This window comes from Corylus avellana, chromosome ca2 (assembly GCF_901000735.1).
Source record: "Corylus avellana chromosome ca2, CavTom2PMs-1.0".
Lineage (NCBI taxonomy): Eukaryota > Viridiplantae > Streptophyta > Magnoliopsida > Fagales > Betulaceae > Corylus > Corylus avellana.
Window position 1 is genome coordinate 11634324 of NC_081542.1, and position 50901 is coordinate 11685224.

General features: G+C 34.7%; 2 protein-coding genes across 3 annotated transcripts; one reads left to right on the plus strand and one right to left on the minus strand.

Moving 5' to 3' along the window:
* The first annotated feature begins 13307 nt into the window (after positions 1-13307).
* LOC132170741 (lysine-specific demethylase JMJ31) lies at positions 13308-26841 on the plus strand. 2 transcript variants are annotated; one of them, XM_059581829.1, is made up of 15 exons: positions 13308-13439; positions 13566-13643; positions 14163-14246; positions 14349-14507; positions 14699-14767; positions 14886-15012; positions 15759-15831; positions 15989-16105; positions 17143-17262; positions 17386-17404; positions 17882-17966; positions 18161-18486; positions 21014-21129; positions 21258-21351; positions 26547-26841. In XM_059581829.1, the coding sequence occupies exons 1-15, from the start codon at positions 13350-13352 to the stop codon at positions 26616-26618; spliced, it is 1629 nt and encodes a 542-aa protein (XP_059437812.1). In that variant the 5' UTR covers positions 13308-13349; the 3' UTR covers positions 26619-26841. The 2 variants fall into 2 exon arrangements, with proteins under 2 accessions (XP_059437812.1, XP_059437813.1); XM_059581830.1 differs by having other exon boundaries at positions 15784-15831; positions 16036-16105.
* A 4444-nt stretch (positions 26842-31285) lies between these two features.
* Positions 31286-35572, minus strand: LOC132171012 (protein indeterminate-domain 12). Its single transcript, XM_059582205.1, has 3 exons — positions 34525-35572; positions 34038-34434; positions 31286-32351 (listed from the first exon to the last, which is right to left on the minus strand). The coding sequence occupies exons 1-3, from the start codon at positions 34688-34690 to the stop codon at positions 31616-31618; spliced, it is 1299 nt and encodes a 432-aa protein (XP_059438188.1). The 5' UTR covers positions 34691-35572; the 3' UTR covers positions 31286-31615.
* Positions 35573-50901: the final 15329 nt, after the last annotated feature.

Sequence of the window (50901 nt, forward strand, 5' to 3'; positions counted from 1 at the left end):
TAGAATTATCATCATCAGTGTAATGAAGCCTGAAAGTAGCTTAGAAAAACAATAAAATGAAGCTGAAACTGAGAGTATTAGGTGGAGCCGAGACTGACACAAGACCTAATCTAAAGCAATGCACAAGAAGAACAAAATTACCCTTCAAATGGTAAAAATAGTTTAGTAACTTTTATTACTATTATTTATTTTCGATGAAGTGAATTACAAAATTAGGTAAGAATGAGTCTCTATTTATTTTTTTATTTTTATCGGACACTTTCAAAATAATACAACTCCTAATGGGAACAAACCTACCCCAAATTGCCAACTATTTTCTCCGGTCCAAACATCAAACAAAAGTACTTTAATCAAAAGTCTTGTTCATCCATTTTTTTTTTCCAATATGGAGTGTATAAGAAGCACAGCCATGCGTACACGCACCCAAAATGATCTCCCCCACTTGAATTGTCATTATGGTGTGGGTGTAATTACCCATTAGCATTTGCTCAGGAAATAAAAAATAAAAAATAAAAAATAAAAAAATACCCATTAGCATGTGAATTGTGACTAGCTTCATCCCGACTAGGGCAGCAACTTTTACACGACTTGTGAATTTGACATAAATTTAATACAAAATTTAGATATTAGAGTTAATGAGTTTGATTTGTTTAATTAAATTGGTCAACCGACACGTGACAAAATGGCTGTCAATTTTTGACATGAATTTCGAACTGATACAAACCAAATACAAAATTAGAGGGTTAGAATTAAGAGATTTGATCCATTTAATTAAAGATGTCATATTAAGGTTAAATTATATAATTTCATACATACGAATTGAACTTGATAAAAATAAATAAAATTTACCGTATTTATTTTATAATTAAAATTTAAAATTAACACGTCTTTTAGGGTCCGTTTGGGATTACGGTTTCAATAAGTGTGATTTTAAAAATTGTGTTTTTAAAAATTGTGTTTTTTAAATCGCTACTTTTTAAAATCGCAAATGTGTTTAGTAAAACACGCTAAAATGTACTTTTTTATTAAATATTTGTTATGCGAAATCGTGATTTTGGTTTAAATTTGAGTTTTTTCAAATAAGCACCCCTTAACTTACTTATTGAAATCGCTGATTTTAAAATTTTTTTTCTATTTTACATTAAGTACTTTTTAAATCGCAATACCAAACGCTTTATGTTTTTATATATCTTTTAAAAACGTAAATTATTCTTACGAAATCGCAATCATAAAACGCACCCTTAACGCTGAAACATGGCACTAGGCTCCAAATTGAGGTTTTTTACTTAATTGTTTTTAAATTTTTGTTAAACCCTGTTTGACTTTATGGAAGTGGGCAATTACGTCTATTACTAATTAGTTTATTCTCAAATAAAAATAGTGGAGAGTTAATATAATAGTAGATTATGTCCTTTATTTGACCGGATATAGTTTGTTTGGAAGCAGTAAAGCTCTGGGGGCGTGAGTTTAAGTTCTCTAATCCATCGTCAATCGCGTGATCGGGTCGGGTCCAATCCTATGGTTGACTCTGCATATACAACTCGCCCTTTTCGAGAGTGAGGTTTACGCCCACTGAAATAACGTGATTTTTAATTTTGGAAAATGCTTTTTTTAGTAGTCTTTTTTATTACTCACTAAATGCAAAATTGGTCCATGTAGTTAGCATAATCTACAAATCACTCCATATGGTTTAAAAAATAATTTATTGGCCCCTAGGGTAGGCCAAATTGCCAAAATAACATTTTACTTCCTAAACTCATTTTCTATTAAATGACTTAATGGAAACTGTTACTTTGCTACATCACACCCAATAAAAATTAGACATATGTTATTTTTTATTTATGTTTTTTAAAAAATGATAAATAAGCATTTTCATGTCATTTTGAGGCTCCAACACAAACTCCACGTCAAATTAAATAAACATAATCTCTTTATATTCCATGTGCCGTCGTCTTCTTCATCTTCCTCTACGATTCTTGCCGTCGTTTTCATTTTCTCCAACGATTCTTACCGTCGTATTCATCTTCCCCACAGATTCTTGCCGCCTTCGTCTTCATCTTCAAAAAAAAAAAAACCAACATAGAGAGAGAGGAATAGATTGTTTCCGATGTCCGAAAATAATTTTTGAAGATGCTTCAATGCCAAAAAACAAATCCGAATTTTCATAGAAAGACTGTTTCAAAAATGCACTAATCAAAAAATGCACATGCCCAAAAATTTCAGAGTAACTCACAGATCGAATATCACACCTATCGAAAGATGAAGACGACAGTGGCACAATGGATATAGAGGAATTAAGTTTATTTAATTTGACGTAGAGTGTGTGTTGAAGCCTCACAATGACGTGAAAAAGTTTATTTGTCATTTTTTAAAAACATAAATAAAAATCAATATGTGTCTTATTTTTTTTTGGGAATTCCTAAATCTCTATGACTTAGGAATTATGATGATTTTGTAGACATTTGTAGTCCTTCCATCCCTGTTTTTTTTTTCGACAAAATTCTTATTGATTTAGGATATAAGGCGCGTGGTCTTGTGCATTGTGAAGAGGCGCGTATAAAGTGGAAACTATTAAAGCATGCGAAAGGGCAAAAAAAACATAGAAAGACATTTGATGGGCTCCACCAGCACTTAGCGAAAGCGCGTTAAAGTGGCCCCCACTTTAAGGTTGTTCAAATGTGAAAGACCGAGAGTGGCGGACTATAAGGGGAAACTGGGTCCTAGCTTTATCACATATTCACATCTTGACTTTTGAATTTTCGCTTTTATTTTTTATTTTTTTATTTTTTAGTCACCCTCTCTCCTCACCTGTTCTATTTTTGGTGGCTTGAATTGAACACTTCAAGAAAATTTGAAAAGTCGATCATTTTGTTTGCTAGAACATTTCAAATTTGAAAGTTTATTGTCTCGACTATTTAATTGTTAAAATTTGAGAAAATTTTACAAAATATTTTTGTTCGTTTGTTTATTTTTTAAATAAATGTTTTGATTTGATATAAAAGTAAAATTAATTTTTATAGGTAAAAAGTGATCTTTAGTGGAGTTTGCATTTGAGATAATGTTTCATGTAAGGTTGGCAATTTTGACATGACCTGTAAATCTGATATGAGCATAACACGAAAAAATAAGTATTGGGTTTGGTCTTATCGGGTTTTGGTCTTAATCGGGTCTATTCAATTAAGACCCAATTAATTTTGTGTTTAGCGGGTCGACCCGCCATACCCAATTACTGTTTGGGTTTGACAGGTCGAACCGTGTTTGGCCGGTCGACCCACCAGACCCGTATAAATTTTTTTTAAAAAAATCTCCTAGCTATATTATAAATTGACTATCTAATATATATAAAGTTGAAAATTGCTAAATTTTGTGTAATGTGCTTATCTAGCTAGGGCTCCTATTTTTGATAATGAATGTGACGATTTGGATTGTAAGGGTGCAAAATAGGCATATATTAAGCTTGTATTACATTGCAATAATCCTAAGCCACATGATATATACCGAATTGGCTATGTAACCATTTATCATAAGATGAGTACGTATTAGACACATCTAAGTGATACTCAAAAAGAATAGTCAAAATTAGGCTATCCATATTTGCTTAACATAGCCCATATCATACTACTACAAACTTGAGGTCATCAAGAATTTGAATGGCTGAACACTCTGTTGTATATTGAATGTGCACACTGAGACTAAATAAGTGACTAAAAATTAACAATTTGTTAACAATTAACAATGTTATTGGTATTATTATTATTACATTTTTTTTAAAAAAAAAATTTAGGGTTTAAGGCTTTTTGAATGTATTGGGTTGTATCGGGTTACCTACTAAGAACACGGGTCGTGTCAACCCGATATGACTCAGTTATTTTAAACGGGTTAAATGGGTTACTTGACTATTTTTTGTGTTATAATCGTGTTAGACCCGCCAGCCCATTTAGCTAAACAGGTTGTGTTCATGTATATGTTAATCAGGTCGCGAGTCTTTACGAATTGTGTCAAGTACTTATTTTGCCAGCCCTGATTTTCATATGAAGTGTACCTGTTTATAACAAAATAATATATTTTGTTTTAAAAAAATGTGAGTGGACGTGTAGGTACAATCAATGAAAGAGAGAGGTAGCTACACGATTATTCATGATCTGGTTAAGGTAGCATGTGGCACCCCAAACCTACTATGGTTGCCGTGTGACCACCTCTGAACATGACAAAGGCGGTTGCGTTATACCCCTATTTGGTTGGAGTTGCTGTCCGGCTGCCTTTCTCCTCCATTAAGGACGTGCGCATGATCACTATTTTTTTTAGTTTTTATTTTTATTAAATAGTAAGTTAACATTTACTTTAGTAAAAGCTAAGCATATGTTTTGACAGTTTTGTCAAAATATTCTTATGATTATGCTTAGCCAAAATATTCTTATGAGAAAGTGTAAAAAGTTTTCTGAAATGTATTTTGAAAAGTATTTTATATTTTGAGTTATTTGTTAATCATTTTGAACAAAAAAAATCTGAAAACATAAAATATTTTGAGCATATGGTACCAAATAAAGCCAATTTTCTTTTGATAGGGCATCCATGATACATCCAATTAATCCACCAAAACGGTTTAAAAATAGTGTTATGAAGAGTGACATAAATGTGAAAATTATTTTGCATTTTCAAGAGCATTTTATGCCTCAATATATATATATTTTTTTTGAATTAAGAAAACAAAAGAAGAAGAAAAATTAACAAAATAAGCCATCTGACTTTGAACCAGTTTTACAACAAAGCCTTGAATTTTAAAATGAAACCCAAACGAACATGGCACGTGGTTTCATTTGCATGATTTCATCAGAAGCAGTCATACTCATACAGCATGAAACCGTCAAATCTTCAATGTCCAGCACGCCTACTCAACTGACTTGAATCATAAAACTTGATCAATTCCTTCGCCTTTTGTTTTGGGAAAAATGGGAAATTAGTTCCTATCATTTGTTGGATTTGGTATTAAAAATGAATTTAGAGATTCTTGAAGTAAACCAAAAACATAATTTAGTTTTTATAATCAAATTCCTTCCACTAATTTAATACAATATCACCGTTTTTTTTTAGCACTTAAAGCTAATTATAAATGAAGTAAACCACATTGATTGATTTTGCATTTTTCTCTTTTGTTTTTTATTTTTGGATGTTGTAACTTGTAACGGTTATCGGTGAGGTAGGCCACGTTACTCAATCCTGTGTCGCCATTACATTGCAAATAAACAAAAACAAATCACCACAAGACAAGACAACTCAACTTCACATATTTTTGGGACATCATTCTACATAAGTTCGACCCACATGCATTTTTATTGCTAATTATAGTGAAAGGCAAAGTATGTTCCTCAAGCATGCCAACATATAAATTCTTATAATATCCGACAGAGCTGTAATACTGCCATTTTCTGTGTGTCCTTTGTTGAGGTGGTTGGATTTGAAGGCTGCCCAGTTTTACATATATTTTAGGAACAATTTAATTTCTACTCGTTTTGACACTATTTTTTTAAGTTTAAAAAGTCTCAATTAAGATTATCGAAACTTTCAATTTTTTTAATTATTTTATTCCGTTATGATTTTTTATTAAATTGTCAAAATACTCATTTTTTAAATAAAAAATTCTAAGTAATTGAAAGTTTAATACTATTAATTGAATTTTTTTTAAAATTTTAAAGATATTCTCAAAATGCATGAAAGTTAAAAAAAAAAAAAAAAAAAAAAAAAAAAAATGTGAAATTTTCCTCATGTTTTATCGAAAGTGTTATGGCAAATTTGCTGTTAGAAAAATCTGTACCACCTTTTCTTTTTAAGCTTTTAAATTTATGAGACAATAAAATTGACAACGGAGGGTCACGTAACACTTTTGTGATTGAAATTTGGAGGGGCCCACGTAAGATGATTTGTCTCTTTTCATCTGAAAGTCGAAAGGAATGCGACGGTCACATGAACATTGCTTCCTGGGTACGTTATTCACATCAATATTAAATTACAAAGAAAGCATTTTCTTAACGAGAGTGTCTTCTGTGTGCCTGTTATACAAAATAAGGGTTTTGTGCAATTCACTCAAAGTTTCACACATTAATATTGAAGAAAAATTGCAAGAAAAATATATATGAGTAAAACAATAGATTATTTCTCACAACCATTTGAACCACCACTCACATCCACCTGCCGTCGACGCCACCACCTCACATCACCTCCGTCTCTCTTCGCCGGCCACATGGGGGTAGCGTTGGCCACCCCCAACCCATGGGTTGGTAGCCAACAACCCCAGGGGTGGCTGGGGGTGGTCGACGAGATACCCCAAGACCATGGGGTGGCCATGCGCCACCCCAGAAGTGGTCGGGGGTGGTCCGCAAGCCACCCCTACACCATCTGGGGTGGTTGCGCAAGCCACCCCCACCAGAGAGAGAGAGAGGGAAAGAGATCCGGCCGAGAGAGAGAGAGGGAGAGAGATCCAAGCCACTGGGGGTGGCTCGCGGCCACCCCAGGCCATTGAGGGTGGCTCGCGGTAGGGGTGTTCAAGCGGGTTGGTTATAATCGATCTGCTAACCTCAAACCGATTATAACCTCAAACTGATAACCGCTAACCAATTTGGTAGTCGGTTATTAAAAACTGCTAACTGACTAGGGCGGTTGCGGTTAGCGGTTTTAGGAGTAGGGAAATGTGGTTATAATCGATAACCCCTTTATATATTAATATAAATAGTTTCCTTTTCTTTAATGGGGATTCTTTCTCTTATGTCTTCTATTGATATAGAATATTTCTCAAGGCCCAAATAAGGAGCCTACTACATATAGAAAGGCCACGTTATTAAGCGCATTAAGCACAAGCCCCCAAAACTTGGCATTGTCCCCAGGTCCACATCAAATCAGGTAGTTGGGCACAAGATCATGCAGGTCCAACAATTAAGGGAACCGGATCAAGGCTCAACAAACCCAATCTGGGTATAACGAACCTCATCTCATCAATTAAAGTCCAGATACATCCAAACTTCTCCAGAGATTATTATGGGAGATATATCCTCTCAACAAACTCAATCTCACCTTCCAAGGGTAGTTACCAATATTTGAGGAAAGCAAGTGAGAGTCCTGCGGGACTCTCACTCTCAAGCTCCATCTATAAAAGGAACATACACCGTATTGTCAAAGGACGGTGAATTCTATCCTTGACTATTCTTAATTATTATTGCTTATTATTTCATTACTCTTATTTTACTCAAGTTCTCACTCAAGCATCAGAGGTGGTACAACTGCCACACCCCCACTTCGCGGTCTACCATTGCTGATCAGTTTATACTCTTAGCAGGCTTTGGAATCTAGTTGCTACCAAGGTTGACAACTGTCTCAACAGTTGGCGCCGTCTATGGGAACGAGGATCATCTAAATGATCCAAAGTTCAAACAAGACAAAAGTCATCAATGGTAGCTACGAGATCTCAAAGCCAAACCGAAGAACATCTCAACATGACCAATGTTCCCCCTCTCCAGCCAGAGAACACTAATCAACGCAACACCGGCAATCTCGAAACTGAAGAAACTCCAACTGCGTCTCCTGTCTTTGGGCCACACTTGCCAACCAGCAGACGCCTAGAAACGTTCGAGTTCCAAAATGAGCATATATTGGAAACCCTGGAGTTATTGTTACAGAGGAGTTTTGAGAACCGGCACCAGGAGAAGGACTCAACAGATGTCGAACCATAGCCTAAAACATCCAACGGACCTAAGAAGCCACCTGCAACAACAAAGGGCGGCTCCACTAATACTCGTATGGACGCTTTCTAGGCACAGTTCCAAGCCAAGCTGGACAACCTAGCCTATCAACTAAGGGTGTCAACCCGGTCTGGTTTCTCAGTTTTTGGCCAAAACCAAGAACTGGAACCAGGGTACCCCGGTTCTCGGTTTTGAGAAATCAGAACCGGAACTGGGACCCTGGTTAACTGGGGTCCCCGGCCAGTTCCGATTTTACCTGGTCCGATAACCAGTTTTTTAAGAAAATTATTTTTTGGGCTTATTTTAGGTATTGGGCCTCAAAATAAGCCCTTCTTTTTTCTTTTTTTTCTTTTTTTCATAAGTTGGTTCATTTTAAAAAAAATCTATTAGTGTTTTTGTTTAAATTAAAGGAACTTTATTGTTCCAAATAATTATTACAACAATAAATACTTTATATATATTCAAACGGTACATTTCATTGTGAGCCTAAGAAATTATAAGAACCAAACTTTATGCAAAGAAATGCATCAAATAAGTGACCCAATTGACCAAATTTCCAGATGCTTAAGACCCCAACATCAGAAAATGAATAACTACTACAATTAACCCAATAAACCCAACATCAGAATTTCATCAAATATTGTTTAGATATTAATATTATACACTAAAGTAACAATATATATAAATATTACAACAATAAATATATATGTATATAAATATTCAAACAATATATTTCTTTGTTTTCCATTTTTCCTACTCTCCAAACTGATTGTCTGAAAATTTCAACTTAGCATATATATATATATTATCAAGGATGATATCAAGAAATTTGTCTGCAAATTGAATGACCCGATCAATGGGTTTAACCATTCCTTGACTAATATTGAATCCTAAAAATCTGATTTTTGTTTGAAACAAATTGATTTTTGTAGCTAAAACAACTAAACCACTAACTTTGAAGATACTGAGAAACGAATGAAGATATTTCCAGTTTTCATCAATTGACTTGGAAAATATGAGGACATCATCTATATAAACAATTAAGAAATGTGCTATAGGGTCAAAGGGCAAAATCTTATGTTCATTCATATGGGATGTACAAAAATTCATCATTATGTAACTTATGTTCATTCATAAATTTTTCCAATTCTGCAAAGATTTTTAATTGTGGGTGTAAATGAGGTTCTTCTATATCCGTTTGTGTTGGAGAATTTGGTCATTCTTCTTCAAAATTTTCTTGATTAGCTGTATAACATGGAGAGCTTATTACAGATTCTACTTTTATACCTTTTAACTTTAAATTTTTATCTCTTCTTAAAGGTTCAATATTAACGGAGAAAGATTCAACGACAATCATTCTTGTTATCAAAGCCAAGATACCAATAATAACAGTCATTCTTGGTATCTTTGTTTTAATAATAATTTCACCAGTCAGCTCCCTATTTGGTTCAACAGATGGTGGCAAAGTCATGGGATGATTCCCGAGATTTTACCTCCAGAACTTGCAGATGCATTACAACAGTTCTCTACAGCCTACAGAGTTAATGAAGCAAAAAGCCAATTTCCTTCATTGCTCCATATGGCAAAGAAATATAAAATCTCATGGCTCTTCAAATGGGATTATGCTATTGATCAAGGAATTTGCAGAAGAAACAGATATGTCCGCTGGTGGGACAAATTCAACATTCAAAAAATACTTTCATCAATACATAGAGAATTTTCTTCATTCACCACTCAAAGCCAATTCTTGGCAAGCAAATCACATTTACAGACAGAAATTGCAGTAGCCATGACCCAGGTCCAATGTAAAGAAGATCTCAAGGACTTTTGTAGAAGCCTTCTCCTTAAAGCTGAAGGCATTGAAGAACAAGGAGAACAAAGCCCGGCTTCGTCCTCCTCTTCAACAAACCAAGTACAGCCGATTTACCAGGAAGCCCAAGACCCCTATGATCTTGGTGAAGATTGAGACTTAAAGAAGCCAAAATACAGCAAACACTGTTCCCAAATACAACACTGTTCATGTCATTGTTTTGACGGTCATTACTGTTTGGCGGCCATTACTGTTCATGTCGGCAACTACTGTTCATAGCACTATTCAGCACTATTCACCTGACATATCACTGTTCATCTACTTCAAGCCCCTTCAGCTCTTGTAATCGGGGCTCGGGTTCTTCCGAACTTAATTCTCTTTTCTTTTCTCCCTCTTTGATTATCTGTGAAATCTCACAATATGTATGTCAGAGTTTCATCTATGTATTACAGAATGTTTAATTCAATGAAAGCTTCTTCAAGCTAATTTTAGAGCATCATATTTTCGTAAGTCTTTATTTTCATATATCTTACTTTCATTATATATATTCTTGAATATATGTTTCCAATTGAAGTAGATTCAACATTTCATATTCATATTTATGTTTATATCTTTGTGTATCATTCTAGATATTCTGTTCATATTATTATATCTTTAATAATAATAATAATAATAATAATAATAATAATAATATAAATATTATTAAATTAAATGGAAACCTGGTTCCCGGTTTCCTGGTAAAAACCGACTACCGAAACCGGGGTACCTGATTTTTGGATTTTTCGAACCGAAACCGGGTTCCCGGTTTCCCAGTTTCCTGGTTCCGGTTTCGGTTTCCTAGTAATTTTTGACACCCCTACTATCAATTGAATGGCTCCCACACTGCTGGCGATAGTGATTTCTTAGAGACGGACTTGCCATTCACCAAGAAGGTAGAAGAGGCTGATCTGCTTGACAAGTTCAAATTACCACACATGGATTGTTATGATGGAAGCCGAGACCTGGCAAACCATCTTGAAATATAGAGCTCACATTGCGTTGCAAGCCTCGTCCGACGTGATCCTTTGCCGAACATTCCCCCTTACCCTCAATGGAGCGGCTAAACGCTGGTTCAGCAGTCTGCAACCGCGATCCATAGGAATTCACTAAACTCGGTAAGAATTTTTGTTCCCATTTCATTGGAAATCGCTGGCGACGCATGCCAGCGACATATTTGCTAATAGTGAAGCAGGAGTTCAATGAGTCATTGAAAAGTTACATGGCTTGATTTAACCGAGAGAAACTCACGATCGACGACCCAGACGAAAGGGTGGTCCTCCCCGCCCTAATAGGAGGAATATAGCCTCATAGTCCGTTTATGGCCAACGTGGCCCGCGATCTACCAAGAAATTTGAAAGAGCATGGCGAGAGCCGAAAAATTTATCAGCCCCAAAGAAACTACAAGCGCGTTTGCGGAATAAGCAAAAAATGAGAAGTCTCTAGAAAAAAGGAAGGACAGCCGGCGGTCCAAGAGGGATGTACGAACTTGTAAAGCAGAAAATAATTTCGCAGCATACCCCGCTCCTTAGTAGAGCAGAACCAGGTGAACCACTATTTGTTTATCTGGCGTCTTTAGCCACAACTGTAAGCTCCGTTCTTATCGGGGAAGATCTGGACAACTAGTAAGTCCAGTGGACCGCTAAAGTCGTCAGACAACTACTGAGTCTAGCAGACACCTGCCAAATTCGATGGCCTTATCAACATGTTCTTTTTTGTGCAAAAATGCACTCTTTGGAAAAATGCTGACCAAGAAATTGTTTCAAGGTTGAATCATAGGAGCTATTTTGACTTATTCCTCTAAAAGGAGCAAAAATATATTTTTTGGAAAAGCTTAAAAAATGAATTTTTTTATTTTTTATTTCTTTTAAAAAGCTATTTTTTCGACTTTAAAAGCTCTAGTTCTCGATGCAATCCCAAACGTATTTTAAATGTTATCCCGATAGCTTTTTGATGTTCAAATCAATGACTTAATTGATATAAGGGAAATTATATACAAACTCCTTAGGTCAACGCGCTTTTATTAAAAACTCCATGGGTATTTTTTTCTGGAAATTTAGTCCTTGGGTCACTCGAAACTACTATAAAACTTTATAGCGTCAATTTTTGTTAACTGCCTTTAGTCCACTCAAAACTCCCCGTTTTATCTGATTAAAATATTAAATTTTTATGAATTTAATTTTAAAAATTAAATCTAAAAATAAAAAATAAAAAATTGAAGAGCAGTGCCACCCCTAGCCACCCCCCAACCCCTATGGGGTGGCCGTAAGCCACCCCAGGTGGTTTGGGGTGGCCTGCGGGCCACCCCAAACCACCCATGGGGTGGCTCGAGCCACCCCTTGGGTGGAAAGGGGTGGCCTATTGGGGGTTTGGGGTGGCCCGCAGGCCCCATGGGGTGGCTCACTGCCACCCCTGGCCATCCTTCAATTTTTTTTTTTCTTTTTTTTTAATAAATTAAATTAATAAAAAATTAATATTTTAATCAGATAAAACGGGGAGTTTTGAGTGGACTAACAACAGTTAACAAAAATTGACGGTAGAAAGTTTTCTAGTAGTTTTGAGTGACCTAAGGACTAAATTTCCGAAAAAAAATACCCAAGAAGTTTTTAATAAAAGCGCGTTAACCTAAGGAGTTTATATATAATTTTTCTTGATATAATGCACAAGTATAGAGTGGCTTGCTTATTGGCAAAACTACTCCCATGTGATTTAGTGAGAAGAGGGCATGGATTTCAATGATGCAATTCTAAGGGTGGGAAACTTGTGTCCATTAATTCTTGCTCACTGGTTTCCTACCACTATATTTTGTTTTTGGGAAACTTGACTTGTACCTTGCATGCCCATCTAGGCTCATCTTACATAATAGAGTATACAAGCGATTGTGGTTAGTAGTTATTGAAACACATAACCATACCGTATAACTACTCTCTAAAAATTGGCGGTTTGGACTTCAATGAGCCTATTTTAGATGGTTTTGGGCCCTTTTTAAATAATTAGAAGGCTTCAAAATATAATAAAGCTCAATAATAATATTGTTATTTTTGTTTTGATGAATAAAGATTAATTTCATTAAACTCAAAATAAAAACCCTATATCAAACGCACCAAAATGACGTCGTTTTATATATTATTATTATTATTATTATTATTATTATTATTATATATAAGGTTAGGCGGGTAGTAGGTATTAACCGCCTTCGCCTACTCCTAAAACTGCTAATCGCCTCGATTTAGGAAAATCATTCTCTCTATTTCAAAATCCCTCAATTTCTTCAATTTAATATATTTTGAAGGGTTACATTTAATACACTACCATCATTAAAATTTTTGGACAATAATACCCTTAAAAATGCACTAAATAGAGAAAATTGAAGAATTTTGAAATAAAGAAGATCCTTTTCCCTTGCGGTTTAAGTGGTTAGCGATTTGTTTTCACGGCTTACAAAAGCAATTAATAGTTATTAGGCAATTAATAGCTCCCGCTTGTATACCCCTACGGGCCCTACCGCTGAATGTCCAATACCAGCTAGGAGAGCTACTATCATTACGTGCAGCTAGAGATTTCATCCTTTTGGGTTGGAGAGGATGCGCCACACAGTAGTGGACCTAAAATTGTTGGGCTTCATATAAAGGCCTCCAACACTCACACACACTCTCTCAATCCACTATTCCAAGTTTCAAACAAACAAAACCAAACCCGGTATCTATAAAAAAAAAAAAAAAAACCAAACCCGGTATTCCCAATCGGAGCTTCGTCCGTACAGCTACCGAGAAATGGACGATTCCGTTAGAGTCCAAAGATTCGAAGAACCTCCTTCGTCCATAGAATTCGAGTCTCTGATCGAACTCCGAAACGCTCCCGCGGTTTAATTCTCACTCCCGCGAGAATTTCCCTTTTTCGTATTTTCTATTATCTGTTTGTTTCGCGGGAAAATGCTACTCACTTTCTGCTTCTTTCTCTTATCTTCATTTATTTATGTTTGTTTAAAGGTGTTTACTGGATGTGTTAAGGACTGGGCAGCTTTGGCCAAGTGGAATCCATCGAATGGCGGCCTCAACTATTTGCAGGTTTTTTTTTTTTTTTTTCAACTCTGCTTTGTTAATTATATAATCGGTTTGCGTTGTTTGGTTGGCATTTTGAAAGTGATTTTCTTGCTTTATAAAAGCCAAAATCAAAACAAAATATTTTGCTTTTAGGAGCAAGAAAGAAAAGTAATGTGAAAACTGAAATGCATTGGCTTTCAAAACTTTCACGCCAAATTAACCAACTTTTTAATAATAGCTGTATCAATTTTTGATGGATACAATAATTGAAATTATTTTTCAAATGTGTGTTTTTGCGCATGTATGCTTAAATGCGTGCTCAGTGTTCACTATGTATTACTTCATCGTGAGAGGATTAAGACTTAACATATTTAAATTTGGCCATAAAGGCTAAGCCTTAATGCTTACCCACTTAAACTACGCTCATATGCTTAAGAAGTTAGTTATAATGATTTTTTTAACTTTTGGTTTTGCCGTTATTAATATTTTGTTTATACGGTCATTGGATGAATTATTGATTTCTTTGCTCTAATGGAAACATAGGAACGGGCAGGATCATGCATTGTGGAGGCCATGCTTTCAAGATCTGCGCCTGTATTTAATGGTGATCTGAGAAGCCACGAGAGGGTAATAATTCTCCACAGTTTTTGTGAATGTTGTGGAACTTTGAATTGCTCCTTCTCGTGGTTTAATGCAAGCCCCAATTACTTTTTTTTTTTTTTTTTGTAGATTCCCTTACCATTTTCTACCTTTATTGGTTACTGTAAGCAACAAAATCAAAACAAAGATTATGGTCGTGATGTCCATTCTGAATTGGAAGAACACGGGCTAACAGGGCCCAATGCAGAACATGGAGAAGATGCTCCTGGACAAATCTATTTAGCACAGGTTCCAAGTTCAATGTATTTAGTATAATTAATATTTCTATAGATTTTGTTATAAAGTTAATTGTTTCTTTTCCATATTGCTGTTGGGTCCGTTTCTATGCTGCATAGGTTGTATTTCGCTTACCTTATTCATTTGTTTTGTGGGTGGTAATATAACACTTTAAGATTTGTATTCGACTACATGCAATTCAGGTACCAATAATGAATGTTGAGGATGAAGAGAGGGTTCAGTTGGAAATTCTGAGGGGAGACACTGAACTGGTTAATATATTTCTTTCCACTATTCTCTGTTGTCTAGTCTATTGCTCTCCACAAGAGTGTCATTGTGCACAATGTGCAGATTTTAGTTTTCAAATTAACATCTGTTTGAATTCTGCAGCCTGCAATTTTGGAGAGGAAACCTCTAGCTTCTATCAACCTGTGGATGAACAATGCTGAAGCTAGATCCAGTACTCACTATGATCCACACCATAATCTTCTATGCATAGTTGCTGGCCGCAAACAAGGTGAGGTCATTCTCTTGGTTTTCTTCCCTATGGATGCCCCGTGTGTGCTCCTAGAGTGGATGCCCTAATTTTACCTTAACAAATGAAAGAAAGAGCTGGCGGTGTTAGGGTGTTGCAAATTTTTACTACAGTTGATTTTTTGGTTGCAAAAACATGCCAGCATTAGTTTTTGTCAAAGCAAATTGTCACATTGGATTATAATATTTGAAGTAGCCCTACCCAATGCCTTTTTTATTAAATCATTAAAAATTAGTCTTTTTTTTCCCTGTATAAAACAGTTCTTCTTTTGTATGGGTTTTGTAGATATCTCCAGGATTTGATGAGACTGCTTTCTTTATATCTAGGAAAGAAATATGGACAAAATTTTTCTACAAACTGGGTTGTAGGAGTTCACACAACCCAGCCTCTAAAATAGTGACATGTGTTCCTTAATATGTGAGAAACACATTTTTTTAATAGCATTAATAAAAAGCCATATGCTTCTTACATGCTTAAAGGACACATGTCACTTTTTAGATGCTAGGTTATAGGAGTTTCTACAACCCAGTTTGTAATCAATTTATGTCTAAGAAATATATAGTTCAAGACCTTGCATTTATTTCTACTTGTTTTGAGTAATTTATTCTATTCCCTATTGAATATGTTTTTGTACATTATTGTGTTAGGCTTTTAGCTTAGAGCCTTTACAGCGTTTCAAGTTATATATATTTAAAATTGTCTTTTTGAAAAGCCTCTAATCTTTACAGTGGTCTTATGGCCTCCTTCTGCTAGTCCCATGCTATACCCAATGCCAATATATGGGGAGGCCTCAAACCATAGGTATGTTGCTTTGTATATTGGTAACAGAAAATTGGTTCTTGGTTTCTTCTCACCTTGTTAGATACAAAAATTGAATGCTTCTAATTTTTGCTCAGAGAAATAATATTATAGAGATTTTAAATTTGTGTGTGTTTTTAATCATTTGTTCATCTGGCAGTTCTGTTGCTTTAGAAAACCCTGATTTTTCAATTTATCCGAGAGCAGAATTCTCTATGGAGTACTCGCAGAAGGTTGTTCTTCATGCAGGTGATGCGCTTTTCATTCCTGAAGGCTGGTAAGGTTTTAAATCTATTTATTTAAAACAATGTTGCCTTTGTTAGAAGCCTTATTTATTTATTTATTTTTTTCCAAATATACTGCTGAGCTTTCAAGGTTTCTGATATCTCAACCTCTCTTCAAGTTGTGGGGTTATACTATTTCTCTACCCCCCCCTCCCTCTCTTGTCATCTTCTACTTTTTGGTAATTATTGTGTTGTGTACTTCAGAAGTTATAGGCCATGCATGTTTGTCAAAGTTTTGTTTTATGTTCTCAAAACAAATACATTAACAAACAACTTAAAATACAAAACTTCTTGTAAATTTGTATTCTTCCCTTGTTGTAGAAATATTTTGGCAAAATTTGTGCTTAGTAGAGATAAAAGAAAACTTATTATTTAAAAATAAAAATAAAAAAAGATTAGGGTGGTCGTGTGACCACCCGATTAACCTTTTTTTTTTTTCTACTTAATTTTTTAATTTTTTACAAGTAGGTCTTTACATCAATTTGGGCTTCTCAATTAAAAAAAAAAAAAAAAAAACTAAAAACCAAAAACTGAAAAAAAAGAAAAGAAAAGAAAAGAAAAAGAAAAAAAAGTGGTTTGAAAATCGCTCCTAGGGCTGAATCAGACGGGTGTGGGCAATCCACCTAGGGGCCACCCCCAAAAAATGCTCGGGGGTAGCTCAACCTCCCCCATTCGTTTCAGGGGTGGTTTGGCTGCCATCCCTAGGTGTTGGGGTGGTTTAGCCATCTATGAGTGTGTTTTTTTATTTATTTATTTTTTTAACTTTTTATTAAGGATATTTTTTGTCGTAAGGGGGGACATTGATATTTTTTGGTAGTTTAGGGGGGGACATTGACACAATTGGTAGTTTTGAGGGGACATTGACAAGGGGTGGTAGTTTGAGGGAGGTATACGTACTTTTCCCTATAAATTATTAAATTATATCATACAAATTACTCGATTTACTCATTATTATAATATTTTTCCTTTAACATAACCTTATTCCATGTGCATCTCTAGGTTAGGTGATTGTTTTTTCTGTTTGTTACAGGTTCCACCAAGTAGACAGTGATAATTTGACCATTGCTGTTAACTTTTGGTGGCGGTCCAACGTGATGACTTGCATGTTAGAGCACATGGATGCGTATTATTTGCGCAGAATATTGAGAAGGTACTTGTAGTATAGATTCTTTTCAAATAAGTCACTCAAGCACTTCTAATATAGTAAACTAACTTTAGTTTTGTGTCAATTTCATGTGTCGTTTGCTCATCGAATCAACATTTTATATTAAAGGTTGACGGACAAAGAGATGGTATGTATCTCACTTACATATATTATTTAATGCCACATAGTTATTTGCTAGAGTGTTGTCTTTGTCAGTCTTACTTCCATGGTATACAAAGTTCTCTGTGAAAGATACTCGTTGAAATATCCTACAGCTGGAGTTTCAACAACAGCCACTAATGGTAAAGATGATTTCATGTATCTGTGTACTTAATAGAATCTTTACTGAATCTTTTTTTTTTTCCGTTTCTTTTGGCGTTTTATGCTTAGTTTCTATAGGTGTTTTTTTTCTTAACCTGCAAAAGTTTGGGGATCTCAGGTTTCTGACAAAGTATTCTATGAATTTATCACAGTTAATGATGGAACTAATTTAATATGAACATCTGACCGTCTTTATTCTGTGAGGAGTCAAATTTAACATCTTCATCCTCTTTAAAAAGAAATATTTACAATAAGGGGTATATTAGTGAGCGCTGTTATATTTGATTTTGTACAATTAGGACAGGACCAAGTGCTAAATAAGACCTCTTCTGCTGGAATTGGGAAAATGAAGAGGCACGTAAGCGAGCTGCCTAGTAATGGAAAAGCAGGTCAGTTTCTTACAAGCCCGTTGAATCTCTATTATAATTCATATATCAGGATTATTTAGTCTTATTTTCATTGTATTTTTTCTTTCCTTCATTCTTCTCTTCCTCTTTATGTCAGAGTAAAAAAAGGAAATTTGCCGCTCATTTCTGTTCCAGTGGCAAAAAACTTACATCATGATCTGATATTTGATAACCAGATTATTCTGGCAACGAATTGGATCTGGCATGTGAGGAAATAGATTTGAAAGGGAAAGAACTGCAGCATAAGAATCTGTTGGAGCTGGAACCTTTTGCTCTCCAGGTGCTTCATGAACTTGTTTCTCTGGTCCATGACCATGTTAATGTTTCTGATCAAAGTCAACCAGTGCAATCCACTTTCATAAATGATTCTGCTGCTAGAGTGAAAGGCGAATGTAAGGAAGTTGCAACAGCTAATTTATTTCACTTGGATGATGATCCAGTCGCTAAAATTCTTTCGACCCTCGAACCAAGTACTTTGCAACATGTATTTCTTGCCATAGCGGTGAGTTTGTACTCTCTTATAAAGCTTGTAGTTTTAGATTTTGTATTAATACTAGTTTGGTACTTAAAGGTGTTGGTCTTAAATAATTTTACTCATTATATATTATGGGATGGAAAAAATTTTGTTGAATCTAAATGGGTTCTTTATGTAAGTTCTTGCTTGTTCGGTACTAAAAGAAAATGTGGTGAGTTCTTTTTCTCCCTTCAATATTTCTGTGTGGAAAACAAATTGTTGACTAAAGTGATTAGAAAAGCAGGTGATCTTACTTGTAGTTGAGGGAGTTGGGTGATTTTGCTCTTCAATTCCTTACATGTTTTCCCTATACCTTTATACCTTATTGTTATTTATGTTCTGGAAACATTTTGAAATTCTTTTATTCTTATTTTATATGCCTATGTGTTTTCTTAGCTAATGCCCTATTACTTAAAAAAAAAATCCGCAACTGAATTCCAAAAAAAGAAAAAAAATCCCCAACTACTCTGCCTATCACATTGATATAGCATTTGGTTAAAACTTTCTGGAAATAGTTTTATAAGTAATGCTAGAAGAATTTGTCCACTTTTCCAAATGTGATCCTGTTACAGGAATAGCTTCCTTAGTTTCCTTCTTCTATCACAGTGAGTGCACATTGTTCAGATGTCAGGGGCAGTGAATTTCACATTCTTCAGATGCCATGCCTCGAACCTTTTTCGTTTCCATTGTTAATTGCAGGAGGGCGGCTGCTGCCAAGGCTCTATATGGCTGTAATATATATCATTAATAAGCTTCTCGTATGTTCAGCCGTTTGACGATTACTATTTCCCCCCCCTGGCGGGCATTGTTTCTTGTTCTGGAAATCCTTAGTCGAATTCTTCTGAGAGCTTTTGAGGGTGGTTATTTATCTGGTAGGTGGGCGGCGGTACTAGAAGGTGTACTGACAATGTCTCACCTTCTATTTACGGATGATAGCATCTTGTTTTGTAATGCTAAAGTTGTCATCTTCATGTATGAGGTCTTTACTTCTTTGTCTTGAGGCTTTATCAAGCGTAAAAGTTAATTTGGGAAAGAGTTAGTATTGGGGAAGCTGAAGATGTGGAGTTGGTGGAATTGTTGTGTCGTAAGTTGGCAGCTTAACCATGAACCATCTTGGTTTTCCTTTGGATTTTTTTTAAGGTTGCTATGGTGCGGAGATTGGATTGGAACGAATGGAGAAAAATATTGGTTGAATGGAATGAATTTTAGTTGTCTAAATGTGGCTTTCTGACACTTCTTACGTAGACTTTGTCTAGTCTATCTACACATTTTCTATCTCTATTCACCATTCCTACCCGTGTGACTTCATATGATGTGGGTTGAATGAAGAATCTAAGTTTCACTTGGTGCAATGGAATATGGTCTACTCCTCTATGAAGAACAGGGGGTTGAGGGTGAGGAAAATTGAGTACTTCTAATCAAGCTCTGTTGGATAAAATGGTCATGGCACCTTGGTGAGGAGAGGATCATTTTTGGAGACATAGGCATGGGGTAAATGGACTTCTCAAGAGTAATGGAGGCCGTATGACTGTTGTCTTTGGAGAAGTATTTGCGTTGGTTGGGATAGACACTTTGGTTTTGTTTCTTTTGAGGTAGGAGATGGAAGACAGATTAGGTTTTGACACGATGTATGTTGTGAGGAGCAAGCTTTAAATTAAAGGAAGTGTTCCTTGATTTGTTTTTAGATACTAAGAATAAGGATGCTTCTGTGTTCAGTTATTTAGATCATTTGGATTCCACAAGGGTTGATGGGCTTTGTGTTTGGAATCTCAGGTTTTTTTTGGGCTTTCTATAATTTGGGAGTTGGAACTTGTTGATTCTCGCATGTCCATATTGTATTCTAATAGATTGGTGGCTAGTGACGCTGAACCATGATAAAAATTTAGTGTTCACTCTTATTGTGAAGTTTTAAGAGTTTCTAATTGGGAGCAATTCCCTCGGAAAAGTAATTGGTTTTTAATATGGACATCTGCTTAGAGTAAAATCTTAAACTGTGGTTAATCTCATCAAACAAAATATTATTACTGTATATTGTTGTTGCTTGTATAAAGGTAAAGGTAACTGTTGATCATCTGCTGCTACATTGGGTTTAGTGGGTGATCCCGAAGAAGCTGGTTAATGTCTATTTTAGCTGGAAAGGATTGTTTGGTTGACATAAGTATACTTTTATGTGGAATACAGCTCCTCTTTATTTTATGTGGATGATATGGAGAGAAACGAATAGTTGTAGTTTTGATGGTGTTGAGAAAACCATTTTTGAGATTAAATCTGATTTCGTGTGATCTTTTGCTCTAATGAAGAACTGTAACCGTCAGGGCCTCTTTTCCATCTTTTCTTGATTACATGGATAACATATTTTAGATTGTAATTATTTAGGGGAGTCTCTTGTATACTCATTGTGTGCTTGAATTTTTATTTTTTTTTATTACTCGAGAATAAAATAAAGTTATCTCACTTGAAAGAATGTCAAACTAATTCCTCTTCCTTTTTGTTTTGTTTTGTTTTGTTTTTTCAGCACAACTTCCCAAGAACTTTGGAGGCTCTAATAGTTCATTTACTTTCACCAGTGGGGGCAGAAGTTCTTACAAGGAAATTCGATGAGATGGATCAACAGATCACTGAGGAAGACCGGTACTTGCTAATTTCACAATTACTGTTTACATAATTTTTGTTAAATACTTATCAAAAAAATAATTTTTCTTAAATACTGAAGCTTTTGCCTTTGGTTTTTGTTTTGTTATTCATCATTATGGTGTCAGGAACAAATTCTACCAAGTCTTTTATGGTGCATTTGATGATCAATTTACTGTAATGGATGCAATTCTAAATGGGAAAGAGTCATTTGCTCTCCAGGTAATGCTGTGTGCTCTTGTTGAAATGTGTTTTTGGAACTTGACACCTGGCACATTTTCCAGTATCTACAAAGTGGGTTTTGTGTGTGTGTATTGGATATGTTGGTAGGTTGTTAATTATGTATGCATGGATGCGTGCAAAGGTCCTTTTCTCTTTTTTTTTTTTTTTTTTTTTTTTTGGGGGGGGGGGGATTGTTGTGAAGAAATTTGTTATTATCTGGCCTGTCATCCTTGTCAAATAGAGGTGGGCACAGAAATCTACCCATTCCGACTCTGACGGAAGTTGAAAACCGGAATAACCTCTGAGCTGAACCTCCCCAGGAGGGTTTCCGAGCCAAACCAACACTGACATCCTCGAATTGGACGTAGGTGACCTTGCTGACTTGGTGGTCTTGTCGTTTGGGTAGAAGTAGATGGACCAGGTGTAGCCTCTTATAGTGAAGGAGTTGGAGGTGTTGGATTCTGATTGTCTGATGGAGAAATGCATGGGGGTGTGCTTAATGTTCTCGATGATCTCTGGCTTTGGATTAGGAAAAGGAGAGAGAATAGAAATGATTTGAATTTGAAGGGATGGTTGAGAATTTAGCATAAGCGTGTGAGAGAGAGAATCGAGATCATGTTATAGCAACATTTCGGTGAAGGACAGGAGCAACTACGAGCGAAGGCAACAATGCTGTTTTTGGAAAAGACTTGCGGTGAGTGACCATAGGGGAACCTCGCTAGAGCTTCCATGGCAGAACTACGCAATAGTGAATATTTGAACTGGGTTTCCATATCTTTGCGAGGGTTTTAAATCTCTATGATTGTGAGGTTCAATAGTTTTGTGTTTTTCAAGGCCGGGTTGGGTTTCTGAATACTTGCTTCCAACTTCCAACTTGACACACATCGAAAATAAAAAATCCCTTCTGACTACAATGCCAATACGTGCCAGAAATTGACCAATTGGGTTGGCTGGCTCAGGTAGCAAAGGATGGGTAGGGTCAACTTAATTGGTTTCTTGCATAGCGCTACTTGTTAAGACCTTGAACCATCCTTTTGTTCTGAGCAGTATGTTTGAAAGGGAAACTACCATGCTAGACACCATTGTGAATTGCTATTATGCATAAAATGATAAGAAATTTTTTTTTTGATATCCACTGTTGATAATTATTCATTCAGTGGTTTTCATTCCCATGATTGGTTTGTGCCACATCGCAAGGAATAGTTATTGAGCATGATGTCACCATAACATAGCTTTTTCATTTGTTGGGACATGCTATTAGAGTAAACATGGTATGACGTTCATGTGCAAGGATATATCACATTTTGAAACAATGAAAAGATCAAAATGACAACATTATCAAATGGGAGGTACATGTTTTTGATGTTCTTGAAGAAGAAAGGGCCTTAGGCATTGAGGAGAATATGAAGAAAGCAGAAATTGTTAATGAGTTAGAAAGATGTACTCACAAAGGAGGTTAATTGGAGCTGGAAATGTAGGGTCTTGTGGCTGAGGGTACACACAGTTATTTCATATAATGACTAGGCTTGGGTATCGGTCAAAATGGTCTGGTTTTGGCTCTTATCGGTTATTAACCGATAATTTTCGGTTAAACGGTTTATTAACCAATACCGAACCAATAAGAAATTTAACTAAAATTATCGGTTATAACGGTACGCGGTTAAATTGGTTAACCGATTTAACCGTGGGCTTTATATTGATTTATTTTGTTAGGCAAAAAATGAGTTTTTTTTTTAACTTTTGAGAGCCGAAATATTTTTTGTTTGGCTAAAATAACTTATTAAAAATGAGTTGTTTTAGGGCCCAAATACTTTTTGTTGGGACCCAAATATTTGTTTTTTGGGCTAAACAGAACTTCCCTCAGAAAAAGTACCTGAGCTGGTGAGAGAGTGAAACAGAACCCACATAACACGCAAATACGAAAGAACAAAAGCAAATTCTCAGAAAACACGCTTTCCCTCAAATTCTACTGAGAACCAAACAAAGCTTTACTCAGGAAAAAATGCGCGAGCCAGTGAGGGAGAGAGAGAGAGAGACAGAAGCCACATCGAACTCAAAACGCGAAAAACAAAATAAAATCCCTATAAACCACAGTTTCCCTCACATTTAACCTTATCAAGAAGTAAACCCATACCCAATCAATTGTATGGGCAAAAAACCCTTTTGAGGAAGAAAAAATTAACAGAAGAAGAATTCATTCAAAGCCACAAGAAAATGTGGGTTCATCAAGACAGAACAAAAACAACAGAAGCAAGAAAAGTTTACCTCTTCGCCAAAAGTATCTGGGTAAGGTGATGGCCAAGGATTACTGAGTTAGGTGACTCAGGCGAGAGAGAGAGCTCAGAGAGGCGAGAGACTAAGAGAGGCGCGATTTTAGGGGCTTAGGGTTTGACAATTACTGAGTTAGAGAGGTTTTATAAACCTCTCTAAAACGGCGTCGTTTTGGACCATTACCTAACCCGTTCTTATCGGTTAAACCAATTAACCGATAACAATTCCTTAACCGGACCGGACCGGACCGATAAGGATTCTGGTACACATTTTTTAACCGATAAGGATATCGGCATATCAGTTACGGTCAATATCGGTTCAGTCGAAACCGGTAGACGGTCGGTAATCGGTAACTGGTTAATCTGCCCAGCCCTAATAATGACAACTCTAACAGAAAGAGCACCATTGACTCTTTGTTGATTGATGGCACAATTTCTACCAACTAGTCGGGGATCAACAAGCACATTGTCTAGTTTTTTAAGAAGTTGTTTATTGAGCAGTTTAGTTGGAGGCCTGTGGTGGATGGTCTCTCCTTTGATTCTATTGATGCGGCTGAAGTTAGTTGGTTGGAGAGGAGGAAAGGGAGGTGTGAGAGGATGTGAAAGCAATAAATGGTGACAAGGTGTTGGGCCCTAATGGTTGCTCTATGGCTTTCTTCCAAGCTTTATGGGTTGTTTTGAAAGTGGATATCATGAAGGTCTTTCGTGAGTTCTATGCTTCTGGTAAGTTTGAGAGAAGCCTTAATGCTATGTTCCTTGCTTTCATTTCAAGGATTTCAGGGGCTGTTGACCCCAAGGATTTTTGCCCTATTAGTCTGGTGAGTAGCATTTACAAGATTTTTGCTAAGATTCTAGCAATCAGGCTTAAGGCGGTGTTAGAGAAGATCATTTCTAAGTCAAAGAATGCATTCATTTGAGGTAGGTAGATTTTAGATCATTACTTATAAAAAAAAAAGAAAAAGATTTTGGATGATATTCTTATTGCCAATGAATGCATTGATGGTATAATGAGATATGGAGAATCGGGGTTATTTGTAAAATGGACTTATAACAAGCATATGATCATGTTAATTGGGGTTTTTCGTTGTACATGCTGGGAAATTGCGGGTTTGGGGGGAAGTAGTGCTCATGGTAGCTCATTGTATTTCATTAGTGTGTTTCTCGGTTTTGGTGAATGGCCATCCCATAGGCGTTTTTAGCAAATCTCGTGGGTTGAGGCAAGGGGACCCGTTGTCTCCTTTGCTATTTGTCATAATGATGGAGTGTTGGTAGGGGTGGTTGTCGGTCTAAACGGTTGGGTTTTGGCTAAAACCGGTTACCGAACCGAAATTATCGGTTAATCGGTTTTTTAACCGATTACCGACTGGTAAGCTTTTATTTCGAAATTATCGGTTAAATCAGTTAAAACGGTTCGGTTAAATCGGTTACTGTGGGCATTTTGTTAATTGGGCCAAAAATTAGTTGTTTTGGGGGCTCAAATATCTTTTTTTGGTTAAAATAGCTTATTAAAAATGAGTTGTTTTGGGGCCCAAATATTTGGGAGGTGGATGCCTTTGCCTTGTTCTTTAGGTTGTATTTAGTAACAATAAGAAGGAAAGGTGAAGACAAGTTGCGGTGGGTCTCTTCCAAAAGAGGGTTATTTGGTGTTAACTTCTATAGGGTCATGGTTTGTTATGATAGTTTTCATTTTTCTTGGAAGAGTGTTTGGAGGACTAAGGTTTTGTTGTGGGTGGCCTCTTTTGTGTGGTTGACGGCTCTAAGAAAGATCCTTACAATGAACAATCTTCAGAAGTTGTGCGTCATTGGGGTTGTTAGGTGTTGTATGTGAAACCAAGATTGGGGAGTCCGTAGACTATCTTTTTCTCTTTTGTGAGGTTGCTTGTGTCATTTGGAATCTTTTCTTCAATCAATTTGGGTTGTCTTGGGTTATGCGTAGATGAGTAGTCGATTTGTATACTTATTGGTGGACTGCCGACAACACTTAGAGCGTTGTTGTGTGGAAGATAGTACCTTTGTGCCTTTTGTGGTGTCTATGGAAGAAAATAAATGATAAGAATTTTGAGGATCGTAAGAGTACTATTTAGGAGATAAAGTCTTTATGTTTTAACACTTTGTATAGTTCAACAGCTGCTTATGTTTTTCCTTTAATGATTAGTTATCATGATTTTTTTTTTTTTTGTCTCTACTAGTTAGGTGACTTCTTTTGTATATTTTCTATGTACATGAGAATGCCTTACGCTTTTAATGATTTCTTGATTACTTATATAAAAAAAATATTCTCAAACATCTCTTGTAAATTAATTTTAGACGTCAAAACTTTTCAAGGAGAATATCAGGTGACATCATGCTCAGTAACTATTCCTTGCGATGTGGCACAGGACAATCATGGGAATGAAAACCAATGAATGAATAATTATCAACTGTGGACATCATGCTCTGTAAATTATTCCTAACCTATAAAATGGGAGTATCCTTGGATGAGTGGTGCAGAAAATACCAGAAAGTTAGAATGTTTACAGTTTTGGTGGCTGCTCCCCCTGAAACAAAGGGACCCTTAGTGGAGTTGATCTCGTCCACAGGGTTCACTTTATAAAATCGGCCGCACCATATTTTCATGAAATATAGTCTTATCTATATCTATCATTATGTCCTTTCTTCCTTTTTCATATTTATGTTTTCTCAGCTAACTTAGTTACCCTCTCAGTGGACATGCATACCAATTGGTTTACCTGCAAAAGCATGATCTTTGATTTTATTTGCATCTATGAATACCAATGCAGAGAATGTGCAGGTTGCCGATAACTAAGATCTTCCTATATTAACACATTTATACAAAAACTTGAAACCCAATAGCTGGGCAAGGAACAATGAGGGCTAATTGCATACCTTGTAATATGTCATTGTTTTTGCTGTTTTATGTTGCAGGCATTCAAGAATGTGCTGGATAAATTCATGGGAGTCAACTTGGATGGACCAAAACCAAAAGCAGGGGACTAAATGACACTAAAAAATGGGCCCACAGAAGCTTTTTGTCGTATCGGTACCTTTTGATACGAGTAATCCACAGTTTTGTATATGAACAGTGCTGTGTGCATGCTATTTTGACTTCCTTTGAATGGTTCACTCATTTCGGATCCAACATGGTCCATTAGAACTGTAGAGAAAAACACTACTGAGAGGTCGGCTCCTTTAATATTCTTGTGTCAGGGTATTTTCTCTTTACGTAAATTTTCAATAGAAGCACTTAGTAAAGTTACAAAGAGACTTTAGTTAATTTAGATAGACTGCATCTGTAAATGTAAGTTGCATAAAATCTTTGCAAAAATGGTATAATATATATTCCTGTTTTCAAAAACTGGATTTGGCTTATGTGCTGTAATAAAAACTATAGTATATTTAACAACACGTTATTTTATTCTCATTTAAACAATCAAAACATGAGGATAAAGAAAGGAAAAATGCGACAACATTTGGTTAAATCTGGATCCTTGGTTGTTTTTACAGGAAATCTTCTGTAAATTTTAGCAACAGCACATAAGCCAGATCCGAACGAGCTAACTTGAATTTATATCTTATACTTATTTATTTTTAAACAAAACTGAAGGGGAATGAGAGGTAGGCCCATTACACACTGCCATGGGCCTCATCCAAAGTAATTATTATCCCTTTAGTTATCACCTTGTTTCATTTGGGTCCTTGTTGTATTAATGTTGGAGGAATTGTATGAAGTTGCCAAGAGAAAAAGAATATGAAGGTTAATGAAAATTCAGAATAACTACAAGGAAAACATTAATGTCAATCATGCAGTATATGTTGGAAGCCCTTTATTTATTTTATTTTTTTTTATTTTGTTAGTAAATGGTAATTTTGTGTTGAAGTTTGTGGAAAAGAGGGTGGTGTATGGGGATTTGGAGCAGAAGGGAAAAAGGAGAGAAAAGCATGAAAAAGAAAGGGTTTGGTAATAATGAGGATGGGAAGGAAGAAAGGGAAAAAAGTAAGGTTTCATGAGATGAGAGATTCCCTGATGGAAGATGACATATGCAAGAGTGCTGGTAAGAGAGGAAGATGGAGGGTGGGGGAAGGGAATAGAAGAGAAGCTTTTGGTTTGTCTGGTTGTGCAGATAAAAAAGAGGCAGTCTTTTTTACAAGGCAAATAGCATGTATTGTACCCTAAACCCTGCCACTTACAAACATATATACTTTCTAAAAGCTTGGATATACCCTAACACCAAACCTTCCTTTCGTTAATCCCTAGGCTCTCTCTTTCTCTCTCTCTCTCTCTCTCTCTCGGTGAATATACTTAGATGTAGTGCCAAGCAACTTTTCCCCTTTCCTTTATTTGGCTAGCTAAGATGTTCCATATAGCAATTGAAATTTGATAAGAATAAGATGGAAATGAATGAAGGTCTTGGATACCCTTTTATTTTTCATTTTATTTTTTTATTTTTTGTTTTTAAAAAAATCAAGATATATTGAAGTTTTGTTGTCCTTTTGTTGGATGAAGTTGGGGTTTCTTTCTTACCAATTATCATGGTTATTTGACAATAAGTGGGCCATGTAAAAAACACAAAAGAAGAAGAAGAAGATCGAAGAAGAAAAAGTATGATGAAATAGTTAAAGAGAATATATATATATGTGATGAGTTTTTTGTAAGTTAAGGTGCCAACAAAGGCTGCGATATGGGGACGAGCACAGAAATTGATAAAGAGACATCAAGATTGGAAAAAAAGAAAGACTCAAAAAAACTGTAAATTCAAACATTCAAAGTTGTGTCGAGCATCTCTTTCATAACCGTTGACATTGTTTCCTCTATTATTATTACTATTATTATTATCTCTTTCTTTTTTTTCCTTTTGGTTTAGTAGTACCACTATGTGGCGGACCACCATCACACCCAGCACAAATTCACACACACTCCGTTTGCCTTTTCACTCACGCCTACAAATACGTTTTACACTCTTTAGAAAAAGCCTAAAAACTTCTTTGGAGAATCATTCGATATTTTCTTTGTTTGTGTAGAGAAGAAAGTCACCACAAAAAAGAACTTCTTGGAATTTGATTTTACTACTCAGCCGCAGTAGTAAAAAGCAAGTTTCAAGAAATTTCCTCACTGACTATATATATATATATATAGATAGTCATGAGTGAGGAAATTTCTTGCAACTTGCTTTTTACTACTGATCAGTATCTGAAATATACAAAGTAAAATCAAATTCCAGGAAGGATTTGGTCTTCCACCAAACGATAATTGATGATATGATGATGACTCGTTCAAAAACATTTTCTTGACCTTCTATTTTATTTTATTTATTTTTTTCTTGTTAATTTTGTCATTTTCGAGGTCTCAGTATATATGTTTGATCTTCTTTTCTGGCAACTGATCTAGGGACCCATGTAAACAACTTGCATTATTCTTTCACGCCTTCTAGAGCTATCTAGCTAGGATGGACATTATTTTTTCTAGTCGTGCAATTATATTGTATTAATTTTTTGACTTATTAAAGTATATAAACATATATAGTTGCTTGACGGGAATGTATAGTTTGTTAGATAGAATATTAATTAAATTATTAATTTATTATTTGGGACACGTCGTGATTTAACATGAACTCGAACATTCAATCTGTCATTCACCTCAATTTCAATCAATTACTTTCACGTGTTCAACTTAATTTATGGATCGATCATTTGAACATTCATCCAATTAGAAACCCCCTAGCTTTTTTTTTTTTTGTTTTTTGGAAAACAAGCTAGCTAGCGATGGGTACTTGGGGTCTCTGGCTTTTAGCATTTGAAAACGAAATTGCCCTAATAAAATTTGGTGATTTTTAGCACAAAGTCTACATGATCATCTTTTGGACGTAACGTGTGGAAAAACCAACGGTGAGAAATTAAGACACCACACAATACGCAATGGATTTTTCTTGCATATAAAAAACTTTGATATATATATCGCAGACACCTTGATTATCTTATTTATGGTTAATTAATTTATTTGACTAAAATTGCATGAGAAAGACTAAATAATCAAATGTAGTCTATCACTGTCATTAACGTTAGTTGAAGGGGCATATATAATATTCATGAAATCGACAGAGTACAAGGTGTGGCCCTCTACCGACATCCTTATCTCAGATCCACCCAACCCATGTTATTTGTTAATGTTATATAGTTTTTTTTTTTTTTTTTGCTGCCCATATTTCCTTGTAAGTTGAGGGTGTAATCGTAATCATGCACATAGATATATATGTTAGGTTGCATGCAAGTGTCTAGTTCTATAAGACGTGTATGGCCATAATCATGAAGAGGAATACTTAATTTCTCACTTCCTTATTCTTTCTATCATCAGAGAGGTAGATGCAAGAAAGAAAACAAAAGAAAAATAATAAGAGCTTAGACAAGTAATAATTAGGTATGGAAGAATGCTACATCGATCAATATTCTTAAGTTCTCCAAAATAACTTTTAGAAATGGAATATGTTTGATGATGTCTTTGTTTCAGTTTGCAAATCAATTCGATCAGTACCTTGTATATCCTGAATGTTGAAGCAAAATCCTAAAAAAAAAAAAACAAAGACAAGGCAAGATCCCCATATATAGGGGTTTTATTTAGTGTTCATGCATTGAGTTTAAGTTGAGACTATATATATGAGTTAACCCTAATTCAACCTATTTAAATCCCTAATCCACATTCTAATTTTATATTAGGTTCATGTCAGATTTATAGGTTGTATCAAGGCACATGTATAAGATTATATAACTCAACTCTAACCTAGCCCATATTATTAAACGGGTCAAACCTCTCAACTATAACCCATTAATTTTGTGTTAAGTTTGTATTAAATTCGCTGAAAAATTGCGAAAGCTAATCCACCTGGCTACGGCATTGTGTGATGTGTTTCCCTAACTACCATGAACTATTAGCACTCGATTATCCAGCAGGGCAGTCACATCTCTGATCATGCATCCTAATTAAATCAAAATTTTGGAGCCCCATGTATCATGACAAGACTTATTTTGAATAGATGCATAAAATTGGTGCGTGCCAATCGTATCAAGGGTCCAATAATAATATTGGATGATGACACCTTTATTATTGTTCAAATGGATGGGAAATTGGGATGAAACTACGTACCCTATAAGCCCCATTCATTCAGGTTGCACTAGCCTAGCTAGTAAGTAGTAATTAAGCTTTGATTGAATCGTGGGCAAGTTTTGGCATTTAATCGATTTTGCAGTTGAAATCTTATAAAGTAATGCATATCATGATAATTATGGATAACGTAGGGCGGTGACCACGCTATCATGCCATTAGTTTTTTTTTTCTCCAATGATTTTCACTATAACCTCCATGAAAAAGGAGGCTTGGCTGGATTCTACTTTTTCTTTTTTTTTTTATGCTTTTTTAGAGAAGGGCGGCCGGTGTCAAATTATCATAAATTCTCAACCTAAAAATAAAGAAAAAAAACTCAAATTACCCTCCTCTTAGTTTTTCCGTATGTATGTATGTATTATTATTATTTTATAATCTATTTTTGCTTATGTTATGAAGATCAAAGCTGTCTTGACAAGGATAGGACAGTGAACAAGAGTTTTGCATGTGACGTTTTTTCTGCAACGCAATTAATTATAAGAATGCCACAGTACCAGAGAGAGAGAGAGAGAGAGAAATTAAATAATACTACCACAGAGAGAGAATTTATAGCACACGCAGGGAAATTCCTCATGACAAAAGTTTACTTTGATTTAAAACTAATGTACGTACGTAGAATATTATAAAAAAAGAAAAGAAAAAGAAGTCTAAATTGGTAGCTTAGCTAGCATACGTACCTAGCTCTTTAATTAAAAAGAAAACATTAAGAGAACAAAAACTGAATTGCCATATATTATATGAAGTGATGATTTTGGTTGAGGTTGGATGGATGGAATGGAGGAGGAGGAGAGAGAATGGCAGTTTTGCCCCCCCGATCATCGACCCATTGAATGAAATTACCTCAGCAGTCCCCCCACGTTTCCGAGGCAGCAGGCTCAGCGAATCCAAAACCATGGGGCTTCAACAGCGACTGGTCACGCGGATGTTCGTATGGCTGTTGGAAGTGTACGCCACCCGTGAACGTTAGCATATCTTTGAAGTTAACGCTAGCGTTAATATGATGATGATGATCAGGAGGAGCACCATTGGTTTCCGTGAGACCCAGAAAGTCTCGAGTCAGACGGTCTGTGTTGTGCCACTTGGCGAGCTCTCCGGAAGTGAACCCACCACCACCACCACCCATCATGTACTCGGTGGAAATCTGACTCACTTGCTGATGATCCATCTGCTGCCGGCTCATGTGACCCACTGACTGTCCCTGCTGGCAGGCTGCAGCTGCACCCACGGTCGCAGCCCTTTGGAGAAGAGCGGTGGCTGACAGGTGCGCTGACGTGGCTGTGTTTGATGACGTGGGCTGGAAGAATGGGGTGTGTAGTACTGGAGATGATGATATATGATGATGTGCTACTGCTGCTGCTGCTGCTTGGAAATGGTGGTGATGAGCCTCCGCCTTCACTTGAAGAACTGGGCTAGGGTTAGGGTTTTGGGGTGGGTCCCATGGAGTCAGAGGGATTTGTGTTGGAAAGTGTTGGGTCGTTGGATTTGAAAAAGGGAAGAGAGGTTGGTTTGCAGAGAGCCTTGCACTTTCTTCAGCCAATGCATCACAGAACGCTCTGTGGGTTATGAAGCTGTCCTTCCTACATGTTGTTTTTCACGCCAATATTACAAACAAATTCACAACCATATATATATATATATATATATATATGCTATCATCAACAATTAACCAATTGAGAAAAAACAATGGTGTAAATGAGTTTTCACAATAATGATGAATAATACAAAAATAAAAAAAAATAAAAAATTAAGAAACAAATTTACGTAGTTTGATAATGTGCTTACGTTCACAGGAGAGTGTGACTATATTTTATTATAAAGAATATGAGTTATTTGTTCCAACACGTTTTTCTTTAGTTATATTGGTATAAACCAAAATACAATTTGGATGAGTTGAATGAAGAATGTTTTATTTGCTGAATTTGAGAATGAACAAAACCAAATGAATGCAATATTGATGAATTAGCAAATGAATGCATTTTCTTTAATTAGTTTATCTTCTGGTTAAAAGAAAGAAAAAGGGTGAGAGGCCAGCGGACTGGGAATATAACTCATGCATGCGTATCGCGTAGAGAGTACTGAAAGGTCAAAAAGCATAAAGAATATAAAGGAGAGATTATCTTTGAGTCAAAACTAAAGTGTGGAGAGAGAGAGAGAGAGATGCATGAAAATTGACTGATGTTTATTATGCATGCAAAAATGGGCATGGAATATTTAATGTGAAGGAATTAATTAATAGGAAAATCAGGAAGATGGCAGAAGTTTTTGAAACAAGAGCACAGCTTGAGACAAAGATACGCAATGCAAGCCCCATGTGTATATGTAGTGATCATGAAGAAAAGAAGAAAGCAAATCACCGTATCAGACATTTTTTGCAGATTTATCAGTTTTCATAATAATGAAAGTTCACAGATATCAATTTTCAGCAAGTAATTAATTAATTAATTGCATGTTTCATGGAAAAAATTGTCACGGATTTTCTCTCGGCCATGAAACCACAAAAGTAATTAACCTTCTTTAACTTTTTTCTAGGCAAGATCGAGCAGATCCCCATCATTATTTTTGAGACTGCAGTCACTCCATTACAAAGTACCAAAAGGATATACACAGGAAAAAGAGGCAAAAGTGTTTCCCTTGAAAGGAAATTGAGAAATCTTGAGTTTTTTTTTTTTAAAAAAATTTTATTTATTTTTTAAAAATGGATTTGAAGATCTCATGAAAATCATGTTTATCAAGTATATGGATCATGGACAAAATGGTGTTTCCTCGAAACCCAGAATCCCCAGACAAAAAAGAGAGAAAAACAAAAAGAACGTAACTCGTGCATCCAGTCTAGCTATATCTATAAGAAAAAAAGAAAGAAAAAAAAAAAAAAACAAGTTTGCTATTGAATCACAGACAATACAGTATATAAAACAAAAAAAGTTCACATTCATTGTTCCTTTTCGTTTTATCTGTTTTGTTATTTTCATATATGAACTAAGATGGTTCAGATTTCAGAGATATTCCTATCAGTTTCACTTTCATGCAAGTTGCCACTGCGTCTATATATTTATGCACCACATATATATATATACACACACACCATGTAGGGCATATCACTCAGGTCAAAGAACAACCACAAAACGTAACCTACTGAGAAACAAAAAACAAAGACATTAAAGTTCCCCCTTCTTGATCCCAGAATGAATGAATGATATTGGCCAAGGAAAAAAAAAATGAAAAAAGTGAGATGAAAATTTATGTGTATATATATATGTATGTACCTGGAGAAAAGTGTGCCGCAGTCACATCTATATTCTCTTGTTCCGCAGGTTTTAGAGTGAGCCTTCCAATCTGATTGAACTGCATAGATCTTAGAGCATTTGTCACACTTCCACTTCTTCTCCCCATGTTTCCTGCAATAGTGTTTCTTAATTCCTGTAAGATCACCCAGAGCCCTTGAAGGATGGTGGTGAACACATGAAGGCTCAGGGCAAACATAGGCTCTCTTTCTGACCTCTTTGCTGCTCCTTTGCTTCAGCTTCCATGGAAGGTTATGCCCTCTCCTGTGAAGCTGAAGGTTCTGATCCCTCTGAAACCCCTTGTTGCAGATCTCACATACAAATCTATTGGTCGCCATTAGGGTCTTTGGGGATAATGCAATCACTTCAGCATCTGGGTCTGAAACGTACAAATTAATTAACACCAAATCAGACATTAATCTAGGTTAGATTTGAAGATGAAGAAAATTATAATATAATTATAAGTTACCTGGGTTTCCAGGTAGGTTTCTCTTTTTCTTCATCTTCTGTGGCTGCTGTGGAGAAAGAGTTGAAAGCAGAGGATTTAAGCCACCAAAGTCCTGAACTCTAGTACCAGAAGAAACACTAGCTTCTTCAGACAAAGAAGTTGAATTGGACATGGCTGCAGGAAACATATTGCCTTTGACGAAAACTCCAAAAGAGAAAAACAATAATCTGATCTCTTTGTTAATTTGTTTGAAATCTTCTCAACTACCTACTTTTGCACCTTTGAACATACTAAGATAGAGAATCTGAGCTTTGGAAAAAAACTAAGCAGAGAGACAGCTTGTTGAAAAACAGGTGGCAGCAACACATAGCCACAGAAAGGCATCATTCATTGGTTTGGTAAAAGCTAAATTAATCTCGTGAAGAGATGATGATGATGATGATGGGTTATTCTCCAAGTCGCTATCTAGGCCATGGATTGCTTGTCTGAGCAACTCTGCAGCATCAATTCAGATATATCTCTTTTCCAGTCTCTCTCTCTCTCTTAAAGCCATCAAGAGCTTTCACCATGCACTCTAACATGGTAAGAAGAGACAATTATAAGATGGGTTTTTCCTTAAAACCTCTTCCCAACCCAAGAGCCCTCTCCCTCTCCTCTGTCTATATATGTGTGCAAAGAGAGGGACAGAAAATGAAGAGAAAAAGATCTTTAGCTGGGTGTTGATGGTGGCGTACAGAGGGTGATGATTACAGTGGCAGACCAAGGAGGAGGGGGTGGCAAATTGGCAAAAAATGAAAAATAAAATAAAATAAATCAAGGTGAGGAAAAGTCTAGGAAGCCAAAAAGAGCATGGAATACTGCAAAGGGGAGAGAGAGAGAGAGAGAGAGAGAGAGAGAGAGAGAGAGAGAGAGAGAGAGATGAGGGATGAGGGGCTGCCCAAACAAAGACTAGGAAGAATCCAAACCCCACTTGATTCAGCAAATTTTTTCTCTTTATTTTTCTTTTTCAATTTCTTTTCCTTGGAGTCTGATGTTGGCACTTTCTGTCTTTTCCTTTGTTCCTGTAATAAAACACCCAAATCCTAAAAGGCCATTGATTTGAATGGAATGATAATAAAGGAGGGGTTGCTTATAACCAGAAGGCTTAGAAGAATGAGAAGCTTAAAAAGCTTGGGAGGTGGTAAAGGCAAAGTGGTAGAGATAACCTTCCTCAACCCTTTATACAACCCCACACTGACATGATTGATTTATTGATTGACTCTAATACCGTTTGTTTAAGCTATAATTAAATAATAACTAGCAAGCATATATATTGATCTCATATATATATATATATATATATATATATATATGCTAGCTACTTAATTATATATATCTCACTCCCCCATTCCCTTTAAGAAATGAGAATTTATCCAAAAAAGACAGTTTAATTAATAAGCAGTTTAATTGCTAGCATAATCTCCTTCTTCCTCTTCATTTTCTCAGCTTAATTTCTAATATAAACATGCTTATTATTCTTACCATTATTATTGCCATTTTTGTTTTTAAAAATGAAATACTTCCAATTTCTTATAATTTTCCAAATTGTTTTTCAGTGATTTTTATCATAAAGTTCTCCTGCTTCTTTTGATAATCTTTTCTATTGTTTCCTTTCAATTATTATTGGCTTAGAGGAATCTTAATATTACAGTCTTGTTTTTCATTATTTGGCTGAGGATTTTACTTCCCCCTTTCAGTCTCTCTTACTTTTGTTATTATTATTCTCTCACATCCTACTAGTGCACAGTATTAAAGTGCTGAAAGAAACCCCACCAAGGGGAACTTGGGAGGCCTCTTCTTTATTTCACCCTTTTTATACTCTCTTTATTCCAAACCCAAATCTAAAGCCATATGGAGATAGAGCCCAAATTCTCCATTTTGTCCTCGTTGATTATCTACCAAAATACACTGCACATACTAGAATTTACAGAGTGTTGATTGCTAGAAATGTCTTTTTTATGAGAAGCCATTCGTGGCCTAAACATGGCAGCAAGCATGCAATAGGAATTAAATAGGACCCATCTGCATTTAGATCGACCTTTTTCGGGGAAAAAAAGACACTAAAACATGGCAATCTAATGCTGCACTTATAAATCCTTTTGGAATCCTATGTGGGTTTTCTTTTGATCTAAAATCTTTTGAATATGCAGGGGCTTTTGAATGAGATTCATGTTTCTTTTCGTTTTGAGATAAGATATGAAATTTATGCTTCATTGATTATTCCCCTTTAAGGAAAGAGGGAACCAAGGCACGTACAATATGGTTCAAACCCCCTTCCCAACTACGAAAAAGTGAAAATATTCCAACCATTAATAAATATTACAAGAGAAATTAAAGAACAATATTACTTCTTCACTTCATCATGTTAAAAGTAGTAGTATATATTAAGAGAGAGAGAGAGAGAGAGTGAGAAAGACAGCCAACCTTTGTAAATTAAGACAAGATCACTCAAATCCCAAATGTTTGGTACAATAATCATATATATATATATATATATAGAGAGAGAGAGAGAGAGAGAGAGAGAGAGAGAGGGGTAGGTGTTTGGCATTAAGAGAGAAGACAAAAGTGGAAAAATGGATTGCAGTATATATGTGTGAATGCCTTAATCTCCTAAGGTTGATGAATCCAACAAGGATGGATGGATGGATATATTTTACCTTTTCAAGTTACTGACGTACAGATATGAAGATCTGGTAGCCATCTCATGATGTCTTTCACTTGTTTGTTCGTGCTCGCTCTCTTGTAATTTTTTTTTTCTTTTTCTTTTTCTTATATATATATATAATAAGTCTGTGCTGCTGCATGCAGAGATGGCATATATATTGATGAATGAGAAAGAAAACCACCCCCTGCGGGCCATACCATATTCACGGGTTCTTCTATTACTAGATTCTCGCATGCAGTTTTGGCTCTCCTACCCTTCCATATTGCCCACTGCAATAATGCCTTTTCTTCTAATACTGCACTAATTTTTCTTACTTTTTCCATGTACTAGCTTCTTGCTTCAGAAATATTCATCATCATTAATTTCATCTTTTCTATCCTATCATCTCCATATTTTTGTTTTGTTTTGTTTTTTTTTTTTTTTTCTTTGATGAATTAATTATGTCCAAATATTATACCCTGGCCTACTGATCACACACACACACACAAATATATATATATATATATATATATATATATATATATATATATATATATATATATTTGTGTGTGTATATATATATCCTTTTACTTTCTTTTTATACTTCTTAAAAAACAAAAGAAACTTTTTATAGTTCTCCTGTACGTACGTAGGCTGTAGGCCAGTAGGAAGATATACAATAATTTTTTCGACAGACTAGATTTAATTTAATTTAAATTTAATTTCTCATAAAACACTTAAAATTAAATCTGAACCATGAAAAATACTAAAGTCTCATTTGTTTATTTGTTTTTTAAAACAGTGTTATTATTATTATTTGAATATTTCAGTAATTTTGATACAATTCCAATAAAAGGAGGATATGTGTTGTTACCGAATTAATGAATATATATAGCTATTCCGCTTTGCATTTTTTTCATTCTCCTAGTAATAACTATTCATTTTCATAATGTTATAGGTGTTAATCCAAGTATATATATAACGTGACCTTAGTTTGGTGATAAAATATATGCCCTAATTAGAATTGAACAAAAATTACAAAAAGAAAAAACCCCATTTCTTATTTTTCTAAAACTCTTTTTTTTTTAAAAAAAAAAAAAAAATGAAGAAGAAGATAAAATTGAAATTTGAATTATGTGGGTCGCCACCAATAGAGAAGAACCCGAGCAGGCCACCCCAATAATGCTTGGTGGTGGCCGCGACCACTCCCATATTCACCAGGGGTGGTGCAAACACCATTAGAGTTTTACAATGGACGGCGAGACACCCTTAGAATTCAACGTTTTTAATTTAATTTAAATTTTTCTTTTAGGGTTGAAGGGTTGAGAGAAAATAAAAAGGGTATTCTTTTTGGAAAATGTTGTCTATTCCTCTCATTAGGTCACTAATACCAAATAAAAAAATTGTTATTTCTGTGAAGTAGTCATTTTATTCCATACCAAACAAGTCCAATTTTTTTATTTTTTTATTTTATTTATTTTTTATTTTTTACCGCATGTAACCTTAATCCAGACAGTCTCATTCATAAATATATTACCATATTAGAAACTGACTTGTTTGAATATATAGGTTTTTTGGTCAAAGCCAACAACTGGGAACTTGGTATCAGACTCTTTTTTTTTTAATTTTTTGACATGTCGGCACAAGAGGGGGGAAGGGGATTCGAACTAGTGACCTCCGCTTTATTATACGTGGTCCCAGCCGATTAAGCTACTTCTTGGAAACTTGGAATCAGACTCTTGGGCGCTAGAAATCTATAAACATTAATTACGTGGTTTCCGGGCCATTCCATATATTAATGAATTTCATGCATATATTGAATAAAGGACAATTATATTTAATATATTGTGAATTTATGATCCCCTCTAGACTTTTTAGGTAATTTGAAGTTCTTTTTTTTCTTTTTTTTTTTTTTGGAGCAATACAATGAAGTTCTTAAAATCATAACACGTGAATTTTTTTAAGGGCGTAATTTTACAGTGTTAAAGTTCCTAAAATCATAACCATTATTTTCAATTCAATTATTAAGGTGAAAAAAATATAAACTATTTATTAAAAATAATAGTTAAGATTTCAAAAATTATACCACGAAACCCAAAATTATCATAAGAAATTAGAAGATTCTAACTAGAGATTTGTTATTCTTCCATTTCATATTCGATCATCTCTTTAATTTTCAATCTACCTCCAATAGTACTTTCTTATAACCATTTCGTTATTCAATTAAAAAAAAAAAAAAAACCTCTAACAATATAAATAATATCCATTATATATTAAATTTGGCATCCCTTCTAAGATTAATTAATTATACCCATCCATATATATATATATATATATATATATATATATTACAATTATTGATAAATTAAGTTGCCCCACTTTACAATAAGCATTTTCCATAAAATAAAAAGAAAAAAGAAAAAGGAAGTAAAATAGTAATTAGACGATGGAATGTGATTGGTGTGTAATGGCACACGTGTCTGGACAAGAATTAAGAAAAAACTTTAGAAATTGAAAACCGCGTTTAGTTATAGTACGTCCGTGTAAAGGAGGATCCATCGAAAGAGGTCCCAGCCGTGGAGTTGCATTAAATATATATAATCGTGAGCTATCACTTCCAAACAAACAAAGTACATTCCACCATTAACATCAATATATGAACCTCTCACTCTTATTTTCTTGTATTTTTATTTTTATTTTTATTGTATGAAAATTATTAAATCGCATCTAAAATACAAAAATAAAAAAAAGTACACATGCATCCCAAAATTTCTCTATTCTAATAAGTTATTACTTGAAGTTTGACTTAGAAGTGATGCGAAATGGGGTGATATATATACATTAAAATGATGAGAGAGTCGAATTTTGTAATTTAACTTCATATGTTCTTTTGATTATCAATTTAGCTAGTGTTCTTAGACTACATTAAAAAAATAGGGTAAATCTAAAATAAATATTTGAGTCGACACGCCTTTTAATTTTTTTTTTTCTTAAGGACTTCTATTATTAAAATTTAACGCAAATTTGAAATAGGTCATTATGTAGGTATTTTCACATAATCCGCTAGTGCTATATGTCAACATTTTTTTCAACATCACTTTTTAAAAAATAATTTATTTAAAATTAGAAAAATTAAAATCTAAAAAAAAAAAAAAAAAAAAGGGCCGGGAGGGTTACTTCTTGGAGGCACCCCATCATTGGCCACCCCCTAGCAGTGACGGACCTCCCCTTGGGAGTGGCTAGGGTGGCTTAGCCATTTCCATTGACTAGAGGATGGCTCCATCGCAAGCCATCTCTAGAGGTGGGGTGTGGCCTGCGAGCCACCCCTAGTCCCATGGGGTGGCCTACAAGCCACCTTTAAGGATGGTCCGCGAGCCTCCCCAGCCCATTCCTAAAGCAGAAGTATGGGTGGCTAAACCACCCTTGCAACCCCCAAAAACTTTTCTTTTTTGTTTAATAAATATTTTAATTTTTTTAATGTGATGTAGTAAAAATGTTCACGAGACACTAACACACGATGCAAAATTGGGCAAAAAAACTCTTAAACTCATTTCAAATTCGCAATGAACTTAAGCAGTGAAAGCCAAAAAAAAAGTTTAGGTAAATATTTAAAAATGGTGGCTAAAATGCATACTTAGAGATTTAAATTACAAGTAATTGCTTGCCAAAAGGTCTAGAACTTTCTTAATAATTATAATTTTGGGTAAATGTATAATAAATTATTGAGTAAACGTGCCTTTTGCGATCACTCCCTGAGTTTTTTAAAATTGAATTTAATTGAGATTTGTGGTGAATTTCAAATGAGTCCTTCAGTGTGTTTTTTGTCCAATAAAATGATTTTCGTTAAGCCTGTCAACATTTTTGCCACATTATGTTAAAATAATATTTTTTTTAAAAAAATTAAAATCTACAAAAAGGGAAAGGATGACTGAACCACAAGAGATACTGCAAGAAAAAGGGGAGGGGTGGCCTTCCTTTTTTAGATTTTAATCAATTATTACTTTAATATGTTATGGTAAAAAAAATTGATGTGGCTTAATTAACTTGGACGAAAAACACATGAAAGGACTAATTTGAAATCCATGATAAACTTAAAACAATTAAATCCAAATTTTTAAAATTTAAGAAGTGATCGCAAAAGGCACATTAATTTACTAATGGAATGAAATGCTGTGTAGTAATTGCATTATTCAAACAAATGGCATTCTACTACAATGAGTTATCTTCTTCTTTTTCTCTGTTTTTTTAGTTGAATTTGGAAAAAGCTTACAAGGAAAGATCCTTATCACTCTTGATATCCAAAAGGAAGAGAGAGTACGGAGAACAACACTAAACAAAAAAAAAAAAATCAAAAAAAGAAAAATGGTGAACTCTCCAACAATAGACCCAAAATGAAAATAATAGTGTGGAGTTACAAACAACCAATAGCAAATAGGACAAACAAGTGTCCTAATCCTCTCAATAGGGCTGCATATTATGGTAACAGAAGCAAAAGAGACACGTATTAATTATCAAAGTGAAAAAAATGTGGAAAGCTATGGATACCATGGATGGCAGGGAGTCTAGATTGTCAATTATTTATATCTTAACGTTTTCTAGACTTCTAGTGCAAATTGTCCACAACACTTTGCTCAAGCTTTGGGCATTAGTGGGGAAAAAAAATTGTATATGTTAAAAAAGTGCTACCTATATATATATATATAAGGGATGCTTGACTCACCGCAGCCACCTCCCAATAGATGGAATATGAGTAATTTTATAAGTCACTTTTGTATCACTCTAAAAATGAGGTAGCTTTTAAAATCACAATTTGATCAAAATCTAATAATAATAAATTACAAGATCAATGTTGATTTTAAGAGCCACATCATTATTGGAGGGACACAAAAGTGACATAAAAGTGACTTGTAACATTACTCATGGAATAGGATCCTCTCAATTTTCAAATGAAATGGATAGTATTCGGTTAGTGTATTTTAGAGAGGTAAAATTGTCATTTTAATTTTTTAGACAATTTTACCCATCTAAAATGCATTAACTCAATATTATCCATTTTAAATGAAATGGAGATGACCATTTTTCCCAATTAGAGGGGGCTGGCGTGCAGCCGCCACCCTTCCTTCCCTTTTTTTTGGTTTGTTTTGTTTTTTTTTTTTCTTTGCCGTGTCAAGCTAAAGTGACATTTTTGTACACATTGATGTATTTTATGTGGTCTTAAACCTACATGCCATAATATTTTTGTTAAAAATCCTAATGGCAAGCGTAGAGGGAATAATTTGATAACGGAACATACCTTAAGAGAAGTAATTTAATAAATTTTAAACTCTAGTGAGTGATATGATAAAAGATTAAATCCCAAACACTTGTTGGTTACCCAATACCCTTACAGGACTAATCTTTCTTCAGGACATGAGTCATATTAGTCCCTATAAAAAAAAAAAAAAATGAAAAAACATGGCTTGAATTCCAAATATAATGCATAATATATTATTCATAAATAAATTAAAAAAAAAAAGAAAAAAAAAACGGAATTTTCATAGGTGAAAAAAACTGGAGTTAGATTGGGCCTGAAGCCTGAAGAGAGTGAGTGGCCGAAATTGCAAATGGGGGGAAAAGAAAAAGCCCAAGTCAAAATCAGGGGACCCCACCGGAAGGATTATGATGACCTCACGAGAAAGGCTTTTTCCGCTTTAAGTCACGAGCGCTGAGCTGAGCTGGACCCCAACCTCGACCCACGTGTCGGGTTCACGTGGTTCCAAGACAGACACACATGCATACCCAATCCTTATTAAAGCTCTTCCAGGACAGACACAGTCACACAGCCAAAGATAAAGATATCCTTTTGATTCCTCATTTTCTTTTTCCTTTTTTTTTTTTTTTTTTTTTTGGGTATGATTTGAATTTTGAAGAACCCCAAAACTAAACTCAATTTGCTTCACAATACCTAAAAAAAAAAAAAAAAAAAAAAAGATAAACTAAAAAAAAGGCATGTTTGTTCGTTTAACAAAGACATTTTATAGATTTAATTATAGAAATAATTCTATCCGTATCTCATGAAAATGATAAATTTATGATCACATGCAAATGGGGCAAGTCAAGTTGGAAAGATTTAACAGACTCTCCTTTATAAATAAGTATGAAAATATTGGGTTTGGTCGATCAGAAATGATTTTGTAATCATGCCTCATCTTAACTAGTTTAAGCTTAATCTCTTAGAATTTACTAAATCCGTTAATGGTGAATCCTAGGAAAATAAAAATCCACAATAATTAGTAGGAATGTACATGCGCGGATGTACACTAATTGCATCTGTGCGGTTATTATCCGCTATTCGTAGTTTAGGTAATAAGCTTATTTTAGTCTCTTGGGCATTGTTTGGGTCTCTATAACAACTTATTTTAAATAATTTTGAAAATAATTTAGGTCAATTTTTAGTGTTTTGGACTTGTTTTGATTTTTTTTAAGCCCTAATGTTTTGAAAATATATTAATCTCACATTAATTTTGTCTCTTTACCCAAGTGAATGAGTGAATTAAGAAAAGAAAAAAACCTAAAACAATGTATATATAACATATACCTAATCAAAACGTCACTATGATGAATTTATTAAATATAATATATATAAAATTATTATATATAAAGAGTATACGCATCTGCATACTGTAAAACCGCTATCCACATTTGCACATGTAGATAGTGACTTTTACTAACTGCATCTACATTCGCATGTGCGGTTAGCAGATAGTTGCGGATAGTGAATGCGGACGGTTAATATCTGCTCGCATGTGCATTCCTAAAAATTGTTAGCAATTTAAGTAGTTAATGTAAGAGAATTTATATGAAACTCACTTACCCAAATAAATTTTAGACTGTTCCAACCATTTATTCAAACATATATGGTTCATATGAACTCTCTGACATTAGCGTCATCCCAAATTACTAATAATTTGGACGGTCACCTATTTTTCCACAAAGTAAGACTGAGTAGATAGAAATAGGGTTAATATGTTTTGACCCTTCTCATGAGAAAAGGTCACGGGTTAGAAGCGGGTAAAGGGTGTGTCCGAGGACCCAAGTAGGACAAGAAATCAGACTTCATTTGTATGCCCACTTGATTACCCAATTTTGGCTCTTTTTGGTTACTTGTCACCTCAATCTTCTACCCTTTTTATTTCCAACTATTTAGGCGGCTACAACACGTTGATTAATATTCAAATTAATACCATTCTAATTACAAACAAAAATCAAGACCATTCTAACTTCAAGTTAGGTTGGATGTGGGGACCTTGGTCTAAAATTTCATATTTATCAGCAGAAATTTATTATTCTTTTGGGTAAAGTCCACTTAAATCATTCAAACTATCACCCCAATGACAATCTATCCCATAAATTATCAATTGCGACAATTTACCCCATAAACTATCAAAACAATGACAATGTACCCCAAATTTTAACAAAATGATGAAATTATCCTTACTAATTTTTTTTTTTTTTTCAAATTTTTAAAGGTATTTTTGTCTGATTGAAAATTCTATAAGAGTAATTTCGTCATTTTGCTAGTATTAGGGGTACATTGTTATTGTTTTGATAGTTCGGGAAGTAAATTGTCTTAATTGATAGTTTTGGGGCCGGATAGATTGTCATTGAGATGATAGTTTAAGAGAGTTAAGTGGACTTTACCCTATTCTTTTTAAATACTATGAAATTTACCGTAATGAATCGACATTAATCAAAAAAGAAGAGAGACAATGTCAACTCATCTTTGCTTTTCTTTTGGGAGGTGTGTTAAATTGCTATTTATTAACATTTCAATTTAATTATTTAATTAATATTTTAATACTCTTTCTCATGGACACATTTAATAGAGGCCCAATATGTAGAAGATTTTAATTGAAAAGGCTGAATTAACGGAATTAGGATTCGAACACGAACTCATGATCTATGACTCTGATACCATATTAAATTATTGTTTTTCCCATGCAAGTTTAAGTTGATATATATGAATATGTAAATTTAATCATTTAATTAATACTTTAATAGAGTGTATGCATTTCTATAAATGTAGTGTTAATAAATTATTGGAACAAATTAATAAAAAAAAAAAGCATAAGGTCCACTTTGCCCTATCAACCCCTTTTGAGTCATTTTCTGTCTCTTAGTAACAAGAATTTTTTTTAAGTGACACGTTAAACCAACAACTCCACTAGAGCACGTTTCTTTCCCTTTTGGTGGCCATAATTAACACAAGTCAAATATGTTTTTCTTATTTATTTATTTATTTTTCTTAATTTTTAATTATAATATAATTTAAAAAATAAGAATATAATATATAACATTTCTAGACCGACATCACTTTCTATCACATCACGTAGGTGTCTTAGCAAACAAGGCACGAGGAAAACTACCGGTTTAGACTTTTCCATAATGTCTGTGAATGATGAAGACAAGCGAAGAAACCCTTCTATTGCCTTCTTTGATTACATGGCATTCAGAGCGAGTATGTAGCATCTTCTACCTAGTGTTGCCGTGGAGAACAAGTACTCTTATACATGCATGCAAGGATTTTTTTTTTTTTCCTAAGCATATGCAAGTACATATATCGATCATGCATCTAGGGCACTAGGGAAGATAATTTTTTAATTTTTAATTTTTAATTTTTTTTATTGATGTGTGTGGTGGAGAGAGGAGGAAGGAAAAACTGTATATGAAAAGCTGCTTCTAATACCACTAGAGCAGCTTTTCTTTAATTTTTCTTAAGTTTAGCTAATAAACAAAATTACTTTTTGCTTCACTATCAAATTATATTTCATAATAACTTATTTTATATTTTTCTATACTATTAAAATATTATTTCTTTACAAAATATAAGTTCCTACCTACCTTCACATTTTTTAACAAAATTCCAATACAATTCTCAATGAAAGACAAAAAGATGAAACATGAGATAGGAAAAAGAAATATTTATATTAAAATAAGTATAAAGAACCATTTTTGATTCCCTACACATTGAGAAATACTGTAGCTATCAAAGGGTATTGGTTAAATTTAGGGAAATTGATGTGAGTGGGTTTTTGTGATTTTTTTTATTTTTTAAATATAGGGAAGGAAATGGGCTATAGGGCATATGAGGCTAGTGATTCAAGGATTTGCAAGATGATATTCCAGCCAAAAAGCCAAATGAAAAATGAGGCTAATGCTACAAATATGGGCAGTCAAACTCAATTTAGTAGGCAGCTGCCATGGAAACAGGCAAAGCTATCGGCTACTACTTGTTGGCATTGGTTGGCAAACTGTCATGGTCAGACTACTATTGTTAACTGCCAATTAAGTGCTCTTATATATATATATATGCATGCATGCAACAGTTTTTGAATTTAAATGGTTGCATGTCAAAGACTCAAACTCCTCCCTAACATAAATTATGCTCAGATTCTATGTTTAATTCTGTCAAATCCGCTATCTTGTGATACTGATATGTGATAAAGCCTGCAGAATCTCACTTCTACGATGCTAATTAGGGTCATCTTAGGCTAGTCAATTCATCGTGTGAAAAAAGGATAATAAAATGCATTCATTCAGTGCATCTGATGTAGGAAGAACTGTGTGAAAATATTGATTCTTGCAATGAAGCCAGATAAATCATTGATTTGCACACAAATGTCACTAGGAAGATAATGAGATGTATGACAACAATGTGATCAATCCTCCCCGATCTATTGCGATACCAAATTAGCTCTTCCAACCCTTCTTTCTATAATATCTTTACACAAAAGAAAAAATAACTTCTGAATTCAAATATACTTGTGTGAAATCTTGTAGATGATTGATGACTATGCCTTTTCAATTGAGTAATATTACACTTACTCTCACTTCTTTACACAATATTTTCACATTTATAGGTGGTTTTTAAAATTACCATTGGATTAAAATCGAATAAACATCCATCTCATATCTAATGGTGGTTTTAAAAGTCACCTATGAGTGAAAAAGTTGTGTAAAAAAATGAGAGTAAGAATAGTATTATTCTTTTCACTTCAATGGACTGTGCTGATGACGTTTTGAAAGCAAACTCAACTTTGTACTTCATATGGCTGACCTTCACATTTTGGATCAAAAACTTCTTTACATGCAATCATACAATTTTGTCAATCAAATTCCTTGCTAATAAATTATTGCCAAATTTGATCATAACTTGTTTCTTCATTGTGTAGTAGGAAATGTATATTATATACTATTTTTCTCCAAAATTGTCAATGTAAATGTATGAAACCTTAACACTAACCCAATCTACTCCTTACAGAGATATTCATCGAATTGACTGGTGGGGTGTACAGTTCCAACCAAAAACATTGAGCTGCATGTGCTCAAGGACTTTCACCAACCTTAAACAAGGACTTTCACAAAACACTTGATATGTGTCCCAATTTTTAGTAGTTTCTTGATTACATTGCCATCACAAGATCTTCATCATTGAAATATTCATCGTAGATCTGTGGAGAATCCTAATCCTCAAAACGTTGTCCTACAACTTGTTTATCGTCCTTCTCCAGAAAACATATATAGATTAGCTAGGGAGCAGTTGTTGTCTTGTTTAAGTCAAAGCCTCAATTTATTTTGATATAATTAAGGAGCTAGGTGTATGAAGAAATCGATTCTTGCAAAACAGAAAAATAAATGATTTTAAATTTGTTGATATAAATGAAGAAACAAGTTAAATTTGTTGACATAATTTTTTACCAATTTCATATCAACAAATTTATTTTGTTTAAACAAGTTATATAATTTTTTTTTTTTTTTAACCAATTTATTTTGATATAAACTTTTTTATTAAAATCTTTCTTCAAACCTGCTAATTCACTCAGAATAACAAGAATAAAGACATCAGCAGTTAGTTAATTAAAACTTGATAAACTACGGATGCAAAGTGTGGAAAAATAGAATTAATTTTTGGAAAAAAACATATTGTAAAGGTCCCTATGGTTTAACCCTCTATCAAATCACTCCTTAGGGTTGAAAATTTATTAAATCATTACATAAGATATGCTCGTTATCAAATTGTTTCCCCTGCATACTTGTTGTTAAGATTTTTAATGAAATTGTGACATGAAGGCGTAAGACTACGTCAAACTCAATAAAATAGTTCTATGTGTATAGAAGCATCACATTGCGAAAAAAAAGCAATAATAATAAAAATGGGAAATACCTCTATGAACTTACGCGCCTTTTGCAAATACCCCCCAAAGTTTAAAATATTTCACTTTGGTGTATCGAACTTTAATTTCGTTCAACTTACCTGTGAAATCCTAATGGAGCTCCTCTCACGTGCCGCGCGCGTGATTCATTTTTGATGAAACACCCGTTATACCCCTACTCATTCAGATAGAACACTTGTCTTTCTTCTTTGCGATTAAATTCGATTAAAACCTCTTCTTCTTCATACCTATTTCATCCATTTCATCTTTCTTCTTCATCTTCGGGCTTACCATTTCATCCTTCTTCTTCTTCTTCATCATACCCATTTCGAGGCTTGGTACTAGGCCATGCACATATGGTAAGAGAAAATATGTCAGACTTTATTTGATACAAGTGTCCCATATGAAAGTTAGTTAAATGTAAAATAAAAAATAGGAGTATGCTTACCTTTTGTCGATCAGATATAAAAGTCCATCCTTGTGCTGGTGCTGGGCCAAGATTCGCTACAAGTGCCTCCAAGAACCAAGTCCAACTATCCTTTGTTTCTGCTTCTACAACCGCAATGGATATTTAATACATACTATTGTTGGCATCCCTCTCAACAACAACCATTAACTGGCCCTTGTACATACCCTTCAAGAAGCATGCATCTATACTTATCACAGGCCTACACCCTTGTAAAAAACTAGTTTTCATTGCTGCAAATGATACATACAACCTCTAAAACCTACATGGGACCTCGGGTATTGGTTTATCAACCATGAGAATCAAACAACTGCCCACATTGGTCGTCCTAACTATTGAACAGTAGTCTTATAACCGATGGTATTGCTCATCGAACTTATCATAAATTTTTCGTTGCACCTTTTTCCTTGCCCTATACAACGAACTAATATGGGCATCTACATTCCACTTAGCTTTGACCTCTTTTTGCAAAACTTCTATAAGTATGTTTGGCTTAAGTGACACTAAGATAAATGTAGACTCACCCTTTACCTGCTTCCCATAAACCTTGTACTTACACTTCTTGTCTTTGCAAACTGCTCTAACTTTTTTGGTTTCATTTCTCTTGAACACTAAATCCTTCCCCTTCAAAATATTTGCTTGCTTCACTGCTTTTCTGAACTCTGTCGCATCAACAAATGTATGACCTATCTGCAACACTGGATTTTTCATATCTTCTTTGCTAAATTGAACCATTTTGGTGACATCATGATGACTTGATGTCTCTTCACCCTCACAATCACTGGGAATGGAAGACCTAAGTATATCACTTGGACAAAATCTTCACTATTGTCATCATCTTCATTATCTTCCCCCTTATTTCTTTCATATATGTATTGGGTGCATCCTCTGAATTCCTTTCACTATCATTATCACCTTCTTCCTCATTTGCACGGTGTGCATCCCTATCTTCCTCATCCTCAACAACACCAGAACCCCTCACCTTTTCAGACTCTACATGCTATTCCCCATCTGATGCACTAGCATCAGTATCTACACTAAGAACTTCATCTCAGAAAGCATCCTTCCTATATACTACTGCCCTCTCATATTCTTCATTCTCTTCTTTCGCATCTACTTCTACTACATCAAATGAAACCAAGTACAACTCAGCTAGACCATGCCCTATACGGTGTGAAACCATTTTATTTACATCATGGTCAGATGATATAAGCCTTTACCCTTCATCTAAAGACCTATCAAGTATCTTGTAGTGAATTAGGTCACCAGACCTATACTCATAATCCTTACATATTTCCTCTATATCCAAAAAAGACATATTGTAACAACCTCATCTCATATAGCGGAAAAACTGTAATTATCAATACAAAAATACTGTTAAAATACTTTTCTTTATACAAAAATACCCAAAGCTATGTCGTACAAGGCATTTATACAAATCTATCCGACAGTCTAAACTCTAGACAAAACTTAACCAACTTGGAATCTCTGTACATCTGAATATGAATCTCTAATCACAACTGCATAATTACCTTGATTTTCCATTCCTGCAAGCACTACAAAAAACTGTGAAGTAGTGAGTCAATTGATTTCCGATAATATAAATCATTGTTGAATCATATATAGCAAAATGCTAGACAAGTTATAAAACCACAAAAATCCGTATTATTGGATATCAATATCATACTCAGTAAGTAAGAATACTTACAGTGGATTACATGAATGGATCATCAAAAGTAATTACTTGAAACCCGTTCTGCTGCAGTTGGTCCATACCCATAACAATCCCTTCACTGACTTTCTCTCTCTCTCTCTCTCTCTCCTAAACTCTCTTAGAAAGAAGAAAGACCGAGTAAAAAGCGGAAGAAGGAAGAATATATGCAAGAGATGGGAGAGGAGATGAGTGGTGAAAATTGTGAAGGAGAAGAGTTCTATTTATAGGAGAAAATCAAACACTATTCTACCTTCAATTTACAATTATACCCTCATTTTACTATTCCACCAACCCTATACTATTTCACCAACCCTATACTATTTCACCAACCCTATACTATTCT

What these genes read in the sequence shown, in the direction of transcription:
- LOC132170741 (XM_059581829.1), top strand. Translation starts at nt 13,350, where the DNA reads ATGGACGATTCCGTTAGAGTCCAAAGATTCGAAGAACCTCCTTCGTCC. An exon ending in AGTTGCTGGCCGCAAACAAG is followed by an intron (nt 15,013 to 15,758) that starts GTGAGGTCATTC and finishes TAATCTTTACAG; the next exon opens with TGGTCTTATGGCCTCCTTCT. An exon ending in AAGAGTCATTTGCTCTCCAG is followed by an intron (nt 21,352 to 26,546) that starts GTAATGCTGTGT and finishes TTTATGTTGCAG; the next exon opens with GCATTCAAGAATGTGCTGGA.
- LOC132171012 (XM_059582205.1), bottom strand. Translation starts at nt 34,690, where the DNA reads ATGTTTCCTGCAGCCATGTCCAATTCAACTTCTTTGTCTGAAGAAGCT. An exon ending in AAACCTACCTGGAAACCCAG is followed by an intron (nt 34,435 to 34,524) that starts GTAACTTATAAT and finishes TGTACGTTTCAG; the next exon opens with ACCCAGATGCTGAAGTGATT. An exon ending in TGCGGCACACTTTTCTCCAG is followed by an intron (nt 32,352 to 34,037) that starts GTACATACATAT and finishes AACAACATGTAG; the next exon opens with GAAGGACAGCTTCATAACCC.